General features: G+C 42.0%; 1 protein-coding gene across 6 annotated transcripts; it reads left to right on the forward strand.

The window, feature by feature from the left end:
- The first annotated feature begins 23,994 nt into the window (after positions 1-23,994).
- Positions 23,995-50,151, forward strand: dhrs7b (dehydrogenase/reductase (SDR family) member 7B). 6 transcript variants are annotated; one of them, XM_043711890.2, is made up of 7 exons: positions 23,995-24,089; positions 36,712-36,887; positions 38,520-38,635; positions 40,003-40,213; positions 46,596-46,688; positions 48,166-48,318; positions 49,173-50,151. In XM_043711890.2, exons 1-7 carry the CDS (start codon positions 24,070-24,072, stop codon positions 49,376-49,378), a joined length of 975 nt encoding a protein of 324 aa, XP_043567825.1. In that variant the 5' UTR covers positions 23,995-24,069; the 3' UTR covers positions 49,379-50,151. The 6 variants fall into 6 exon arrangements, with proteins under 6 accessions (XP_043567825.1, XP_043567830.1, XP_043567826.1 ...); XM_043711895.2 differs by lacking the exon at positions 23,995-24,089 and adding an exon at positions 24,136-24,317; XM_043711891.2 differs by lacking the exon at positions 23,995-24,089 and adding an exon at positions 24,136-24,288.
- The last annotated feature ends 2,195 nt before the right edge of the window (positions 50,152-52,346 follow it).

Here is a 52,346-nt window from a genome sequence, read left to right on the forward strand (position 1 = left end):
TTTTAAAAGAACCATCACCAATTTATTTCCCATTTGAAAGAGGTACCAGGAATGGCCCTTTCAAAGAGAGGAAGGACTCTAAACTTTTGCACTCCACATGAGTGCAAAAGCGAGTCTACTCCAGGCTGCAGAAATTACAAGTGGCCCAGGATTCCATGACCATCAAGTCAATTCAAATGTTTTTAAGAGAGTTTTTTTAAGTGAGATTTGCAGACCGTAAATGGCTTGATGAAATTGCACTTTCATGAGCTGCAAAGAGCTTCTGGAAGACTTTACCTGAAGTCAACAGGGCTTTTTAATCAGCAAGTATGGTGGATTAAATAATTAAAGTAATCACAATTTAACTAGCTAGCATGTTCAATAAGTTGTGAGTGATGCCTTTCTGATTAACTCTTTTTGTGATACAAAATGATTTGCAATGATTGCTTGGTGATCTGCGTAAATGAGGGTAGGTTAGGTGAGGCCTGTAATTTGCAGTAATATGTGAAGCAGAGAAGTAGCATTAGTGCAAGATTAGAGTCGTAAAGATGTACAGCACGGACATAGACCCTTCGGTCCAACTTGTCCATGCTGACCAGATATCCTAAATCAATCTAGCCCCTTTTGCCAGCACTTGGCCCATATGCCTCTAAACCCTTCCTATTCAAACACGCATACAGATGCCTTTTAAATGTTGCAGTTGTATTAGTCTCCGTCACTTTCTCTGGCAGCCCATTCCCCACACGCACCACCCTCTATGTAGAAACGTTGCCCCTTAGGTCTCTTTTATATCTTTCCCCTCTCACCGTAAACCTATGCCCTCTAGTTCTGGACTCCCTCAACCCAGGGAAAAGACCTTGTCTATTTATCCTATCCATGCCCCTCATGATTTTATAAATTTCTATAAAGTCACTCCTCAGCCTTCGACGCTCCAGGGAAAACAGCCCCAATCTCTTCAACCACTCCCTATAACTCAAATCTTCCAACCCTGGCAACATCCTTGTAAGTCTTTTCTGAACCCTTTCGAGTTTCACAATATCCTTCCAATAGGAAGGAGACCACAATTGCACGCAATATTCCAAAAGTGACCTAACCAATGTCCTGTACAGCTGCAACATAACCTCCCAGTTCATATACTCAATGCTCTGACCAATAAAGGAAAGCATGCCAAATGCTGCCTTCACTATTCTATCTACCTGCAACTACACTTTCTAGGAGCTATGAACCTGCACTCCAAGGTCTCCTTGTTCAGCAACACTTCCTAGGACCTTACCATTAAGTGTACAAGTCCTGCTCAGATTTGCTTTCCCAAAATGCAGCACCTCTCATTAATCTAAATTAAACTCCATCTGCCACTTCTTAGCGCATTGGCTCATCTGGTCAAGATCCTGTTGTAATCCAAGGTAACCTTCTTCACTGTCCACTGCACCTCCAATTTTGGTGTCATCTGTAAACTTGCTAACTCTACCTCTTAAGCTCACATCCATATCATTTATATAAATGATGAAAAGTAGTATCTTTTTTGAACCCTTTCAAGTTTCACAACATCCTTCCTATAGCAGGGAGGTGAATGGAGAATCAAAGGATATGAGTTGGGTCACTTAGGACTGAGATGAGGAGATTTATTCATCTGGATAGTGCTAAGTTTGTGGAGTTCTCTGTTACAAAATGGTTGAGACCAAATCATTGCATGTTTTTGAGGCAATCAGTAAAGTTCTTAGGACTAAAGGAATGAAAGAGTATGAGGAGAAAGCAGGAACAGGATACGGAGTTGGATGATCAGCTGTTATCATATTGAATGGTGGAGCAGGCTCAAAGGACCAAACTGCCCACTCATGTTCCTATTTTCCATTATTCTATGATACAGCACAGAATGTCATTTAATGAAGTAAAGGATAAGGAGCCAGGGATGCAAGACTGAATGCAACAGCACCATCTTTGGTGACAGTTTACTGAGGTGGTTTATATTATAATGGGGTATAATAGTTTAGTATGTTTTTATGGAAAAGGTTGGTATGTGAGTTATGTAAGGACTAAGATTTTTAATATTTCAAATATTTAATGACATGACTGGTAATGCACATACAGTACTATACTAAGCCAGACTCTGCTTTGATTTTTGGCCTATGCTAAACTAAATTATCTAAGTTAAACATATGAATAAATGAAATGGAGCTGTAGAGGATCATTTGGTTCCTTGAACGTGCTCCACCGTTCAACGAAACCAGCTGCTTTTGTTTCAAATTCCACTTTACAATCTAATCCTAATAACTGTTGATTCCCCTGCCCAGTGAGAATCTAACCATCCCTTTCTTAAAAATATTCAATGATCCCCACCTCTTCCACCTTCTGGAGCAGAGACAACTGAACGTGTTCAACTGTCAGAGGTGAATAAAACATATTATCATCTCTATCCTGAAAGGACAGTTCTCTATTTTAAATCTGTGCTCCCTTGTTCTGGTCTGACCAACAAGAGGAACCATCATTTTGACATCCACCTTATACACTTGAATCAAGTCACTCCTCACTTTTCTAAACTCTAGTGAAAACAAGGGAACTTGTGCAACTTATCCTCATAAGCCAACCTGCTCAATCCAAGTATCAATTTAGTATCAATCATCTCCTATGAACAGTCTCCAATGCATTACATCCTTCCTTATACAGAAGAATACAATTGTACACAGTACTCAAAATATAATCTCAATAATGCCCTTAAAATTTAAAATAAAATCCTTAGTTTTACATTCAATTATCATAGATAAAGTCATAGAGATGTACAGCGTGGAAACAGACGCTTCGGTCCAACTTGTCCACGCCGACCAGATAGCACAACCCAATCTAGTCCCACCTGCCAACACCTATCCCATATCCCTCCAAACCCTTCCTATTCATATACCCATCCAAATGCCTCTTGAATGTTGCAATTGTACCAGCCTCCACCACATCCTCTGGCAGCTCATTCCATACACGTACCACCCTCTGCGTGAAAAGGTTGCCCCTTAGGTCTCTTTTATATCTTTCCCCTCTCACCCTAAACCTAGCCGTCTAGTTCTGGACTCCCCAATCCCAGGGAAAAGATTTTGTCTATAAAGGATAACATCCATTAGCCTTCTTGATTACATGTTGTACCTGCATTCTAACTTTGTGGCTTGTGCACTAGAACATCACAATCCCTCCGCATCTCTCAATTCTGCAGTTTTGTTTAGTTAAATAATACTCTGCTTTTTCATCCTTCCTGCCAAGGTGAGTAATTTCCCATTGTGCAAGCATGACATGCCTTATGCCAGATATTGTCTACTCATTCAACCTATAAATATATACAACTGCAACGTCCTTATGCCAGTTACGCAACACACTTGCCTATCTATCTTGGTGTGGTCTACAAATTGAGCTACCATGCCTTTGCTCTCTCATCCATGTCATTGCTGTAAATTGTACAGCACACCTTTGTGGCACTCCATTCTCTCACCTTGCTGATTAGACAAAGGCCCATTAATATATACTCTATTTTCTTCCAGCCAGTCCATCTTCCATCCATGCTAATATGTAACCCTTTATACCGTGAGCTTTTATTTTACACAATGACCTTTGACGTGGCAACTTAGCAAATGCGTTTGAAAAATCCAAGTTTTGTACATCAACCATTTATCCACAGCGCATGTTATTTCTAAGAACTCCAATAAAAAGATCAAATGTGATTATCGTTTGTCAAAATCATGCTGACTCTCTTCCTGATTATTTTGGAATTTTCAGATTGTGAAGTGTCAGTCAGTTATGTAAAATAGCTGGTATTTGCAATGAATTGTCAGCCGTGCCCCTACGTGCCATCAGAAGCATTTCTGTTTCATTTCACTCCAACTATGTGCACTATTGAAGGCAATTTTAATCTGGCAGCATTTACCCTAATGCACGGCTGGGCTTTAAAAATGGTACTGGTGCCAAAAATACTGGGAGGTCTTGGCAGTGGTAAATATATCTGCCATTGCTGAGTAGAAGGTAGCACAAAGATGATGGTTAATAGCGACTGAAGCAAGCTGTTAAAAACAGTGTGAAAAAACTCGCTAAGACTCATGGAGAGAAACCCTCCACAAAATTCGCTGAAATTTACAGTTACTTGATTTTTGGTAAAATTCAGGCCTTGGGCTTTGTTTAGGCAGCTGTGTAACATTAGAAAAACACCTGGACATATTTGTAGAAGTTAGCCTATATTATCACAAACATTTCCATTCCAGGTCAATGGTTCACACTAAACTCATAGCTCTAAACTCAGCAAATAACAATTTTACATCAAGCTTTCCAGGGTTCTCTGCATTTAGATGTATTAGCCTTTTAAATGTAACCTTAACATTCTACAATTCTGATGACATAGCTAATGCTTAGTGTGGCATCTATCTGTATTCATCAATGCAATGACTTTTACTATATTTGAAATGCAGTGGCTGCCCAAATTACATAGTACCTGTGGAATTAGATGTTGAAAGAGTCCATTCCTATCTGCCTGCACAAGATAGCATTCAGGTTGCAGGTCTCTAGGCTGACTCTCCCATTCCTTAACCCAAAAACAGAGAATCAGTACTAACCCAGAACTGAAATGGATTAGACATGAGATTGTCCTGCTGTATTTGGTTTAATTCTGCACTGAATCATGAAAATAAAGTATCAACCTGATATCCTTATTGACTACCTCCATATTTATGAGCTGGTTGATACCATAGAATAAACCAAATTCTCAGCTTAGAAATGACATTCAATAGACTCTTCAATCTGGTTTTCTTCAAAGTCAAAGCTAAAGTTGTGATCACATCCTATAACTAATAGAGAGTTGTACAAATAAGCCAAAAATAGATTGAAAGATGGAACTGGCTGATCAACCTACATCTCTTCCAAGGTTCTTCCTGTCTATCGGTCAAAGTAGGATTTAAATGTGGGGCATTTGAATGTAAGAAGGCCATTCCACCTCTCCATCCTATACTGTTAATTAATTAGATAGTGGCTAAACTGTATCTTGGTTCCATATCCCCGAATAGCCTTGCTTAACAAAATCAATCTATTTCAGTTTTAACATTCCCATCTGGTCCTCAGCAGTTTCTTGGGAGAGTGTTCAGACTTGTGAAGAAGTGCTTTCTGACACAACTCGTGGATGGCCTAGTTGTAATTGTAAGTTTGTGTCCTCTGTCCTGGACTTCCTTACCAGAGTAAATAAGACAAGATCCCCCCTATGAACCACTATAATCATTTTAAGCGACTCAAGAAGAGCATCTCATCTTTCCATCAGGCATTTATACAGCATTTTGGTGTTGATGCAGAGTTCAAAAGTTTCAGGTCATATCTACTGCTTCCATTTATTTGGACAATATGTGCTGGTAATGATTTTGCTATTAATCACTTGGACTTCCTCCAGACCCAGCTTTTGTTTCTTTACCCATTCTCATTATCACCTTTTGCTATTACCAACATTCTTTTTGTTATTTAATCTCTTTTACTTTATATTTTTAGGGGAGCTGTGTCATCTAAGGCTTTAGAAGCTGGTCCCTCCCCACCTCCTGACCCCAGGTAAGGGTTCCATTTTCAGCATTTATGAGCTCTGGATAAATATGCATTTTTGGTGCGTATGGTCTCGCATGAGAACCTCAAGTGGTTATAACTGTTAACAGAAACATGATCTGTCGGCAAGAGAACATTTTCTTCAATCACATGAGGAAGACGATGAGAAATAACTTTGTGTCCTTTCCGCATCATATTGCTGATAATCAGTCAAAGTTGAAAATGGAATGTTTCATTTACTCTTGCTACAAACCTTACATCGTTTGCTTCCCACTCACCTCCATTTCCCTCTTCCTGCAGTTGCTTAAAAACTGTTAAATCTCTAACTACTGCCAGCTCCGATGAAACATCGACATATTTCTCTTCATAGATGCAACTTGCCTTGCTATATTTTTTTGCCTAAGTTAGATAATGGGGCAACATTCAGGCCTGATGGAAATACAATACCTACCCTGGGGTACAACTTGGTCTCTGTGGTTCTATTTAATACAGCATTGAGCAGAGGTCACCAAGCAGCTGAACGGAGTTCAGGGAGTTGAATGGAACCTTCTAGTAGAGGGTTCAAGGGCAGAGCTGCTGAAACTATGGTGTTTTAGTGAATTATAGCAAGACTTCACAATGTTTCTTTGTGGTCATGTCATGTACTTGAAGACAGGGTTTCCTTTGTGTTGAATGAAGGATAAATGCTTGATTTAAAATTGTGTTGGCTGAGGATTTTCAACATTGCGTGACAAATCAGGAGCTTTTACTTCAAGGACAAACCCATGAAAATGTCTATTAGATGCAGCTTCTAATCCAAAATTTCTAATGTGTTGATTCTGCATGTATGCCTGATCCAGTCATGACTGACTTCACTATATAATTAGATAAATTACTACCTTTCACCCAATTCCTATAGGAAGGCCATAAAATCTAGTGCAAAAATCACAGCACACGTTATTTTTCCTCTTAGAGTTCAATGAAATAATGTCCTATTTAACTCTCCTCTTACTCTTAGTTTAAGTGGAGAATCCCTGAAATTACTCATTTTTGGTTCATTATACCAGCACAAAGACACTGTGGGACCCGTTTTCACTAGGTTTATGTCGGGTTGGATCACGAATTAGGAACAGAAGTAGACCAATTGGCCCTCAAACCTGCTCCACGATTTGATAAGATCATGGCTGGTTTTATTGTGGTTTCTACTTGCGCTGGGAGTTCTGATATACCTATACATTACTGAAATTTAAAGTTTAAGTCTATTAAACAATGTGGAGATGTCAATCTGGCATTAATGTGCTGCAATATTGGGTGTTTTACTGGCCACCCATCAGAAAATCTGGTCAGCTGTGTCAGCGGGGGTCGGTTTGATGATATTGGAGGAAGGGTGTGGAATTTACAGGAAACCCAGTTGCTCCTCTCGATCCACAAGATGTTCAGTAAAAGCACTTATCTATCTTTTTATATCTCAGTTCATTTTGTCTGCCAGGTTTCCTCAGACTTGGGCAACAGCATGAAAATCATACACGTTTTAAAATGGAGGCAGGCTCCTGAGAATGGAGTAGACAAAGACCGGAGTTGTTATGGATGGAGTTTGGATTTGTAATAAATTAATAATAACATTGGCAAATGTGGATTCACTAAGGAAAGCTAGTGTGTGGATTTACAAAGGGTAAGTCATGTTTAACTAACTTGGAGATTCTTTGAAGGGGAACAGACAGGGCTGATGTTGTTAACATTGGTTTATGTACACTTCCAAAAGCTGTTTGACACAATTCAACTTGTGAGCAAAGTTAGGGCCCATGGAATAAACAAGGCAATAGCAATATGGATCCGAAATTGGTTGAGTAACAGGAAACAGAGTAATGGTGAATGGGTTTTTTTTTAATTTATAAAACTTGTCCCCAGAGGTTGGTATCGGAACCCTTGTTTTTCCTGTTTTCAATATGATCTTGATTTTGGTATACAGGGGACAATTTTAAAGTTTGCAATTGACACGAAGCAATGTCCACTATGAGAAGATAGTGTCAAACTTCAAAAAGCATTAACAAAATATTGGACTGTGCAGACAGACTGTAGGTAAGTGTAATGTAGAGAAGTGTGGGATGATGCATTTGGTAGAAAGAACATGGAGAGACAGTATAAGATAAAAAATACTGTTCTAAAAGATGTGCAAGAGCAGAGATCTAGGTTTATAAGTGCACGTTATTAAAAGTGGTAGGACTTGTGGAGGGATTCACTATCTCTGGCTTTATTAATAAAGCAAAGTGGTCATGCTTGACCTTATAAGACACTAGTTAGACCTCAGATGGAGTATTGCATACAGTTCTGAATGGAAGAGCAAGCTCCATAGGGTGAAACAGTTCTCAATTCCCCTCAAAATATTTCAAGAAAGTAGCCCAGACCCATACTTTGCTAGTTGTTTTAAGCAAGTGTAAAATGGATGTTCCAGGAGGGATGTAGCTAGCCCAAGCTCTTAGTTTTAAACAATACAGAATTTATTTGCAAGATAACTGAATTAAACACAGACAAAAGAGAACAGAATACAGGATAACTTAACCTATCTGAAAACCCAACAGATTAACCCAACTTAATGATGCTGTTCCAAATACTTGCCACAATCCCCAGAAACGCCTTGGCAATGAAGGTAAAATCAAACACAGGGTCTTAAAGGAGAGATGTCAGAGAGAGAGAGATGGCAGAGAGATTCAGCAAGGAACACCTTCCATGAAGCTGTTTCTTTGACCAGCAGCCTCAAAAAACTGACTGACTGCTTTCAGTGAACAGCCAGACTGCTAAAACCCAAACCAAACCAGAGAAAAGCTGAGCTGGGAAAACTGTCCACTCCCCTTTCATTGTACAAGTGTTTTTTTTTCAATAAAACTACTTCAAGTAGACCAAGCCAGACATTTCGAAACCTATGTCTCGTAAAACACTTTTGGGGAAAAGAACCAAGGACGACACAACCTTGTTAAAGGAGTAGCATCATCACTATCCTAAAAGGATTAAGAATGAGAGAGCACAAATTTAAAATGATTTGCAGAAGACTTAAATGAGATATGAGACAAAAACATTTTGACACAGCATATGCTTCGGGTCAAGAATGTATTGCCTGGAAGTATGGTAATGGCAGGTTCAATTGAGGCACTGAAGAGGGTGTAAGAGAATGATTTGAATAAAGATGATGTTCAGGGAGTGGAGAAAAGGCAGAAGAATGGCACAAAACCACAATGCTCATTTAGAGAATTGATGCTATCACAATGGGCTGAATGGCCAGCTTCTGAATGGGAACAATTCTGTGATCTTTGCACTCATTTCAGGAGAGATCCAAAGGTGAAGATCAAATTAATCCTAGTTGGCCATATAATATCGCACCTCGTGCTCACTGTAATCCTATTTCTCTTCATCCATAAGTTCAACTGCGAGGATCATAGCAGCAAAATACATTACAAACCTTAGAGCTGACAATGGCCTTTCCCTAATTTTCTTTGGTTTTTGATGTCCTGGGTGTTACCATCCCTGCCCCATTTGCCCCTGGAAGTTGAAATTTTTTTTCACAATTCCACAAAAGCCACCTGAGCCACCATGAAGTATTGATCCGGCTGAAATATAATCTGGTGGCTCCTTTTGAATCGTCAAAGGCACTGAAAGCCAAATTGTTCAGCTGTTCAAGAACAACAGTTCCCTGCAAAAACTAATCGACGGGATCCAGCTGTGCTTGGGAACAATCAAACTTGCCCCGGACTCTCTCAGAAACAAAGTAAATGGCACCAAACTCCCTAATGACAGACTTGTCCGTTTCTGTTTTCTATCAGCTTTTATAGAAAACCAAAAATAAATCTCTCAAACTCATTGGCTGGCCACTGTACAGGCATGTTCCCTAGAGAAATTGTGTTCAGCTTTCTTTCTGTTTCTTTCATTTCACATTAAATAAAATTTACCCTCTGACCCCCTCCTTTTCTAAACCTCACCATTTAATTACCCTGAGGCCAAGCATGTGCTTAGTTGCTCCAGGAATATTCCGGAAGCTTCTGGGGGAACACAGGCAAGGTTCCAATGGATGCTGGAACATTTCATCCAATGTCCTTGCATTGCACATCAGGTTTGGCTCACTGTAAATTGACTCAGATGTGATATCATAGACCATATAAAGATAGAAGCTGTTAGAACATTTATGTGAAAGGCAATTTAGTTTTTTTCTGATGACTGTGTGGGTTAATTTGTTGCCAAGTATGCATGTCAACTAGATTAGCAATCCAGGAAATGTGAGTTCAAAGCCTACCATTTAAGAAACTGATGTTAGCCTTCAAAAATTGATCTGTCATAAAAGCCAACTGGTTCACTGTTGTCCTTTCGGAAAGGAAAATTGCCTTGCCTACCTGGTCTGGTCTTTATATAATACTCTAATCCCACACCACTGTGGGTGTCTTAACCTCCCTCCAACATATCCCTGTTATGGATTGATTGCCTTATGAGCAAAGGCTGAACAGTCTGGGACTCTGCTCAATGGGGTTTAGACGAATAACAGATGATTTTGTTGCAAAATATAGGATTCTTATGGTGCTTGACAGGGTAAACGCTGAGAAGATGTTTCCCTCACAGGAGAATCTAGGACCAAAGAACATAGTCTCAGAATAAAACTGAGACAAGGAAGATTTTCTTCTGAGGTTTGAGTATCTTTGGAACTCCTTGTCACAGAGACCTGATGGCTTGATGAGTGAGGGAATCTAATGTGACAGGGAAAGGGCAGGAAAGCGGACATAAGGGATGTTGCAGCATGATCCTATTGATTGGTCGAGCAGACTTGAGGGGCTGAACATCCTACTCCTGTTCCTATCTCTTATGGTCTTACAACCTGGTGTTTGAACCATCACAGAGCTGACAAGAATCCTGTTCATACCATCACTGATCAGCAAGGAGGACCATCAGCATCTTCCCAGAGCAATCAGAAATGGTCAATGCTGTCTTGCTAGGAACAACTATAACTCTGCGTTCAGTCAAAAAAATGTGTAGAACTGAGCCCTACAGACCAGAAAGATCTGCAGTTAATTACACTTATAACCCAGGCCATATTTATTAAGGTTTAGAGTTATGCAATGGTTATAACTACAAACCTGGAGATTATGGCATTTACTAGATTACAAGAATAGGGAGGTTACATCAGAACTGTATTAAGGACTAGTTACACTATAGCTCAAGTACTGAACACAAATTTTTGGTGAGAACATTAAAGAGAAGTGATTACAATTGAGACAGCAGACTTTTAAAGATGTTGCCAGAAAGAGAAGTATTTTGCTGTAAGGCAAGATTGGATAATCTGGGATTGTTTCCTTTGGAACAGAAGAGGCTGAGGGAGATTTAACTGAAGTACATAGACCTAATGGATAGGACTCCACTCCATCAGCAGAAAGCTAACTAGCTAAGGGTATTGTAATTGGTTTAAGGATTGGGGGGAATTGAGTTTTTCTTTTAAACCCAGAGATTATTGGAGAGTCTGGAATTGACTGACGTGTAAAGAGATGGGAGACGACTTTTGTCAGTGAGCATGGGGGCAATAGGGCATGAAAGACCTCACTCCCTCGCTGTACTGTGCAATTTTCCATGTTTCCATATCTATAATATTATTCATTGAGAAAGTATACTGTGGAGTCTGTTAAAACACAGGACAAAATCAAATCAAATTCTGAATCAAATCCCAAATCTTTAAAGTTCAATCTCAACAAATGGCATTTCCACTAACATATTGAATGGGAATAGAACTTTAAGATGTAGATTCATTTTAGAGGAAGCTGATTAAAGAGATAAGACAGGATCATAGCATCTTTACAGTGTGAAAGTAGGCCATTCAGCCCATCAAATCCATACCGATCCTCCGAAGACCATCCCAATCCCTGTAACTTTACATTTCCCATGGCTAATCCACCTAACCTGCACATCCCTGGACACTATGGACAATTTAAAATGGTCAATCCATCTAACATGAACATATTTGGACTATGGGAGAAACTGGAGCACCCAGAGGAAACCTGTGCAGACACTGGGAAAATGTGCAAACTCCACACAGACAGTCACTTGAGGATGGAATTGAACCTAGATCCCTGGTGCTGAGAGGCAGCAGTGCTAACCACTGTGCCGCCCCAAGAGAACTGAAGATGATGCTGCCAGGAAAGAATGTACAGTAGGGTGGATAGAGGCCCATGTGGAGAATAATCAGTCACAGAGCAGTTGAGCTGAATGGCTTGTTCCAGTTTTGTGGATAATAAATTAAATTAATAGGATACGGTTTCAACTTCGTGTTGTAAAATGTAATGAGATAGGAGGATGGTAAATATATTCCCACTGAAAAATATATAAATTGATTACCTGCCAGCATCCCCGAGGGGGCGGCACAGTGGCTCAGTGGTTAGCACTGCTGCCTCACAGCACCAGGGTCCCAGGTTCAATTCCAGCCTTGGGCGACTGTGTGGAGTTTGCACATTCTCCCGTGTCTGCGTGGGTTTCCTCCGGGTGCTCTGGTTTCCTCTCACAGTCCAAAGATGTGCAGGTCAGGTGAATTGGCCATGCTAAATCGCCCATAGTGCTAGGTGGATTAGTCAGCGGGAAATGGGTCTGGGTGGGTTACTCTTCGGAGGGTCAGTGTGGACTGGTTGGGCTGAAGGGCCTGTTTCGACGCTGTAGGGAATCTAATCTAATCTTACTGCCGATTACATCCTGTTAGCAGCACCAGTTACCTAACCTCCGAGAGAGGCATCGGGGAGTGTGAGGAAGACAGGAACAGAAGGAGCGCATGAAGCCCAATCAGCTTGCTTTGCCATCCGATCTGATTATGGCTGGTCTGTATTCAGACTTACTACCCTTAAACTAGCAAATACCCATCAATCTCAGGTTTCAGAGCTATTAATTAAGCTACCATCTTTTTGTGGGAGAGAGGCCCTCACTTCTACCCACTCTGCTTCAAGAAATACATCCTAACTTCTCAGCTTAATGGCTGGCTCTCAGTTTAAGGTGATGTTTGACAGTATCCCACACGTAGAAAAATAGTTCTGTCTCACTCATTGAGGTTTTCTCCGAATTTGAAACAAATCAACTGAATCAATCTTGTACAGTAAAGTTTGTTATCTGACATTATACCAACTAGAATGCTCCATTGATCGGGATTTCCAGATTTGGACTCCTGTGACTTCTTTATTGGTCAAGATCAATTCCGGCTCAGTCTAGGTCTTAAGGACAGGAAGCACTTTAGATGAGAATGTAGAATTATAAATTGGACTGTTTGGTTTTACAGAAGTTACTTTTTCAATGGATTAACTATGCAGCTAAATTGTGTGATAGGAGGCAGTGAGGTTAAAACAGTACTCTTGAGATCCAATTAATCAGCATTTTTGAATTACCAGCATCACACTTTCTCAGTGCTTGCCGGATAACATGATATAATATTACCTATTATAACATATCATTAAGATGGAGAGGGTTCAGAAGAGATTTACCAGGATATTGTCAGGAATGTGGAGATACTGAATCGCTGGGACATTTTTCACTGAAGCCACAGGAGGTTGAGGGGTGGCCTTAGAGAGGTTTATAAAATCACAAGGGGTATAGATAAAGTGAATGGCAGGTGTCTTTTCCCTAGGGTGGAGATTTCAAAACTAGGGGGCATACTTTTAAGGTAAGAGGAGAAAGATTTAAAAAGACATGAGAGGCAATTTTTTTATATAGAAAATGGTTAACATGTGGAATAAACTGTCCGAGGAAGTGGTGGGTGTGAGTACAGTTACAATGTTTAAAAGACATTTAAATAAGTACATACATTGGAAACATCTGGAGGGATATGGGCCAAGCATAGACAGGCAGGTAGGGTTAGTTTAATTTGGGACTAGGGTTGGCGGGACTGGTTGGACCAAAAGGTCTGTTTCCATACCGTATGTCTCTTTACCATGTGCAGGAATTGAACCCACTGGACATGAAGAGAATACAAATCTAGTTTGTGATTTTTCATGATCCAGGAGTTATGGTAACTTTCTGCTGAAATCCATACTCACTTCAACACCAATGTAACTCTTCCAATGTGCTTTGCTCAGTATGTAATACTCCAGAAATAGTCTAACTGTGGGGCAAAATCCCACTCCATTATATTAGACAGTAAGATTTCGAAGCAGAATTAGACCATTCAGCCCATCGGGTCTGCTCCACCATTTGATTGTGGCTGATATGTTTCTCAACTTCATTATCCTGCCTTCTACCTGTAACCCTTAAGTCCTTTACTAATCAAGAACCTATCTATTTCTGTCAAATACACTCAATGACTTAGTCTCCACAGCATTCTGCAGCACTGAATTCGATAGAGTCACCACGCTCTGGCTGAAGAAATTTCTCCTTGTCTTAATTCTATAACATCATCCCTTCACCCTGAGCATGTCCTCCCGGGTCCTAGTCTCTCTTACTAGTAGAAATATCTTCATGTCCATTCTAACCAGGCATCTTGGTTTCCTGTAAGTTTCAAAAGATTCCCCCCTCATCCTTCTAAACGCCATTGAATGCAGATCCAGAGTCCTCAACCTCTCCAATAATATTCTAGCTCTAAGTATTACAATTTTAGTCTCTTTTTCAATTTTTTTTTTGTCTACTGGTTGCAACTCAATGATCTGTGGAGTCAGTAAAAGAAAAGAATGAATATAAATCTTCCTGACCAAAAGGATCTTGCCTCTGTCAGACAAGTTAGAAACTGGATATATCACCTCCTACTCCTGCAACGCATATTACTTCCTTAAATATCTCTACTGCAGTGAGAATGGATAAAATCATGGATTCTCTGTAAACACAGAGTGCCAATATGATGGTAAATATGAGAGCCCAAAGCTGGCTGTGGAGCTGCTACTTGTCCACGCAAAATAAATTTGGAAAATGCTGGAAATGTTCAGCAGCTCTTCGAGAGGAAATGGTTCAGGCAGAAAGTTCACATCAGTCAATCAGTCACTGCCAGACCTGTTGGATATCTCCAGAATTTTCTGTTTTTATTCCAGATTCCCAGCAACCACAGTATTTTGTACTGAGTACAATCAGAATATTTTATAAAAATTCTGAGACTAATGTGTGTTGTTATTCTGAGAAATTTGGGTTTGCTCATGTACACATCACCATAATTAACATGCAACTGCGGCAATTTATTAGGAAAATAAAGTGGTATGTTTGCCTGTAATGCAAGTCAAAGCAATGGTATCTTAGTATTAGAGTCAAGAGTGTGGTGTTGGAAAAGCACAGCAGGTCAGGCAGCATCTGAGGAGCAGGAGAATCAATGTTTCAGGAATCCTAATGAAGGGATTATGCCTAAAACATTGATTCTCCTGGAGAGGGGGTGGGAAGAGCGCCTCATCTTCCAACTAGGAACCCTCCAACCACAAGGGATGAATGCAGATTTCTCCAGCTTTCTCATTTCCCCTCCCCCCACCTTTTCTCAGTCCCAACCCTCAGACTTAGCACTGCCTTCTTGACCTGCAATCTTCTTCCCGACCTCTCCGGCCCCACCCCCTCTCCGGCCTATCACCCTCACCTTAACCTCCTTCCACCTATCGTATTCCAACGCCCCTCCCCCTCCTCCCTCCTCCCTAACTTTTATCTTAGCCTGCTTGGCACACCCTCCTCATTCCTGAAGAAGGGTTTATGCCCAAAACATCGATTCTCCTGTTCCTTTGATGCTGCCTGGCCTGCTGCGCTTTTCCAGCAACACATTTTTAAGAATAGGTCATAGAGTCAGACAGCATGGAAACAGACCCTTCAGTCCAACTTGTCCTCACCGATCAAACATCCCAATCTGACCTCCCATTTGCCAGCATTTGGCACATATCCCTCTCAACTCTTCCTATTCATATATCCATCCAGATGCCTTTTAAACATTTTATTATGCTCACCTCCACCACTTCCTCTGGCAGCTTGTTGCATACACACACCATCCTCTGCATGACGGCGGGCGGCACGGTGGCACAGTGGTTAGCACTGCTGCCTCACAGCGCCTGAGACCCGGGTTCAATTCCCGCCTCAGGCGACTGACTGTGTGGAGTTTGCACATTCTCCCCGTGTCTGCGTGGGTTTCCTCCGGGTGCTCCGGTTTCCTCCCACAGTCCAAAAGATGTGCAGGGTCAGGTGAATTGGCCATGCTAAATTGCCCGTAGTGTTAGGTAAGGGGTAAATGTAGGGGTATGGGTGGGTTTTGCTTCGGCGGGTCGGTGTGGACTTGTTGGGCCGAAGGGCCTGTTTCCACACTGTAATGTAATCTAATCTAATCTAATGACAAAGTTACTTCTTGGGTCCTTTGTAAATCTTTCCCATCTCACCTTAAATCTATGCCATCTAGTTTGGAACTTCTCCATACAAGGAAAAAGACCTTCTCTATTCACCCTACCTGTGCCCCTCAAGATTTTATAAACCAACATGGCAATTGAAATTCAATGTGGAGAAGTGTGAAATTATATTTTTTGGAGAAAAGAGATAAAAGAAAATGGAATCCAAAGCAGATGCATGAACAAAGACTTGGGCACTATGCGTTTAAATTTCTCAAAATGGCAGTGAAGGTTGGAAAAAAAAAGGTGGTCAAAAGGCAGGTGAAGGGGGATCCAAGATGACGGCGATCTAGGAGGATCGTGTTGCAGAGCTCTACACCGCAGCACAAGTGGGGTGAATGTCTAACTCACCCAACACGGATCATTGCGATATCCTGGGACTCTAGAAAGGTCATAGAGTCCCAGGAAACTGTGAAAAATCAATTTACCTGCGTTTTCACCATGCAGAGATGCCAAAGAAGGGAGGAGGAGCGTCCGAGACCAGGCCTGCGGCTCAGCCTGCAGTATCCTTGGAGCCCTGGTGAAGGAGCTCGCAAAATCTTGAGATATTGGGGTAGCAGATAGAGGAGAAGCTGGCCCTGATCTCTATCATGCTGAAGCATGAACAGCAGCTGGGAGACCTGAAAAAGAGGACGGATAAGGTTGAACACAGAGTTACAGTGGTGGAAGCTAATACCAGTTCCTCCAAAGATAGGATCCAAGCCCTAGGGGGGTAAGACACAGGTCCTTAATTTGCGTGACCAAGTGGGTGATCTTGAGAACAGGGGCAGGAGAAAAAATATTTGGATTGTTGGTCTGTCAGAGGATAAGGAAGGTGAGCGGCTGGTGGACTCTATTGAGGACTGACTGCCGAAATTCCTTAACTTGGAGGCTGAACTGAGAGGCTTGAAGATCAAGAGGGCTCACCGGGTCATGTCACGGAGATCAGGTCTGGGTCAACGTCCTCCTCTTCTCTTAGTGCGGTTTCATTATTATAGAAATAAGGAGAGAATCATGGAAACTTCCAGAATCCAGGGGAAGGATCCGAAGGCCCTAATTTACAAGGACTCTAGGATCATGTTCTTCCAGGACTTCTCAGCAGCGGTAATCTAGAAAAGAAAATCCTATGATGGTGTCAAGAGAAGACTGAGGGAGCTCAAGATCCAGTACTCTGAGGTATCCGGCGGTGCTTTGGATGACCTTAGATGGATCCGTACATCTCTTTGACACGTGGGAGAAGACAGGAGACTTTGTAGACAAATTAACCTAATCTGATTAATTTAGTATGTACAAATAGTAGTGTTGTTTGGGTATGTCTTTGTTTTTTTTCTTTAAAAAGCAGAGGAAGTCCTTTTGGGGTTTTCTTTTCCTTTTTCTAAATTGGTAATGCTGGTTTAAACTACGTTTGGCAGCAGTTGAGATGTGTACTTTCAATTTCTAAATTAAGTTATACCAAAGGTTGGGTATTTACCCCTTTTTTCTTTTTAAAAAAATAATTTATTCACATTGCTATTCCATGGTGTATTTTCTTTCTTTTTCTGCTTGTGTTTGCAGTGCGGCTCTGGCTAGGAGGAGGGAAAATGGTGGGGGATGGCTAGATGCCTACTTACAGGCAGTTTATACCCGGTTTAGGTATCTAAATGCCTGGGCTGCAGTCTTGGCAATGGGATGGGAAATTGGGATTTGGGGTGAGTAGTTGCCCTCTTTGGGCAAGGGGTGAGTTCCCCTATTCAGCACAGTTGGTGCTTTATATGTTGGTTTGTTTTTATGGTTTTTGTTGTATGTAATCTTTGATAGCTTTTTAGGTTTGTTAAATGTAGTGGTTTTAGTTTGTGCAGTTTTATGTTCGATGGATCTTGCGACACGAAGGCTTAGCGATTTGTGGTTCAAGTTCCTCCTCTCTGGAATTTAAATGTTACTGCAGAAGGTTATGGCTAATGACTTGATTAAATGGTGTACCTAGAACATCAAGGGGAGTCACTCACCAATTAGGAGGAAGAAGGTACTTTTGAGTCTTAGAAAGGAGGTGGATTTTGCTTTGTTACAGGTGACACACTTGGATGATAGGGAGCATTTGAAATGACAGCAGAATGGCTTTGATCGGGTTTACTTTTCATCTTTTAATACAAAAGTAGGGGAGTGGCTATATTGGTAAGGAGGAATCTCCCATTTAAGTTACCAGAGTGTGTTAAAGACACACACGCGAGGTTTGTAATTCTCAAAGCCCTGATAAACAGGGAAGAATATGGTGTTTTAAATGTTAATTGCCCTCCAGTCCATTCCCTCAAATTTCTGGTAGATGCGTTTTCTAAACTGATCAGTCTCGAGTCCTGGCATATTGTTATAGGGGGAGATTTCAATGGTGTCATAGATCCCACAGTAGACAGATTGCCCAAAGGCCCCCCCGATACGCTCTGTACAAACTAAACAATTAGTGGATCTGTGTGGGGAGTTAGGGTTGGTGGACGTCTGGAGGCATCTCCACCCTACAGGCAGGGACTTTATGTATTTTTCCAATCCATACTGATGTCACACCAGGATTGATTTTTTTTTTTCTGTTCCCCCCTGGACTTGGTGGTATCTTGTACGATTGGTAATATTACCATTTCCGATCATGCTCCAGTGTACCTGTTGGTTAAGATTAAGGACATTATAGTGGGTTCAAGACACTGGTGGCACAGTGGTTAGCACTGCTGCCTCACAGCGCCAGAGACCCGGGTTCAATTCCCGACTCGGGCAACTGACTGTGTGGAGTTTGCACATTCTCCCCGTGTCTGTGTGGGTTTCCTCCGGGTGCTCCGGTTTCCTCCCACAGTCCAAAGATGTGCAGGTCAAGTAAATTGGCCATGCTAAATTGCCCGTAGTGTTAGGTAAGGGGTAAATGTAGGGGTATGGGTGGGTTGCGCTTCGGTGGGGCGGTGTGGACTTGTTGGGCCGAAGGGCCTGTTTCCACACTGTAAGTAATCTAATCTAAAACTAGCGAATGGATCCCTTTATCCTCAAGGATAATAAGTTTGTGCAGTACTTCTCTAGGGCATTTCAGGTGTTTCTAGACATTAACTTGGGCTCGATTAGTATTCTATCTGTCCTTTGGGGAAACTGCCAAAGCCTATGCCAGGGGGTTAGTTATTTCCTACTCTGCCAGTAGGAAGCAGCAGAAGGAAGGGTGAGCAGCATCTTCTCGAAGCACGGTTGAAGGCAGCTGAGAAGGCTGACTTGGACAGGCCCTCGTTGGTTAAGCTACAGAGGATTACGGTGCTGCGGTCTGCATTGAATTCCGTGCTCACGCAGTCAGCAAAGAAGGAGCTTACTTTTGCAAAGCAAAGGTTATATGCGCACGGTGACAGGCCAGGCAAATACTTAGCATATCTTGCTAGGAAAAGAAACTCCCCTCAAGCCATTACAACGATTAAGGAAAGGTCTGGGAACCTAACATGTCACTCCAAAAAGATTAATGTTGCATTCCAGAGGCTTTACTCTAAGTTATACCAATCTGAGGGTTGTGAGGAGTGGCGGGCCAAAATTGAGTCTTTTTTTTAAGGATCTGGAGCTCCACGGTGTGACCCCTCAAACAAGAGTCTTTTCTCAATGCCCCCTTATCCGAGCAAGTGGTGAAGGAGGCTGTGAAGCAGCTTCAGAGTGGAAAGGCGTCCAGTCCTGATGGACTTCCCAGCAAATTCTATAAGGAATTTATAAACATACTGTCAGGCCCAATGCTCACCATGTTTAATGACTCATACAGCCATGATTGTCTCCCACCATCTCTGAGAGAGGCCAATATTTCACTTATTCTTAAAAAAGGGAAGGTCCCGGAAGATTGTGTTTCGTACAGGCTCATTTCACTCTTAAATGTGGACTTTAAAATCCTCTCTAAGACTCTTGCATTTAGGCTGGAGACTGTGTTATCTTCTACTGTTAAAGAGGACCAGTTGGGCTTCATAAAGAGCCGCAGATCCTCCAATAATGTTAGGAGGCTGCTTAATGTAATTCAAGCATGTCAACAACAGTCAATACACGGATTGGTGATTTCTCTAGATGCAGAGAAAGTATTTGACCGAGTTGAGTGGCCGTACCTTTTTGTATACTCTGGAGCAGTTTGGCTTGAGTGAAGTCTTTATGAGATTGGTAAAGGTTCTCTACAGTGACCCTCTCGCTGCAGTCATCACCAATGGGTGCAATCCAGCAATTTAACATTTTTAGGGGCAGTCGGCAGGGCTGTCCCCTTTCGCCACTGCTTTTTACGTTGGTGATTGAACCATTGGCCTAATTTTTTTTGTCAAATCCAGCAGTTTCTGTGCCTCGCCTGATACGATGCATCAGTGCCTTTTGGGGGTACAAGATTAGATTACTTTTTTGGAATAGATTAGATTACTTAGTGTGGAAACATGGTCTTCGGCCCAACAAGTCCACACCGACCCGCAACCCACCCAGACCCATTCCCCTACACCTAACACTATGGGCAATTTAGCATGGCCAATTCACATAACCTGCACATTTTTGGACTGTGGGAGGAAACCGGAGCACCCGGAGGAAACCCACGCAGACACTGGGAGAATGTGCAAACTCCACACACGCAGTTGCCTGAGGCGGGAATTGAACCCAGGTCTCTGGCGCTGTGAGGCAGCAGTGCTAACCACTGTGCCACCGCACCGCCCATTAATCTTGCAAAATCAGAGGCTATGCCTATGGGTGGTTTTACGAAGGTGCTAGGTCTTGAAGGCAAATATTAATTCCCATTTAAGTGGTCACAGAGGAGTTTTGAGCACATTCATGACTCATGTTCAGGCTCGGCTATTCAAAGCTAATGTTCAATTATTTGACAAAATCAAACAAGACCTTCAAAGATGGGAGGTGCTTCCGGTCTCGTGGTTGGGTCGGATAGTGTTTCTACACCTCCTCCCATCCTGCCCCCTGTAAAAACGCCATCCCATTCTCCCAATTCCTTCGTCTCCGCTGCATCTGCTCCCAGGAGGACCAGTTCAAAATACGTACAACACAGATGGCCTCCTTCTTCAAGGACCGCAATTTCCCCCCCGACGTGGTCGACGGTGCCCTCCACCGCATCTCCTCCACTTCCCGCTCCTCCGCCCTTGAGCCCCGCCCCTCCAACCGCCACCAGGACAGAACCCCACTGGTCCTCACCTACCACCCCACCAATCTCCATGTACAGCGCATCATCTGCCGTCACTTCCGCCACCTCCAAACAGACCCCAGCACCAAGGATATATTTCCCTCCCCTCCCCTATCAGCTTTCCGTAGAGACCACTCCCTCCGCGACTCCCTTGTCAGATCCACACCCCCCACCGACCCAACCTCCACTCCTGGCACCTTCCCTTGCAACCGCAGGAGGTGCAACACTTGCGCCCACACCTCCCCCCTCACTTCTCTCCAAGGCCCCAAAGGAAACTTCCATATCCGCCACAGATTCACCTGCACCTCCACCCACATCATCTACTGCATCCGCTGCAGCCGGTGTGGCCTCCTTTATATTGGGGAGACAGGCCGCCTACTTGCGGAGCGATTCAGAGAGCACCTCTGGGCCACCCGGACGAACCAACCCAACCACCCTGTAGCACAGCATTTCAACTCCCCCTCCCACTCCACCGAGGATATGCAGGTCATTGGACTCATCCACCGCCAAACCACAACAACGCGACGGTCGGAGGAGGAGCGTCTTATCTTCCGACTGGGAACCCTCCAACCACAGGGGATGAACTTGGACTTCACCAGTTTCTTCATCCCCCCTCCCCCCACCTTGTCTCAGCCGAATCCCTCCAGCCCGGCACCGCCTTCCTGACCTGCAGTCTTCTTCTTGACCTCTCCGCCTCCATCCTACTCCGACCTATCACCCTCACCTTGACCTCTTTCCACCTATCACATTTCCAACGCCCCTCCTCCAAGTCCCTCCTCCCTACCTTTTATCTTCTCCTGCTGAACACTCTCTGCTCATTCCTGAAGAAGGGCCTGTGCCCGAAACGTCGAATCTCCTGTTCCCTGGATGCTGCCTGACCTGCTGTGCTGTTCCAGCAATAAAGTTTCAACTTTGATCTCCAGCATCTGCAGACCTCACTTTCTCCTCGGATAGTGTTTATTAAGATGAATATTCTCAACCGTTTGTTATATCCTATACGGATGCTCCCCCGATTTTCAATTAGCAAACATTCAGGAGACTGAACGGCTGTCTCAGCTCTTTCAGTTGGCACCATAAGCAGCCCCTCATTAAATTAGCTAAACTGCAATCGCCTTACAGATTGCATTATAGACATTTCTTCAGCCAGAGAGTGGTGGGCCTATGGAGTTCATTGCTACGGAGTGCAGTGGAGGCCGGGACGCTAAATGTCTTCAAGGCAGAGATTGATTAATTCCTTGTGACAACAAGAATTTAGGGCTATGGGAGAATGCGGGTAAGTGGAGTTGAAACGCCCATCAGCCATGATTAAATGGTGGAGTGGACTCGAAGGGCCGAATGGCCTTACTTCCACTCCTATGTCTTATGGATGGAACGGAGAAGCTGTGTTTGATTTCCTTCAAGTCAGGAAAACATGAGATAAATTGGGTTGACAGCCAGAGGAGAAATCTGTTTCTCTCAACAGAAAGGTCAAGGACTAAAGGTCACCAAAATCAGGGTGAATAGCAAAGTCATGAATAGTGTAAAGAAAGAAACAAAGCTTTCCTTTTAAAACAGTGTGGGTTTAGGATCTTGAATCTAGGGTCAATGTGGAAAAGGCAGACTAAATTATGGTTGACAAAGAGGAATTAAATTATGCTAACAGAAAATATTTGGAGGGCCACAGAAAAAGAGCACATAAATGGGATTGACTGCAACGCTTTTGCAGAGGGTAGATAAAGGTAGTACAGATTAGTTGGAAAACGCAGTTGAATTACTGTTGGTGGTTAATAGATGAAAAAATATACCACAAGCGATTTGGTAATGGAAAAAAAGTACAACAAATGTGATATAATCATTCGATAATACTACAGGCTGAACAAAGCAGCAAACAAATAATTTTTATGACATGCAAATACAAATATTTCATAGATCAGAACCTTAGATTCTTCTGCTAGCTAGTTAACAATTTAAAATAGTGAAAATGGAATTTCACTAATTACTTTACAACAAGGCAATCACATTACCTTCTCAATATCATTATGCTGAAGACTTCTCAGTAACTTTCATATCAAAGAGGATTTCTTTATAACATACTGATACCCTACTGCTGTGGGTCTAAAGTCGAATGTAGGCCAGACAAGGCAAGGATGGTGATTTTCTTGCCTAAAGGCTAATGGTGAACCAGATGGATTTCACCAACAAACAACAACATCTGCATGGTCATCACCGGACTCACTTCTGGAATTTTCCCTTGAATTCAAATTGCACTAACTACCATGGCAACACTCAAACCAAGGTCACCAGATCATCATCTGGATACTTGAATGAATAATCCAACAATACAATTAGGCCATTGCCTCCCCTTATACAGGTAAATCGTTTTCCTACTTTTTCTAGGAGTTGCTGATAACGTCTGACTTGAGGGATTGACAAAACTGAAATTATTGAATAATTAAGTGTTGCAGATGCTAGAACTCTATTCAAAGTCTCAGGGAGGGGATCAGATACTGCAAGCTGAGATATTGACACCAAAGATAAATGTTCAGGACTGGGAAGAGAAGCTATGAAAGCTGAAGAGATGAATAGACGTTCATTCCCATACAACAGGACATTAGCACATGAAGGCCATTATGTATCTTTTGCCACTTATACTTATTGTTCGAAGGAGATCATGACGTTCATTAATAAAAACGCTACACTAATCTCCTACTATATACTTTGTGTAATCCATTTGTTATTTTATAGGAAAGTGTCCAGAATAGCTGCACTGACAGAGCAGGACACTCCTAATTTAAGTTACTAGCACAAAGTGTGCAATAGTTTACCTTCCTCTTTCCTGTCAACTGTAACTTATATTTAAACCTGAACCGATTCTCCAGCCACTTTAAGTCATAAACTTCAAGGTGAGCATTTTATTTTTTAAAATGTCCACGGTTTAATTGAAGATCCCAAAACAAATAGGCGGAACCAATCGCAAGTGCTCGGAGGATCACTCCGGAAGCCTTTTTCCGAGTGCTTCGATAATAAATATCCGGGCGGTAACTCCGCCCATTCCTTCTTTCCGATTGTCTGTCATTGGTGGCGCGGCCTTCGATTGGCTGTATGGGTGCTGTCAGTCACGGAGATTGATTGCTGGGCGGGAGGATGCTGTCGCTGCTGAGAAGGTGAGTGAGGGTCAGCGGCGCGGCTGCACCCGTGCAGTGGGTTAAATCCTCTCACTGCCCCGCGGACTCGGTTTGCTGGTCACCGACCACCCCCTCCCCCCGCCGAAGATTCACTCCCTTCCTGCTGCTGGGAACCGGTGGCCAATGCTCACGGAGTCTGCCCATTGATTGGGTTGGGATCCCATTCTCAATAGCCTTGGTGAATTGCTATTGCTCATTTGCTAAATGGTACATGTTTTTAAGCAGTGTATTTTTGAGGGGGGGTGTGAAGGTTTCAAGTTAGCGATGCGCTGATTTTGATGATGTTGAGCTTATTTGGCCATGTATCTGTCAAGGCAAGTGGGAAGTATTCCATCATACAGCTGAGTAATGCCTTGTAGGTAGTAGTCAACCTTTGGGGCATCAGAAGGTGAGTTACTTGCTGCAGAATGATCAATATCTGATATGCTTTTCTCCCCACTTAATTTATATGGCTGGTTTACTTAAGTTTCTGGTCAATGGTAACCCCGTGGATGTTGATAGTGAGGGATTTAGTGACATTAATGGCATTGATTGTCAAGGGATGAAGATAAGATCCTCCATCAATGGATAGTCTTTGCCCGGTAGCTTTGTGGCATGAATGTTTCTGATCAATCAAATCCTGAATGTTGTCCGGGTCGTGCTGTGTACAGACATGAACTGTTTCAGTAACTGACAAATCACAAATGGTGCTGAACATTAAGCAATTGTCAGTGAACTTGCTTATCCCTGACCTCATGATTGAGGGAACGTCATTGATAAAGTAGCTAAGGATGGTTGGGCCGAGGATACTACCTTGAGGAGCTCTTGCAGGAATGTCCTGAGACGATTGACTTTCAATAACAATAACCATTTTTCTTTGTGTTAGGAGTGACTCCAGCTGGTGGAGAGATTTCCCTCCATTCCCAATTACTTAGGCCACTTTATTGCCACTCTTGGCCAAGTACCACCTTGATCTTAAGGGCAGTCTTTCTCACCTCACATCTTGAATTCAGCTTTTTAAATCATGTTTGGTCAAAGTCTGAATGGAGGTCAAAAGCAAAATGATCCTGGCAGAACTCAAATTGAATATCAGTGTGCCAGTTATTGTTTTGCAAGTGCTGTTTGATTGCATTATCAAACTTCATCACTTTGCTGATGAATGAAAGTAGACTGATGCAACAATATTCACTGATTGGAATTTACCTTTTTTTTGTGGACAGGATATACCTAGGCACTTTTCCAAGTTGTCTGGTAGATGTCAGTATTGTAGTTGTACTGGAACAGCTTGGCTCGGGTGCACCTAGTTCTGGAGGACATTTCTTTTATGCTATTGTCAGAAATTTGTCAGCCCGCAGCTTTTGCAGTTTCCAGTTCCTTGAGCTATATTTTGATATAACCTGGAATGAGTTGAGCTGGCTGAAAGCTGACATCTAATGATTTAGACTTCAGGAGGCGGTCAACAAGATGGATTGTTGAAAAATTTCCAGCCATGTCTTGATGAGTTGGGCTTCCCTTTTATTGATGGGGTTATTTTAATTGTTCACCACTAGGTCTTATGACCTGGTAATTATTATTTAAGTTCCCAACTTGACAGTGTAATATTCTTCAAGTTGAATTTATTCCTGTTGTTCATTTAGTTTGTTTTTCATATACTGTGTTTATATAAACAATGAATATTCTGCTCTTTTACTTGGATGTTTCCTATTTATCTCTTTGTTTTATTATTTTACATCTTTGGTTTTTAATGCAAATTCTTATTACTAAAGTGTCCTTTTGTTTTCTTTTGAGCTTTAACCTGCACTATTTAGTCCACCTGAACACCACCCCCTCCTTACTAATTTAATGTCCTTGTTACTCACTATTTATATCTCTGCTATGCCCTTAGTCACAGCCCGTAGAACATAGAACAGTTCAGCACAGGAACAGACCCTTCAGCCCACCATGTCTGTGCTGACCATGATGCCATTCTAAAGTAATCCCATCTGCCTGCACATGGTCTGTATCCCCCTGTACCATAAGAGCAGAAATTAGGCCATTTGGCCCATCGAGTCTGCTCTGCCTTCATTCTTGACTGATAAGTTTCTCAACACTATTCTCCCGCTTTCCTCCCGTAAACCTGTGATCCCCTTGACAATCAAAAACCTATCTATTTCTGTCCTAAATATACTCAATAACCTGGTCTCCATAGCCTTCTGTGACAATGAATTCCATAGATTCACCACTCTCTGGCTGAAGAAGTTTCTCCCTCATCTCTGTTCTGAAGGGTCTTTCCTTTATTCTGAAGCTGTGCCCAGGGTCCTAGTCTCGCCTATCAATGGAAACATCTTCTCAATGTTCACTCTGTCCAAGCCTTTCGGTATTCTGTAAGTTTTAATTGATCCCCCCCCCCCCCCCCCCCTTCTAAATTCCATGGAATATAGACCCAGGGTCCTCAAAGATTCCTCATGTTAAGCTTTTCATTCCTGGGACATTTGGTACATCCTCCAGACCCAAAATTCTCCACAATACTCCAAATGTGGTCTGACCAGAGCCTTATAAAACCTCAGAAGTACATCACTGCTTTTTTAATCTAGTCTTCTCAAAATAAGTGCCAACACTGTTTGTCTTCCTAAATACCAAGTCAACCTGCAAGTTTATCTTAAGATGATACTGGAATCGGACTCCCAACTCCCTTTGTTCTTCAGATTTCTGAAATTTCTCCTAATTTAGGAAATAGTCCATGCCTCTATTCTTCCTACCAAAGTGCATGATCTCTCACTTTCTCATGTTGTACTCCATCTGCCACTTTTTTGCCCACTCTTCATCCTTCTTCAGTCTCCTCAATGCTATTTGTCCCTCCCCCTATCCTTGTATCTTCTGCAAACCTAGCCAGTATGCCCTCAATTCCTTCATCTAGATCATTTATGTATTAAGTGAATATTTGCAGTCCCAACACAGCCTTGCAGAACACAACCAGTCACCAGCTGCTGTCCTGAGAAGGACCCTTTTATCTCCACTCTCTGCTTTTTGCCAGACAGCCAAACTTCTAAGCATGCTAGCACCTTGCCTTGAACACCATGCATGGGCCCTTACCTTACAGAGCAGCCTGCTGCATGGTACCTTGTCAAAGGCTTTCTGGAAGTCCAAGTAGATAACATCCATTGGCTCTCCTTGGTCTAATCTGCTCATTACCTCCCCAAAGAATTCTAAAGATTTGTCAGATATGACCTCCCTTGAAGAAACCATGCTGACTTTGCCCTATTTTACCAAACACCTCCAAGTTTTCAGAAATCTCATCCTTCACAAGGGACTCCAAAGTCTTAGCAACAACCAAAGTCAGGCTAAATGGCCTGTAGTTCCTATATTTTGCCTACTCCCTTCTTAAATGGGAGGTTATAAGACCAATATGCCAGTCCTGTGGAATCCTCCCTGACTCCAGTAATTCTTGGAAGATCACCAGTAACGCCTGCACTATCTCTTCAGCTATCTCCTTCAGAACTCTGGGGTGTAGTCCATCTGGTCTAGGTTATTCATCCACCTTCAGAACTTTCAGTTTTTGTAGCACCTTCTGCTTCATGATGGCCACCATACTCTCCTCTGCCAACACCCCCAACACTCCTACTACCACCACCACCACCACAGGCTTTCTTGAATTTTTGGGATATTACTCGTGTCTTCCTTTGTGAAGAGTGACATAAAGTACTTGTTCCGTTCCCCTGCCATTTCTTTGTACCCCATTACTACTTCTCCATCATTTTCCAGTGGCCCAATGTTCACTTTTGCCCTTTATATATCCAAAGAAGCTCTTGCAATCTTCTTTTATATGACTGGCTAGCTTACCCTCATTTTTAATCTTCTTGCTCCTTATTTTCTTTTATCCTCTGGGCTTTGTGGGATTCCCGCTACTCTTTGCCATGTTATGTTTTTTTGCTTTTGCTTTTATGCTGTCCCTGACTTCTCTTGACAGCCACGATTGCCTCATTCGCCCTTTAATATGCCTCCCTGTTCCAGGCACCTACCACCCTCAGTATAAAAAAAACTTGCCTCTCATATCTCCTTTAAACTCTTCCCTTCTCACTTTAAACCTGTGCCCCCATAGTATTTGACATTTGCACACTAAGATAAAGACTCTGACTATCCACTCTATCCTTGAGTCTGGTAATGTTATTTACTTTTTTCAGGTCACCCTCAACCTCCGCTGCTCTAGCATAAACAATCCAAGTTTGTCCAGCTCTCCTTCGTCACTAATGCTCTTCATTCCAGGCAATATACAGATAAACTTCTTTTGTACCCTCTCCAAAGCCGTCACATCCTTCATACAGTGTGGCAACCAGAGCTGTAAACAACTCCAAATGTGGTTTAACTGAAATTTTATATATTTGCAATATTAAATCCATTTCAATAGCTCACTTGTAAAACTGGTCCCAGTGTTCCATGAGTCAAGATTAGAGTAGTGCTGAAAAAGCACAGCAACAGGCAGCATCCGAGAAGCAGGAAAATTGATGTTTCGGGCAAAAGCTCTTCATCAGGAATGAGGCTCATTCTTGATGAAGGGCTTTTGCCTAAAACGTTGATTTCCCTGCTCCTCGGACGCTGCCTGACCTGTGCTTTTCCAACACTATTCTAATCTTGACTCTATTCTCCAGCGTCTGCAGTACCCACTTCCGCTCAGTGTTCCATGATATGACCTTTCTCAAATACACGTTCCATTGCTTGTTCAACCCAGTAATGTGCTTATGTCTACGCCAATTTCCTCAAGGCTCCAATGATAATCCATAAAAAATGACTTACAAGGCCCTAACTTTCGTTTAGCTCCTCATTCCTGGTACTTTCCAAAGATGACCTTGCTGACAATTCTGGATTTTTTTTGGTTCTAACGTGGATCACAAAGACGTGACTTTTTTTTCTCCTCATGTTCTGTTATTCTTACACGCTAATTAAAAACATCTATCTCCATCAGGCAGTAAATAATGCGGCAGTAGTTCTGAAGACATGCTCCAGAGCTTGCCACTCCCCTAGCCAAGCTGTTGTAGTACAGTTATAACAGTGGCATCTACCCAAAAATGTGGAAACTTGCCCACGTATGCCCTATACTCAAAAAGCAAAACAAATCCAATCCACGAAATTAGCACTTTTTCGATCTTCTCTTGATCATCAGTGAAGTGATGGAAGTTATAGTGAATGCTACTGAGCACCACTTGCTAAGTATTACCTGCTCACTGACACTCAGTTTGGATTTCAGCAGCACCACTCAGCTCCTGACCTTATTACAGCCTTGATTCAAACATGGACAAAAGAGTTGCAATCTGGTGGTGAGGTAAGAGTGACTGCCCTTGCAAATCAAAACCACATTTGATCATGTGTTGCATCAAGGAACCCTATCAAAACTGGAGTCAGTGCGAAGAGGGGGAGGGAAATAACAACTGTTCACTGGTTAGTCATACCTGTCACGGGGCAAGATAGTTGTAGTTAAACATTGCTATAAGGAGACTATAGTTGAAGCTTTTTGTCTTGCACTCGTCAAAGAGACCATTCTGAATTTACTTCCAGCAAAAACCGAAATGCTGAGAAAACTCGACAGGTCTGGCATCATCTGTGGAGAGAAAGCAGAGTCAATGTTTCAGGTCCAATGACCTTTCTTCAGAACAAATCTACTTGCCTGATACGAGAATTAAAATTGATGATTAACTGTTCTTGCTGTACTCCCATACCAATTCTGGCCCAACCAAGCACCTTTAAGATCATAGGATACAGGAGGAGAATTAGGCCATTCAGCCTGCTGAGTTTGCTCCGCCTGATGTGTCTTAACTCCATTCTCCTGCCCTGTCCCCATAATTCTTTATTAATTAAGAACTGATCTATCTCTGCTTTCAAGACATTCAATAACTTGGCTCCATGGCCTTAAGTGGTAATGAGTACCACGGATTCACCAGCCTCTGGCTGAAGAAATTCTTCCTCATCTCAGCCTTTACTATGAGGCTGTGCCCTTGGGTCCTAGTCTCTCCTACTGGTGGAAACATCAACTCCATTTTCAATGTATCCAGACCTCTCAGTATTTTGTAAGTTTCAACCAGATCTCCCCTCATCCACCAAAACTCTGCTGAGACCCACTCTTCATCTGACAAGCTCTTTACTCCAGGGATCATTCTTATAAACCTTCTCTGGATCCTCTCCAAGGCCAGCACGTTCTTTTAGATAGAGGACATAAAACTGCACAAAATATTCATAATGCAGCCTGATCAGAACCTTGTAAAGTCTGTTGTACCTTTGCCATTTTGAAATGAATGCTGACATTACATTTGCTCCTCTAACTGCCAACTGAACTTGCATGTTAACTCTAAGAGAATCCTGAACTAGGGCTCCCAAGTCCCCTTGTGGTTCAGATTTCCAAAGCCTTTCCTCATTTAGAAAATAATCTATGCCTGTATTCAACCTACCATGTTTTCCATGTTATATTCTGTCTGCCACTTCTTTGCCCACTCTCCTAGCCCATCCATGTCTTTCTGCTCCTCCCAGCTTGCTCAACACTACCTTTCTCTCCACCTATTTCTGTGTCATCTGTGCAAACCTAGCAACATTGCCCTCTGACGCTTTCTGATTCTCATTCTGCCTAAAATGGTGTCTCTTTTTCAAGTTTGTTTTTTTGCATCCTAGTTCTAATGAGTGCAGGATGAAAAGTTTCAACTTTGAGTCTCCTTTTAAGTTCTACATTGTCAAGCATTTATTTATGGTTGTGGTTATTGGAGGTCAGTCATCTCAGCTCCAGGACGTCTCCGCAGGAGTACCTCAGGTCATGTCCTAGCTCCAGTCACCTTCAGCTGCTTCATCAATGATCAATTCATCTTAAGGTCACAAGTGGGCATGTTTGCTGATGATTGTACAATTTTCAGCACCATTTACAATTCTTCAGATACTCAAGGTTTCCATGTTCGAATGCAGCAAGACCTGGATAATATGCAGGTTTGGGCTGACAAGTAACAAGTGATATTTGCACCACTGCCAAGAAGTAAACCACCTCAAACAAGAGAGTACCAAATATTCAATGATATTGCCTTGACTATCAAAATGCTGGAGGTTACCAGAAACTGAACTGAATTATTTCCAACAACACTCAAAAAGTATGTAAGACCATCCAGGACAAAGAAGCCCACTTGATCGGTATCACATTCACTCCCTCCACCATAAATTCACTACAGCAGCAATGTGTGCCATCAATAAGACACATTGCAGAAATTTTCCAGAGCTTCTTTGACAGCACCTTCCAAACCCATATCCACTTTCCATCTCAAAGAACAAGGGTATCAGATACATGGGAACACCCACCACCTATGAGTTCCTCTCCATGCCGCTCTCCATCCTGACTTGGAAATATTTTCACTGTTGCTAGGTCAAAATCCTGGAACTCCTTCCCTAATGGCACTGTGGTCTTAACTGCAACGGATAGTTACAGTTCTTCTATAGCCGGCTCACCACCACCACCTCGAGGGGAACCAGCGCTGGACAATAAACGTTGGCCCAAACAGCAATGCCCATACCTTATGAATAATTTTTTTTAAAAAGCCCTGTTGCCAACCAGGAATGATTCTCAATCGTCTTCGTAGCAAGTGATATCTGTCCTTGCCCCATCGACTTGTTTATTTCTGTCAGAATCTTAAAAACTGTGAACCCAGGTAACCATCCAACAGTTTTCTTCTTGACAATGGTTTGAAATCTCTACTTGCCTGGTAATCTGTTCTACTAGTCTCTGAATGTTTTAGTGCATTGCCTGTGTTGGTCATCTGGCAGCAATGGTGGAAGGCAGGGTTAGATGCAAGGCAGCTTGACATTGTGCCATTCTGTTTTGCTCCAACCAAATCGATCTTTGCAGTGTAGTTCTCCATATATTATAGTTTTGATGACCCACTCAGTGCAGGGATCAAAGTTTCATTGACAGTTTTGTCCTAACAATCCAGAGGCCACATATTCAAGTCCTGCCATCTGGTAATTTGTGCACAGGCCGAAGCAAAATGACCATGAAAGTATTTCCTTGCTGTAAAATCATTCCAATACACTCATGTCATTGGAGGAAGGGAAGTTAGATTTCAGGGAAAATTCCTTCCCAAATTATGTTTTAAATTGACTTTTCATTGCCTGAATATAACCAAGACTCGACAATAAGTAACAGTGTGTGTGTGGTGCCCAAGAAGAAGTATTAAAAATATTTTGGGCGGTACGGTGGCACAGTGGTTAGCACTGCTGCCTAACAGCTCCAGCAACCCGGGTTCAATTCCCGCCTCAGGTGACTGACTGTGTGGAGTTTGCACATTCTCCCCGTGTCTGCGTTGGTTTCCTCCCACAGTCCAAAAATGTGCAGGTTAGGCTAATTGGCCATGTTTAATTGCCCGTAGTGTTAGGGGCAGGGGTAAATGTACGGGAATGGGTCTGGGTGGATTGCGCTTTGGCGGGTCGGTGTGGACTTATTGGGCTGAAGGACCTGTTTCCACACTGTAAGTAATCTAATCTAAACAATGGAATGGTTTCAGCTGGTGTAAATACAGTAATTTGTCCATTCTCATTAATGTAAGTAAAGTGCTTTGGGTTTAGTGTACTTCTAAGTGGCTGGATTTCTTAACATACTGACCAACCAGGGTGTCTATCATAGACGGAAGTGACAATTGGATCTTTGATCTGCTAAATGTTGCTGTTCAAAGACATCAAGTTAGAGGTAACACACCAGATGTTAAGGATAGGGCCCTGCCTGCTGGTCATGTTGATAAGGGCATGAACTGAACAACATGGAGCAGATCAGAAAGCCTCACATGATTGTGGAAAGTGGAATAGGATTCTTGCTTCCAATTACATCATTGACATACGTGTGTGAATGTGTACGAGTCTGTCTTTTGCATCTTCACTCTAATCCCATGAGAATAGTACTGGAAATATTTGCAAGCTATCAGTCAGATTTCAGGTGATAGGGTAGTTGGTTCTATATGGAGGATTTATGGCCTCTCATAATCTGGATGATGTTGCGGTGTGTCCTACACTCACCGGACCTGACAATTCCACCGGGTGTCATGTCTGAATTCTGAGCTGGAACTCTGGTTTCTATTCACCACCAATCTCTGGACTGAAATCTGAAAGGCTGCATCTTCCAGGAGGTGTGAAAGCTATTACAGAACTTGAAGCTCTCTTCTGTGGATGTGCATGCAAATGGACTCATGGCCGTAGTTGTGTTGCTCACAATGGTCCAACAACTGAGCTACTTGGCTAAATGGCTTGGTGCATCATAAAAGCTCGTCGAATTTCAGTCACTGCAAGTTTACAACTTGCTGTCTGATTTTCACAGTTCTGTGCAAAAGTCGCTGAGGGACTGAAAGTGCTTTGTTCCTGGTGATAAACAATGGCTTATCTTTGTTCAGGCAAAGAGCCCTGTGTGATAATGGCATTTTGGTGAATGGTTGACACCACTGAGCCAACACTTTTAACAAAAGAGAAAAGTAAAATCAACGAAGGAACCACTCATTCAAAAATCCTGAAAGCACTTTGGAGAAGCAAAGTGGCTGTAGAAAGCAACTAGAATGATAGAGCAAATGGAATAGTAGTTTATAAAGAACAATTAACTATGTTGGGCACATTCTCTCTGGTAAACAGAAGGTTGTGAGGTGAGCCATGGCCCATAATTATAATATGCTTATAAATCAAAATCAGGGAAACTTCATTATGCAAGAATTGTTAGAATGTGAAACCAGATATGAAGGAGATGAATCACATCACACCATTTAGAGGAAAGCTTGGTAAGGACAGAATGAAGGAGCAAATTACTGCAGATGTACCAAAACATCAAATGCTGGGAATCACAGTGGATCAGTCAGCATCAATGGAGAGAGAGCAAGCTAATGTTTTGAGTCTACATGAGGTGAAGGGTGGAGGGGACAGCATTCATATTATAGTGCGGGGGGGGTGAGGGATTGGTAGCTAGTGGGTTAGGGTGCTGGTGGAGAAAAGCGTTGATAGTTCAGATTAAGTGGGCGGCACGGTGGCACAGTGGTTAGCACTGCTGCCTCACAGTGCCAGAGACCTGGGTTCAATTCCCGCCTCAGGCGACTGACTGTGTGGAGTTTGCACGTTCTCCCCGTGTCTGCGTGGGTTTCCTCCGGGTGCTCCGGTTTCCTCCCACAGTCCAAAGATGTGCAGGTCAGGTGTATTGGCCATGCTAAATTGCCCGTAGTATTAGGTAAGGGGTAAATGTAGGGGGTTTGGGTGGGTTGTGCTTCGGCGGGGCGGTGTGGACTTGTTGGGCCGAAGGGCCTGTTTCCACACTGTAAGTAATCTAATCTAATCTAATCTAAGTGATCAGAACGTGTTAATGGCAGAACAATGGTGTGTCTTCTGCCAGACTCGCAAGGACTGACAGTCCCCCTGGAATGGAAGGAGAGGAGAAAGGAAGAAATGGTTCACAATTTGAAGGTGTAGAATGCTGCTCCCAGTTCAGATGGTTGTGGAGTAGGTGCTCCAAAAGCTAGTGCTTCCAAATAAACCTGTTGGAATATAACCTAGTGTTGTGTGATTTCTAACTTTGTCCATCCCAATCCATCACCAGCTCCTCCACATCACCCCTTCTGCACTTGCATAGGAAGGTGTGATTTGAGAAGGGAGATGTTGATGTTGTGGAATGGTCTAGGATATCCAGGAGGGGACATTTACAGCCTACTGGACTTAATATTGAGTTTAACACCTTCAAATTGTGAACCATTTTTTCCCTTTTTAGCTTGTTACATTGTGTTATCATGACCTCTATTCCCTCCCTCATCCTGGGGGACTGTCGGTCCTTGTAAATCTGGTAAGAGTCATACCATTTTTCTGTCATTCTCACATTCCTATCACTTAACCTGAACTCTCATCATCTTTTCTCCACCAGCACCCTCCGCCCACTACTCCACTGCCCCCCCCAAATCATAGCATAAATGATGTTGCCTCCACACTTCACTTCAACTCTGATGAAGACTCATTTAGACTTGAAACGTTGGCTTGCATTCTCTCTCTATGGATGCTTGTCTGACCCGCTGTGACCTCCAGAATTTGTTGTTTTCAAGGACAGAAGTGAAAAGGTTTGGAAGGATATGGCCACTCAGTGAGCTGCAGAAGGGCTGGAGGAGGCTTGTTTGTAGCATAAATACTAGTGTGGGACTTTTGTACCAAATGGGCTGATTCATTGCTGCTGCGGCTGAAGAAGGCATGACCTCTGTCTGTTCCTCTATGTTCCCACTGATCTTTCACAACCAGGCTTGCCACTTTCTCAACTTTGATCCTGTTTTGCATCCTGGCCCACCGTTCCTTTTGCTGGTTCCTTTGCTGGCTGTGGCCTCTTCCTCCTTGGTCTGAATAGGAAATCTTGAGACAAAACATAAACAAATCACATTGCTGTGAATGAACAATCCGTTGGACAACCTGTGCAATATTGAGGTTTTCACATAAGATTACTGTGCTTCTTATTAATTTAAGAAGTTGTCCAGTTAACACAAAACTGCCTGGAATGGTCTGGAATGGTGAATTGAGGGCGATAGAATGTTTTATTTCATGCTGAACAAACTTTTGCCCTCCTCCGAAAGGCGTTAACTTGTGCTGATCAAAGTACAGCAACTAGGTGCCACCTCTCCCTGGCCCTTTGGCTTTGAGCCAGATCATGAGTGTCGGTGAATTATTATGCAGTTGGGCAAGAAGATTATCCTGGTGTAACCCTCATCTCTCTACCTGCCCATATGCACATAGTAAAGTATAGGTCAGGGGCAGAAACGTGATTTGTCTGGCTCCGCACGTTTCCCCTTCCCTCATGGTCTCAGTCCCCTCACCCTCTCCTTCCACTACCCTCCCTTTGGCTCTGATTACAGCTTGATAGTAGCCATTCAAAAGTTGTCTGGGTTGAGGATCACAGCTCTTTAATGACATCGACACTGGTAGTCATATTGAGTCACAAAGAACCTGGTATGCCTAACGTCAGATGGAGTTCCAAGTATTTTAGTTACAGTTAGGCATTCCTATTCAGGGCAGCCGAAGCTCACATGTCTACGCTGAGACTCATTAAAGGACAGTTTACCTAATCTTGAGGCAGCCTGTGGACTGTCCTAATAAGGGGGTTTATCTCTGTTGAAGATACATTGTTAGGAGATTACAAAGGTGGGCTTTGAATTAGTTTCATTTTATTTCTGTAAACCTGAAGCAAAGTTGTTTTCTCGCCCCTCCTTTAACTGATGATAAAGCTAAGTTTGGATGAGACTGGTTTTAGCTGCTTAAAATAGAATTAACAGCTGTTTGCTGCTTGATGTCATCATGTCCTGTGCATGTCCTCTCTGGCTTGGTCTGTTCACTGTTGGAGAATTAGAGACGGACTAGCTAATGCTTTATTTGCCAAAAGAAAACTACTGTGTAAAAGTCTAGTGCTGCAATGTTGCAAAGACCCTATCTTCTCCCTCAACTGGATATTTAAGATTGCAAGGTGCAGATCAAAAAGCAAAGGAATTTTTCTGTCAGTGAAATTCACTGCTGGTTTTAGTATCCTGGGGATTCATGCCTAACAGAATGTCTCGAAGGGTATATTTCCTTTAACTCTGGCACTAGTGCGCATTAGGCGAGCCAAGTGAATTGCTTTTATTTTTATAATCCCCAGGAAAATGCTGTACAAAGGGACTCTCATGGAAATATCCTATTCAAACCTCCTGCCATTGCTGCTGGGTAGTGTGGGCCTTATTATTTTATTCAGACTGCTGCAGAGCATGAAGGATCGAGCAATAGTTCAAGATGCTGTGGTGGTGATAACAGGAGCAAGCTCTGGCCTCGGTAAAGGTAAGGTAATAACACAGATAATGTAATGGTCTGTTCATTTCATATTTATGTCTTTGTTCCTCCATAGCTTTCCCTCCCTCTCAGCTCTTCCCTAGTTGTGTGCAGTTGTTTGTTTGTGACTACAACCATGCCTTAAAATGTTGTATCCATGGTTCTAAACCCTTGAAACTTGGTGTATGACTTACATGCTGCTGTTTGACACTGTATTGTATAGCACTGGAGAAAAACCATAGTGCCTGTCACATCTGTTTGAAAGAGTTATCCAGTTAGTCCAATTCTTATTTTTTTTTAAATTCCCTTCCTCTTTTCCTCATTACTTTATAATTAAGTTCCATGCAATTCCCTTTTGGAAGTTGTTGTTGAATCTGTTTTCTTCACTCTTGTAGGTGGATCACAGCAGCACACTGAGTCAAAAGAAATTCTTAAGGCTTTACCTCTGATTCTTTTTGCCAATCTGTACTCCCTTACAACCTTTCTGCCAATGGAAATAGTTTATTCTTACTAATATTTTACTCCAATAAAATTCACTTTGAACACCCGTATTAAGTCTCCACTTAAGCATCTCTGCTCTGCAGAAGATAATCCAAGTTTCTTAATCTTTCCTCGCAACTGATGCTTTTCGTTTTGAGTGCTAGTCTTGTAAGCCTCTTTTGCACACCCACAAAGGTATCCCATCTCTCCTGAAGCGTGGTGCCCAGAACAGAACACTTAAGCTCAGACCTAATCAGAATGTTGTGTGCGTCAGTACACGTATCATGATTAAGGATGTCAGTGCTGAGAAACTCAACCACGATTTTCACTTTTGCACCAATAATCAGAATCTGGTCATTATGGATAAAGTGCACCGCAGATCAGGTATTGCTGAACAGTCATGCTACTGTGCTCCCAATAATGAGGCTTAACCCCCAAATTAGACACTTTTTTTGTCCATCCCAGTTATCTGTGTGAGCCGTCTGAGTGAGTTTGACAATCCAGCACCATCATGGTAAGAATTGGTTGAAGGCTGGCCAAAGTTTCAGATTCATAGAATCAAGACACTCCAGAAGAAGACTCTTTGGCCCATTCGTGTTTGTGCCATCCCCTGTCATTTCACAATAAATCCTTACAGATGCATGAGATTTTGACTCTGAGGCCGATCTGAGTGTGCAGTGTGATAACCACCTCCCAGCACCTTGACCCCAATAGATTTTATTAAATAATAATGCTAAATGTAAGATGGGAAGAATTAGTTAGAAAGCGTCTCACTTTTGTTTTCATTGGGCCATCATATCCATTTCTACAGTACCAACACATGCACTTTAACTGTGATGATGCCACGGCGCTCAGCTTTCATGCAAAAAAAAACAGTCTTTGAGCATTTTAATCACTCTGGTAGCCACCGGTTCAGATAAGGTAGCCCTAAACTCCAGAATTCTCTCTCTGAACTTTTCTACCTCTCTTTCTTTGGAATTTACCTCTTTGACTGAGCCTGTTATGATTTGTCTGAATATCATCTTATGTGGATCTATGCCAAAGTTGGTTTGTTAATATGTGGAGTGCCTTGGGATATTGTATTATATTAAAGGCACTATATAAGTGTAAGTGTTTGTTGCTGTTGAAGCTGATTCCAATGATTGTTGCTTTCTCTGTAAGAGTGCGCCAGGGTTTTCCATGCAGCTGGTGCTAGGCTGGTGTTGTGCGGACGGAACAAGCAGAAGCTGGAGGAACTTGTGAAGGAGCTAACTGGAATGGTGAACAACAAGAGCAAGGTAGACTGTTCTTTGGAATACAAGTAATTGCTTATGTTTGTTAGTGTTTCAAAATACAGAAATTATAAAAAATAAGGAAATGGCTAAAATAAGGCGAAACTTCTTTCTCAATGGTTAGAATGTAACTTGCTGCCATATGGAGTGGTTGAAAACAATAGTACAGATGTATTTATGGAGAATACGTTAATGAGGATAAAAGAAGGAGGGGTAGGAGGAAGCTCTACAGTGTGGACCTGTAAGGCTGAATAGCCTGTTTCTGGGCTGTACACTCCATGTACCCTGCTATGAAATGAGCCAAACACTGAGATAGAGAGTTCCAAGGGCTCTACAACATCACAATACTGTTACGTTTTTGATTTCCTTAACACCTCATTTTCCAGATTGGTGTGGATATATATCCGAATAATACAGCAAGTGAGCCAGGCTAGCCAGACGAGGGAATAAAGTAATCTTAAATCAAGTAGATAAAGAGAGGTTTTACTCAAATTGCAATAGCAGCAGTGGTGCTGAACACTTGTGTGTCTGTGAATTGAAATTGGATGCTAGCTTGTGAAGAGCGCAACCCATGATGTTTGAGTAGCTGTGTCAGTGAGTAACTAACAGATATCCTGTGGTAAGACTGTGGAGTGATTTGTGGATAAGACTTTTAATGTTAATGGTATTGTGTCATGTCCCACTGTTGGGAGACATGTTGACGATATCTTCACTCCATCATAGCTTGTGATCTGAGAGTACAAGAATTTTATACTCCATCTCACCCCATACCACTTAAAGCATTACACATTACTCAAAGCATGCTTCTCTGTTACCTAATAGCTTAATGTTATTCTAGACCTGTGCCTGAAGAAAATAATGTTTATACCTAATAGGTATAAACAGGTTCTTCAATACCGCAATATTTATTCCATTTTCTCATTTTATGGGCGATAGCATAGACATTACCACATCAGGTAACACGCCCTGTTGGAGGTAACTTCTCACCAACAGGATGGAGACAAGAGTAGAGGGACCAGTGTAGATCAGTGTGGACAGGGCCATTGGCTGGGTGAACCTTAAGGCAGGATTTCCTGTGGGCTTCAGGGTTCTGGCATCAGAACCAAAAAGCAGTCCCACATGCAAAGTTGTTTTCCCTGGAGCTGGCCCTCACTTGGCCATCTCAATTTTAGCCCCCTTAGGTGAGCTGCCAATGTTATCAGTCTGGTTACAGGGCTGACAGTTGTGTTGGGCATGGAGCTCTGTCCCATCCCCGTTGCGGCTTAATTACAATACACTTGAGTTTTTTTCTGATGGTTCAAGATAAGTATAATCAATGCAAAAGCGGATGTGCGATTTCATTTCCTTACTGTGTATCTGGGTTTTGTTTGTAGACGCACACACCTCACATTGTGACCTTTGACCTGGCTGACTTAGACGCTGTGAGAAGCAGCGCACATGAGATTCTCAATTGCTTTGGTCAAGTGGACATTCTAATAAATAATGGAGGGATCAGTTACCGAGGCAACATCCTGGACACTGCCATAAGTGTTGATAAAGATGTGATGAACACCAACTATTTTGGACCAATTGCTTTAACAAAAGGTATCATGTTGTTAGTTTTCAGTTCTGAGAGTTTCCCTTTATTATTAATATTGAGTTTTTTAATTCATTCACGGGATATGGGCATTTAGTGCCTAACCCAAACTGCCCAGAAGGTAGTTAAGAGTCATCCACATTTCCGAGGTCTGGAGTCACATGTAGGCCAGACCAGATGAGGACAACAGTTTCCTTCCCTTAACGTTAGTGAACCAGATGGGTTTTTCCAATGGTTTCATGATCAATGTCAGACTCTTAATTCAAGATTTTTATTGAAATCGAATCCTACTATCTGCCATGGTGGGACTTGAACCTAAGTCCCAGAACAATACCTGACTGTCTGAATTAATAATCATATGATAATACTAATAGGTCATTGCCTCCCCATTCTGGGTCTTCTCCTCGATGCCATGGCTACACAATAAAAAGATGGAGACAATTTCATGCCCGTTCTCTGTCAGCATTGTTTGATAACAAGGCCAGGAGGTGGTATGTGAAAATGACCTGATTCATGATTTTTATGACAACCCTCTCCTCATTGAAGGAAGATCAAATGCCAGCAATGTGGGAAGAGGGAAAGAAAAGAAAATCTTGCATTGATATAACACTTTTCATGAACTCAGAATGTCTCAACATACTTGACAAGCAGTGAAGAACTTTTGAAATGTAGCCATTGTCAGAAATACAGCGGCCAATTTGAATACAGCAAGATCCTACGACCATTAATGTGATAATGACCAAATAGTTAGTTTTTTGATATTGAGACGTCCATGTTGGCATAGGCACTGGGGAAAATTCACCTGCTTTTCATAGTGCTTTGGCATCTTTTAGATTCAATTGAGAGGACAAAATGTGGCCTAAGGTGAGTATCATTTATGTGACAATGCAGCACTTGCTCATTACTCCAGTGGAGTGCTAACCTGGATGTTATGTTCCAGTCTCAGGGTTGGAATTGAACACACAGGATACATTAGACATAGGAGCAGAACACAGTCACTTCCCCCTTCGAGTCTCCTGTGCCATTCAATGAGATCGTGGTCGATCTATATAATCCTAAACACCAGTTTCCGGTTTTATACCATAAGACTTGTTTCCCTTATTAAGACAAAAGACAATCCAGTGGACTGAAAAAGCTCCTATCCTGCTATTGGTCTCTAAGCATTTTATTGGTTACTATTTAACATATACTCCTTCGTGTTGTGCTATTCGGTAAATGTGAAGCATTAGCTGTGTTGTTGTTATTGTTGGAACAGTGATTAAATGTTCTTCTGAATCACACCTCTGATTTAATCACTCTCACAGCTTCCTAGTGGCTCACCGATGTATTGTTTAAAGATGATGATGTTTGGTCTGAAAGTTGATCTCAGCCAGTTGGAGCAACAGTAGTGGCCCAATGGTAGCACGCTGACCACTGAATCAGATGTAGGTTCTAATCCCACTGTACAGACTTCAGTAAACAATCTAGGCCAACACACCCAATTGGGCACTGTTAGAAGTGTTGCCCTTCAAATGAGATGTTAAACCAAAGCTTCAGTATCCCTCTTAGATGGACACTGAGGATGTCCTAGTTTGAAGAACAAGGGAGTTAGTGAGTTTTGAGAAGATTTGTAGCTCAGGTTGAGGTTCTGGATATAGATTTGCTCACTGAGCTGGCAAGTTCGTTTTCGGACGTTTCATAAACATACTAGGTAACATCTTCAGTGAGCGTCCGGCTAAAACACTGGTGGTGTAGCTCGCTTTCTATTTATATGTTTGGATTTCCTTGGGTTGGGGATGTTATTTCCTATGGTGATGTAATTTCCTGTTTTTTTTTCTCAGGAGGTGGTAAATGGGATCCAAGTCAATGTATTTGTTGATAAGTTTTGGTAAGAATGCCATGATTTGAGGAATTCACGTGTCTGTCTCTGCTTGGCTTGTCCTAGAATGAATGTGTTATCCCAGTCAAAGTGGTGTCCTTCCTCATCCTTATGTAAGGATATTAGTGAGAGTGGGTCATGTCTTTTTTGGCTAGTTGATGGTCACATATCCTGGTGGCTAGTTTTCTGCCTGTTTGTCCAATGTAGCGTTCGTACAGTTCTTGCAAGGTATTTTGTAAATCACATTAGCTTTACTTGCTGTCTGTATAACAGGGTCTTCCGAGTTCATTAGCTGGTGTTTTAGTGTTTTGGTGTATTTGTGGGCTACCATGATGCCAAAAGGTTTGAGTAGTCTGGCAGTCATTTCTGAGATGTCCCTGATGTAGGGGAGAGTGGCTAGGGTTTCTGGACGTGTTGTCTGCTTGTTTAGGTTTGTTGCTGAGAAATCGGTGGATTGTGTTCATTGGGTACCTGTTCTTTTTAATACACTGTATAGGTGATTTTCCTCTGCTCTTTGTAGTTCCTCTGTGCTGCAGTGTGTAGTGGCTTGTTGAAATAATGTTCTTAATGCAGCTTCATTTGTGGGTGTTGGGATGATTGCTTCTGTAGTTCAATATTTAGTCCCTATGTGTTGTTTCCCTGTAGACGCTGGTTTGAAGTTCCCCATTGGCTGTTCCCTCCACTGCGACATCTAGGAATGGCATTTTGTTGTTTTCCTGCTCTTTAGTGTATTATATGCCAGTAAGGCATAATACATGATACACAAAATTACAACACTGATTACACAGAAGCATGGATAAAAAACTTCTGACCAACCATTAACAGACACTGAAAAAGCTGTCTTAGTAAGAGGATTAAATTACAACTTCTAGGATGCAGACCAGAAAGATTTCTTAGCAGCATTAAAAACAACACTGAAAGACAACCAACTCACAGAAAAAACCAGACAAACCATCATTCAGGCAGTCGCACCAACATGAAGCAGGAAAACTGAAGGAAACACACTCAATACACAGAAAGGAAAGACTAGAAAGACTAAAAAAAATAAAAACATTGTTATCCTACCTGCAGACAAAGGACACTGGACAGTCATTTTAAATCAAAGAGACTACATTGAGAATGTGAACGCACTACTTGCAGATTCCAACACTTACCAACAAGTGGCGATAGAACCAACCCCACAACTGGAGAACTGAATCACAGCCCTGTTCAAAAACTTCAGAAATCTGGAGAAATAAATAAGACTGACTTCCACAAAATGAAACCAGACGGATCCAACACACCACGCTTCTAAGGATTACCTAAAATTCGCAAACTAGAAGCCCCCTCAGACCCATAGTTTCACTACCTGGAACACCAACTTACAGATCGGCCAAGGAGCTACACCAAAGACTAAAACACTTAGTAGAAGACTCACACCAATCCATCCACTCCACTCAAGAATTCCTGAAGACCATGAAAGACACCAAGATAGAAAAGGATGAAATAATGGTCTCCTTAGATGTAACAACTCTGTTCACATCCACCAACATCAACCTGGCCAAGGAAACACTGACTACACTATTAGAAGAACGAAAGACACATACACCAAACACCACCAACTTCATCAGCAAGGACAACATCGTCAAGCTACTGAACCTCGGCCTTACCACCCACTTCACCTTCAACAACAAAATCTACAGACAAACCAACGGAACACCCTGATCTCCGATATCAGGGTTCTTAGCAGAGGCAGTAATGCAGAGACTCGAACAAACAGTTCTGCCAACCATCCAACCTAAACTTTGGGTTGCTACATGGATGGCACCTTTGTCATCACTAAACGCAACAAATTAGAGGAAATTCTTAATGCCATCAATAATACTCTTACTGGCATAAAATTCACTAAAGAGGAGGAAAACTGCCATTTCTGGATGTCGCAGTAGAGCGAACAGCCAATGGGGAACTTCAAACCAGCATCTACAGGAAAACAACACATACGGACTAAATATTGAACTACAGAAGCAGTCGTCCCAACATCACAAATGAAGCTGCATTAGAACATTATTTCAATGAGCCACTGCAGCACAGAGGAACTACAAAGAGCAGAGGAAAATCACCTATACAGTGTATTCAAAAAGATCAAATACCCAATGAAAAAACAGTCCGCCGATTTCTCAGCAACAAACCCAAACAAGCAGACAAAAAATGTCCAGAAACCCTAGCCACTCTCCCCTACATCAGGGACATCTCAGAAATGACTGCCAGACTACTCAGACCCTTTGGCATCATGGTAGCCCACAAACCCACTAACACACTAAAACAGCAGCTAATGAACTTGAAAGATTTTATACAGACAAGTAAAACTAATGTGTTTTACAAAATACCTTGCAAGAACTGTAACAAACACTACATTGGACAAACAAGCAGAAAACTAGCTACCAGGATATATGAACATCAACTAGCCACAAAAAGACATGACTCACTGTCACTAGTATCCTTACATACGGATGAGGAAGGACACCATTTCGACTGGGACAACACTGGGACTGGAACTCTATCAACAAACATATTAAATTGGAACCCATTTACCTCCCCCTGAGAAAAACAACAGGAAATGATGTCACCACAGGAACTGACATCCCCAACCCAAGGAAACCCAAACATATAAATAGAAAGCAGGTTACACCACCAGTGCTTCATCCCGAGGCTCACTGAAGATGTTACCTAGTATGGTGACGAAACGTCAGAAAATGAACCTTCCAGCTCAGCGAGCAAACCTGCATCCAAACAAGGGAGTTATTTGTGGTTTCCTGACCGATAATTATCTCCACCAATATTGCTAAACTGCTTTGGGGTGCTATAATTGGCTATATGGCTCACGTGTGCAGGGTGGAAAGGGGTGCATTTGGGGTGAAGTCTGCCAATTGCTATCCATTGATGCTTGTTACAAAATGCAGGAGTTTGTATGTGTCAAATGAAGTTGACATTGCAGTGGGCTAGGATTCTGTCTGTGATCAATTAGTTACCAAGACTCTGTATCCATGTTCATACTTAAGTGAGCAATCGAACAAGGATCAATAGCTTCCTGATAGCTGAAAACTGCAGATGAACATGGATTAACCTCTTCTCGAGAACAGGGGCAGAAATAAATTAATAACAAACTGGGCCAGATTTTCTGGTGGCCTTATAGTCATTTCTGCAGTATAGATGGGAGGTGAACTTCAGGACCCTGCGGAATCCCTGATTTAGCAAACTCTGAAGGAATTGCCCAGAGAATTGAAGATTTCAATTGGCAATTCCCCTACAACTGGAACTGTCCCAAAGAGACCATTTAAATCAGAAAATTTGGAGAGTTCTCTGCAGTTAGTAGTTACTTAGTCTAACTTCCAAACTAACACACATACCCTCAACAACACCTCCCCCACAGGCCCTCCTTTCCCTAATCCCACCTGGCATTAGTCCCAACCCAGATGCAACAGCTGTGCCCTTGCTGTCTTCTACTAGAATCTCCTGCTAGAAATGTGGAGCTCTTGATGGGAACAAAACAGGAGTGTATGGCAATCTGAGTGTGACGGCCAAGCCACAGAATGAATAAAATCCATTGAGGTCATCTGAATCAGTGGAGTTCTGCAGTTTTACTCTGGATGATCACTAGATGGTGCTCAACCACCAGAAACAGAATAAAGGTCTTCTTCTAGTAAAATGGAATTAAGTTGTTCACTTTAATGTCATATCTGCAAAATACTTGAAGCTCTGAAAAACTAAGCATCAATACGTTTTGACATTCTTCTTTGATTAAACGACAATGATTTCCATAGAATGGTCTATGTACAGATTCTTTGAGGGGCTCAGTTAATAGGTCACTGTTTTACAGTTAATTATTATACATTCTAATTGCCCTTAAGAAGATAGTGATGAGCTACCTACAGTCTGTTCTAATATAATGCAATAGATCCCTTCCTGTGCAATCCCATGTTACAAGAAAATTGCATAACAGGAGCACCATTTAAACTAATGGGAACAGAATTGTGTTAAGGCCAATAAAGGTACGGAAAGTTAGTGTTCTACAAATAATAGTCTAAATTCTTCAATCACGTTATAGCTAATTCACGTTGAAAAAATGTGCATTATAGCAGAACTGACTGTACTTGAACCGCTGCGGTCCACGTGTTGTAATAACACGCAGTGATGTTTAGGAAGGGAATTACAGGATTTTTATACTGTGGCAGTGAAGGAACGACAACTACGCTAGTTTCAATTCAGAATAATGTATGGCTTGGTGGGCAACTGGTTTTAAAGACTCATCTGCACACAGAACAAAATCACTGTAATATTTGGGAAGCTGCTAAGGGATGAAGTTCACAGCACAGACCATGGAGCACCATTGTTTCTTCATGCTAGCTTGTGTAACAGCTGCTGTTGAGGGTCTGCTCTGTCTGGATAATGATCCCCATAGTGAAGTGTTAGATTCATTGTTAAGAGCTGCTGGTTGGTGTGCAAGGCACCACTATGCAATGTCTTAACTATATGTCAATCACTTAACCTTGCAGCCATCCTGCCTTCCATGGTGCAAAGAAGAAGTGGACATGTTGCAGTGATTAGTAGTGTCCAAGGGAAAATAGCAATTCCGTTTCGATCTGCTTGTAAGTATGGTGAAGCATTCATCACTTTTTGTTTATACGTACTGTATTTCATCCACCAGTATGATTAAGTAACACATTAAAGGAGGACAATGGCATTATGGTATCAATAGTCCAGTGATCCAGGGTAATTCTCAAGGGGAATGGGTTTGAATACCATCACTAATGATGGAATTTGATTAGCAAAAATCAGGAATTTAAAAAATAATTGGTCTCATGATCGAAATATTGTCACTTGTTGTAAGCCATTTGCTAAGAATCTCATCCACACCTGATCTTGGCCAACAGATTACTCCAGACCCAGCAATGTGATTGACTCTTTAAAATTCCCTGTGAAATGACCTAGAAAGTCACTCAATTCTTTCCAGCTGCTATGTAGTCTGATTAAAAGGAATAAAATCAGATGGACAACCCGGCATCAACCAAAGTACCAGAAATGACAATGGCAAACTCAGCCCTGTCAACACTGCAAAGTTTTCCTGGCTAACATCTGGGGGCTTGTGCCAAAATTGGGAGAATTGTGCCATGGCTTAGTTAAACAATAGTCCGACATTGTCTACAAGTGTAAGTCCAAGTGAATGACTCTGTTCCAGACAGCACAATCCCTCTGCATATCCTGTTCCACTGATGAGACAGACCCAGCACAACTGGTGCTACAGTGATGCAAAAGTCCTCCACATTGACTCTAGACCACATGATATCTCATGGCATCAAGTCAATCGCAGACAATCCTGCCGATTACCTCCTCGCAGCACACTCAGACACTCTTCAGCTGATGAATCAGTACTCATCTTGAACAGCACTTGGAAGAATTTCTGAGGGTGGCAGGACATTGAATTCCTCACCCAGAGTATAGTAATTTTCCATCACTACGATTGGCTTGGTCCCACCACTACTAACCAAGCTGGTCAAGTCCCAAAGGACATAATTGCTAGACTAGGTCTGCGGCAGGTAATTGAGGAAACCAATGGTAGGGAAAAATATACTTAGCTATGTCATCACCAATCTATTTGTAATAGGTGCATCTGCCTGTGATAGTACCATTAGAAGTGACCACTACATAATTCCTTTGGAAACAAAGTCTGTCTTCACTTTGAGATATCAAGCATGTTTAAAAGACAATTAATATGAAAATGCAGCAACTTCATGAAACTCAGGAAGGGTAAAGACAGGCTGCAACTTTCATGAAGCCTTTCAGCAACTGGTGGTGAATAGTGAATCACCACGTGTTTAACCTTCCCCTAGAGTTACTGGCCAATTTGTAAATTAATTACAGCATGTGTTATTCAGATACTGTAATTATATAAACCCTGTGCTAGTAGATTGTTCAACTCTTGATATTTATGTTGTGGCAAAATATTAAGTAAACTACACTGACTTTAAGCTTTCTAATTGTCGCCTTTAGTTCAGAGAGAGAATTTTAAGATACCTTCTTCTTCTGGACAAATTCCAATGACAAATTTCTAATTTCTTGTTCCAGATGCAGCATCTAAGCATGCTACCCAAGCTTTCTTTGACTGTCTACGAGCAGAGGTAGAGCAGTATGGAGTTAAGGTGACTATAATTAGTCCAGGATATATCCGCACCAACCTTTCCCTGAATGCGGTGACTGGGAATGGATCCAAGTATGGTGGTATGCTTTTAATTACTTTGAATTGTTTTATATCGTGTGAGGATCTCATTTACAGATAGGTTACTGCCAATGTCTGTAATGTCATTATTTGGAAGAATTTGAGGGGATAAATGGGGATCGAGGAGTCACTTAAATTGTAGAAGATGGCAGCTTCATTCTCTATTAAAAATCTTTCTCTATATACGTAAAAACATACATAAATCCTTTGTGAAGCAACCACGAATTGCATTGATATGCCACCTTTGACAGAGTGAAATATTTTGTCATTTTAAAAAACAAAGGAACATTATCCAGGAAAACAATTGACACTGATCTGATGAAGGTCAAAGAGGTGGCCTTTAAGAAACGTGGTAGGGGAGATGGAGAGGCAGAGGTATTTAGGGAAGGAATCCCAGAGTGCATGGTTACCAGTGGTCAATCAAAGTAAAGTGAGGATACACAGTTGGATGACTAGAGATCTTGGAAGGTTGCAAACCTGGGGGAGGTTAAAAAGGCATTGCTGCTCTGAGATGCAACGTGAATCAATGAACTTATTTTAATTGCAGACAGGCTGAAGAGATTTGGATCAACTGAGAGCATTGTTTAGATACTGGAAAGAAGAATCATCTGGCTTGTTATAAATGTGTTTGTTCTTTTCCAAATTGATCGATATCCTTGTCTTTCCTACTCTCACCATAAGAATAAGGAAGAACAGTACACCATTTAGACCTCTGTAACGTTCTGCACTTTGAGCCTCAGACCAGTGGCTTGGATTTTTAATTTGATAGTAAAGCATTTGGTTAAGATTGCATAAGAAATGTAATGAGGTGGTGACCGGTCATTTCATTTACTTGTTTTTCTTCATTTGAAACCAGTGATGGACAAGAATACAGCAGAAGGCTATGAACCTCGCGTTGTTGCTGAAGCTGTTCTAACGGCTGTGTGCAGGAGGAAGAAGGATGTTCTGCTAGCTGGATTTCTGCCGACAGTCGCAGTTTACTTGCGAACTTTGATTCCGAGTCTCTTCTTTCCTATTATGACAGCCAGAGCTAAGAAAGAGCGCAAGATGAAGGATAATTAACCTTGTCTGGGGTGCCCTAACTCACTTTTTCTCCATGAACGTTACTGTTAAGGCCTCTTGGTGCCATTACTTTGCAACTCGGTACTACACTGACTGCTGAACATTTGTTTCCAAATATATCTCCTGAACTCATTTTGTTTTTGAAACTCTTGAAATCAGGATAAATTAATATTGAGCATGAGGTTAAAGAAAAAAATCAAAACCTACATTGTGAGTAAATAAGAGCAGAACAAATATATAACATTGTACAGTCGGTTCTGATATAACGCGATAGTTCCATTCTCATGCAATCTCGTTATAAGAAAATCATGCAATAGCCACGCCATTTAAACTAATGGGGCCAGAATCACATTATAGCCAATAGAGATAAGTATAGTTCACATCTACAAATAATGGTCTAAATTCTTCAGTCACGATAAAGCCAATTCGTGTTGAAGAAACACGCATTATAGCAGAACTGACTGTATTCACATCTCAGTTTTAATGTCAGTGTGAAGTTGAAAATGCTTTGCACAGATGTTGAACTTGAACTGCAAGCAGGTATGAACATCCAAATCTAGTCAAAATCGGAGTGGACTGAAATTATATCCTTCAGAGATTCTTACTCCACTTTGTTCTGTTGTCGTTGTCATTGTCTGCCCCAGGAAGCAGAGCCAGACTGAGTTTGTGTTGCAACTACAGCATCTGAAGTATTTAAATGTGTAAATTTGTTTACAAACTTTAAGTATATTATGTTTCTGTAAAACAAATAAAGATATTAGATAAAAGTTTGATATTTAAGGAGCAGTGACTTTGGATACTGTGCTTGAATGCATGTTTGTGCAAATGAAATTGGTTCTAAAAAGCTTTGAAATGCAACATTGAACTAGGCAGATCCCTGCTGTGCTGGCAGTTGATATCTTTAGTTGGGTGGGGTTCGGTTGGAGAAGAACAGATAACATGACCGAAAAATGTAGAGTAGTTCCACTCTTAATCTTGCATGCCTTGTCCTTGTGATCTCTTTACCTTGAATCAATTGCTAAAGGAATTTGGTGTGAAATTTTCAATTTCCCCCTCCTTATTAAAATCATAGTGTAAGACTTCATGAGTTTTTTTTTACAGTATGACTATAATTCCAGCTCCAGGGGCACAGAAAGTTCATTTCTTGCTAATGCTATCAGACAGTTTAAAGTGAGGAATTTATACAGAAAGAGTGGGGAAAAAGGGAGAGAAACACGTTTCATCTGTCATTCAGTGTTAAGCTTAGGTTCCAGTCCACTTTCTTATTCAGGTTGATGTCATAGATTATTAAAGTGTCTAGAATGAGCAAATAGTAAATTGAGAACTTATGACACTAAAATCGGAGGAGTGGTGGACGAATGTTGGAGGTTGCAGAGAGACTTGGATAATCTGCAGAATTGGGCTGAGAGGTGGCAAATGGAGTTCAATAAAGATAAATGTGAGGTGAGTCACTTTGGGAAGAATAACAAGGCGGCAGAATACTAGGTCAATGAAAGAATTCATGGTAGTGTGGATGTGAAGAGGGATCTTGGAGTCCATGTACGTAGATCCCTGAAAGTTGCCACCCAGGTTGATGGTGCTGTTAAGAACGCATACAGTATGTTAGGTTTTAATGGTAGAGGGATTGAGTGCTGGAGCTGTAATGTCATGCTGCAACTATACAAAACGCTAGTGCGGCCGCACTTGGAATATTGTTTACAGTTCTGGATGCCTCATTATAAGAAGGATATGGAAGCATTAGAAAAGGTGCAGAGGAAATTTACCAGGATGTTGCCTGGACGGGAGGGAAGGTCTTATGAGGAAAGACTGAGAGACTTAGCCTTCTTCTTTCCAATGAGAACAGACCTAAGAGGGGATTTGATAGAGACATACAAAATGATCAGAGGGTTAGATAGGGTAGACAGTGAAAGTCTTTTTCCTAGGTTGATGATGTCAGCTTGTACAAGGGGGTCTAACTACAAATTGAGGGGTGATAGATTTAAGACAGATGTCAGAAGCAGGTTGTTTACTCAGTGGTAAGGGTGTCGAATGACCTGCCTGCCAATGTAGTTAATTCAGTCACATTAGGAAGATTTAAACAATCCTTGGATAAGCATATGGATGATGATGGGATAGTGTAGGGGGATAGGCTTAGATTAGTTCACAGGTCAGTGCAACGTCAAAGGCCGAAGGGCCTGTTCTGTGCTATATTGTTCTATGTTCTAATCCAAAACCATAAAGATCCTGTATCAGCTGACTATTTACTGAATTGTTGTTTGTTACACCGGGTATAAATTTATTTTCACAAGACACTGTATGTAACTAGTGGTGGACAATCCACCATAAATTGTCACATTAAACAAATGGAATCCTGCACTCTTCCTTGCCAAAACACTCCAAGGTTGAGTGAAAAAATAGAGCCTGACATTCCTCAGAGTACAACAGGATCTTAATCAGATGGGCCCATGGGCGAGGAGTGGTAGCTGGTAGATGGAATGGTAGAATTTAGATAAATGTGAGGTGTTGCATTTTGGAAAGGCAAATCAGAATAGGACTTACATACTTAATGGTAAGGTCCTGGGGAGTGTTGATGATCAAAGAGACTTTGGAGTGCATAGCGTTCATAGTTCCTTGAAAGTGGAGTCACAGGTAGACAGGATGGTGAAGACAGCGTTTGATATGCTTGACTTTTTTGGTCCGTGCATTGAGTATAGGAGTTGGGAGGTCATGTTGCAGCTATACAGGACATTGGTTAGGCCGCTTCTGGAATGCTGTGTGCAATTCTGGTTTACCTGTTATAGGAAGGATGTTGCGAAACTTGAGGTTCAGAAAAGATTTGCAAGCATGTTGCTAGGGTTGAAGGATTTGAGCTATTGGTAGATGCTGGATAGGCTGAGGATGTTTTCTCTGGAGCATTGGAGACTGAGGGGTGACCTTAGAGATTTATAAAATCATGAGAGGCATGGATAGGGTGAATAGACAAGGTCTT

Source organism: Chiloscyllium plagiosum, unplaced genomic scaffold (genome assembly GCF_037043375.1).
Source record: "Chiloscyllium plagiosum isolate Xiang-an unplaced genomic scaffold, Cpla_swu_hap1 HiC_scaffold_20, whole genome shotgun sequence".
In the NCBI taxonomy this organism is placed as follows: Eukaryota; Metazoa; Chordata; class Chondrichthyes; order Orectolobiformes; family Hemiscylliidae; genus Chiloscyllium; species Chiloscyllium plagiosum.

Bases quoted from the DNA above. Each gene is read 5' to 3' on its own strand.
- dhrs7b (XM_043711890.2), top strand. From the start codon at position 24,070: ATGCTGTCGCTGCTGAGAAG. The intron at 36,888-38,519 runs GTAAGGTAATAA...TTTCTCTGTAAG, and splicing joins AAGCTCTGGCCTCGGTAAAG to AGTGCGCCAGGGTTTTCCAT. The intron at 48,319-49,172 runs GTATGCTTTTAA...ATTTGAAACCAG, and splicing joins GAATGGATCCAAGTATGGTG to TGATGGACAAGAATACAGCA.